Source organism: Mercenaria mercenaria, chromosome 14 (genome assembly GCF_021730395.1).
Source record: "Mercenaria mercenaria strain notata chromosome 14, MADL_Memer_1, whole genome shotgun sequence".
Lineage (NCBI taxonomy): Eukaryota > Metazoa > Mollusca > Bivalvia > Venerida > Veneridae > Mercenaria > Mercenaria mercenaria.
The window spans coordinates 46518613-46580069 of NC_069374.1; the positions used below are offsets into that span (position 1 = coordinate 46518613).

Below are 61457 nucleotides of genomic sequence, written 5' to 3' on the forward strand. Positions count from 1 at the left end.
TCGGCATTCTCCAGTTGATTACGTATATTCCGTATGTGATTTCGGCATTCTCCGGTTGATTACGTATTGTCTGTATGTGATTTCGGCATTCTCCGGTTGATTACTTATTCTCCATATGTTATTTCGGCATTCTCCATTTGATGCGATTAGAGCATTCTCCGTCTAATTAGGTATCTTCCGGATCCGATTTCGGCATTCTCCAGTTCATTACGTATTGTCCGCATACGATTTCGGCATTTTTCGTCTAATTACGTATTTTCCGAATGCGATTTAGGCATTCTCTGGTTGATTACGTATTCTCCGTATGTAATTTCGACATTCTCCGGTTGATTATGTATTTTCCATATGTGATTTCGGCATTCTCCGGCTGTTTTGAAAAAAAATAATAAAAAATATGTAAAAGCCAAGAATGCCGAAAAAGCATGTGATTATATCAACGGGACCACTGCTTTAACTGAAATTAAAACCCATCTAGACATAAATGTTATTGTAGTCTCTGCCTGATGTGTAAAGATTTTGCAACAAATTTGATTTCAGTTTACCCTACCCTGAAGCTTGTAATGGGGCTTTTCTCGGCAACATAAATTCAGTTGGCTCACGTGTAGAATGCTCGTGCAGTTCATACTTAGCGGAAACAGCCGGAGAGACGTCATGGAGATAGGTCATGGACACACTATCCAAAATGCACAATAAGTAATTATCAAATTATGTATTAAAGATGAATCTTCATGTCCTTATCTTTTTATCTATAGAAAATTTCTAGAATCATAGGCAGTTTTTACAGTTCTAATTAAGGTAGTTCTACATGCCTCACAAAAAGCATGTCAGGGCATCATTTATAATCCATATGCGGAAACGTACGACTTGTCCAAGTCTTGTGCTTGCTGATAGAAATAGCCACGTTTCGACTAATTCTTTAGTCGCTGGCAAAATAATTCCAAATAATATCATACGTTTGGTTCTAATAAGGGTATCTCATTAATCATATTTAAGAAAAAACTTAGCACACTGCACTATCCATGTTATTGAACTGTACTTTGATAGATAATAGGAAAATTTACCACACTATGAAGTTTTATCAAAATTTGAGAAGTAAGATATTTCCTGTAGACTGCTAGATCTACTAAAGAAACTTGCTTGATTTCATTTTCCTTAAAGTTAATCCTCTAACATTTCAAGTACATGGTCCTTCCAGTTATTTTAATAGTTTGAATATACATGTATGTGATGCTAGATTATGACACTCTTTAAGAAGGCCCCAGATCCTTTATACTATACATTTTTATATTAGTTAAAGAATGTATCATAATTATTTGCCAATCAGAATTTTGTTGTTTATCATTATATGGCAACTATATCTTGACATATTTGACATTTTAAGGTATTGGAACCCTAAAGTAATGTTTGAAAAATGGTATTTACTAAGTATATTCTTAAAGTTGACTGTATTTTTCACTGTGTTGCAAATTGTAAACAACTTTACCGTGCCGTTTTTTTTTTTAATTTTGTATAATTTATGGTATTCGGCTAATGGTACTTTGCGGAACGGAACGGAACGGAACAAGTTAAGAGGCACCCAACGGGGGTATAATCAAAATGTAAAAAACAATGCTTTCAAACTAATCAGACAACCATCTCTGATAAAAAATAACCTATTGCATTCGATTCATTGTCCTGGTTAGGCGCATGTTAGTGACAAATGAAGACTGTTCTTCTTTTCACTTACAGTTTAATTGTAGCTGTATCAATATAATTGTAACTCTGCGTACTATCTACAGAATTTGAAACTGAGAATGCGTGCCAATGCTTGCAAAACGTATTTGCTGCAGAAGCAGTGCATGAAACTAGTCAGTTGGTTGTCTGTGGTGCAAGCTGAATTCCGTTCCGTTCCATTCCACAAAATACCATTACCTATATAGCTAATGGTACTTTGCGGAACGGAACGGAACCAAGTCAGGAATAAAGCTCAGCTGCATCTAATGTAGAATTGATTAGTCTAAATATGTTATAAACATCAACAGAAGTTAAATCATAATGTGTCAGATGTAATCATTACTTGAAGATTACAGCAAGATCATTCTTCTTTTCACTTACAGATTGTAGGTGTATACTTGTTACTCTGATTCTATGTCCTATCTACAAAATTAGAAATGAAAATGGGTGCCAAAGCTTGCAAAACGTATTTGCTGCAGAAGCAGTGCTTGAAACTAGTCAGTTGGTTGTCTGCGGTACAAGTTGAAATCACATCAAGTAAAATAGTTCTTGTTCCGTTCCGTTCCGCAAAATACCATTACCTATATAGCTAATGGTACTTTGCGGAATGGAACGGAACCAAGTCAGGAATAAAGCTCAGCTGCATCTAATGTAGAACTGACTAGTCTGAATATGTTATAAACATCAACAGAAGTTAAATCATAATGTGTCAGATGTAATCATTACTTGAAGATCACAGCAAGATCATTCTTCTTTTCACTTACAGATTGTAGGTGTATACTTGTTACTCTGGGTACTCTATGTACTATCTACAAAATTAGAAACTGAAAATGGGTGCAAATGCTTGCAAAACGTATTTGCTGCAGAAGCAGTGCTTGAAACTAGTCAGTTGGTTGTCTGTGGTACAAGTTGAAATCACATCAAAAAGTAAAATATTTCTTGTTCCGTTCCGTTCCATTCCGCAAAATACCATTACCTATATAGCTAATATGTCATATGATGTGAACGACTATTTTAAGTTTAAATCAAATAAATTTAGTAATAACTGAGATAGAGTTAAAGTGCATCAAAATCTTAACCTGACAGTATATGTAAAAGAGCGGATGATTCATTAAAAATTGGCAAGAGAGTTATTGACCTTGTGTCAAATGATGTGGGAGATGATGTTGAACAACTACTTTCAGTTTGAATTAAATCCGTTTAGTTATAACTGAGATAGAGTGAAAGTGCATCAAAACTTTAACCTGAAATTCTATGTAACAAGAGGGTCATTGACCCTTAAGTGCTCACTTGAGTACAAGGCAGGTTTCTTCTTTGTTAGCTTATATTATATAAATTTCATGAGCGGATCCAGCTTATTTTCTCAGAGGGGGTCTGAAACCCACCACCCACCCACCCACACACACACACCGGAAAATTTTTAAATTTAGCGCTTCACTTTCTGCATTCTGGGGCATTTTAGGAGCATTTAAGAACACCTTTCCACTGCAATTTTATATACAGTATACCCCTTATTTTCACAGTTTTATGTGCTAACCTGTTAAATTCGGAGGAAATGATAAAAGCAAATTTTCTTTAAGGTAGAATTATTAGTTTCTTTTAGATTATTGATATAAATATAAATTATGTCGGAGTCGTATGAAGCAGTAGCGCATATACTTTGAATGCGGTCCTAATATTGCCTTAATTTTCGAAAAACAGTTTCTTTCCTTCTTCTCTTCTTTCCTTTTTTAATGATTTTTCAGAGGGGGTCCGGACCCCCGGTCCCCACCTCTGAATCCGCGCATGAATTTCATACACTTTTTTAACCTAGGGAAATAATTTGAATAATTACTGTAGAAAATACAAATCTGATATCACATGCCAAATATCAAGGCCCTAGCCATTATTGATTCAGAGAAGAAGATTTTCAAAGTTTCTTATATATTATAAGCCTATAGTAAATACATGCCAGACACAGGGGCATGGCCATTTGTTGCACCTTAGGGTAATAATTTGGACAAGAATGGTAGAGAGTCAAACCCTTATATCAAATGCCAAATATCAAAGCTCTAGAGGAAAGGACTTTTAAACTCTGATAGCTAAAACCTTATTTTTAACCAAAAAGACCCATAATTATGTTCAATGAACCGGAACGATTTGAACAACTTTGAAAGAGGGCTACCAATAGATCATTTGTGTAAAGTTTCATCAAAATCCATTAAGTGGTTTTGGAGGAGATATCATTTAAAGAAATTGTTGATGAAAAGTGTCCACGCCAAAATGTTGACGAATCAGAAAAATTTGAACAATATTTTGTAGAAGGTCACAAAAGAAGCATTTGTGTAACATTATTTTAAAATCGGGCTACTAGTTTCACACTAGATTTTTTTTTTAATTTCCACTATATACATATGGGGGAAATTGACCATGCCATCTGGCGGCCATGTTTTTTGACGAATCGGTATAATTTGGACAATCCTGGTAGAGTGTCACACAAGGACTTTTTGAGTAAAATTATTTTAAATCGGGCTAGCAGTTTCACACAAGAAGATTTTTCTTTTTAATTTCCATTATATACATATAGGGAAAAGTAACCACGCCCTCTGGCGGCCAAGCTTTTTAGACGAATCAGAATAATTTGAACAATCTTGGTAGAAGGTCACACAAGGACCATTTGTGTAAAATTCTTCTAAAATCGGGCTAGCAGTTTCACACAAGAAGATTTTTAAAAAATTTACTATATACATATAGGAAAAAGTAGCCACGCCCCCTGGCGGCCATGTTTTTTGACGAATCGGTTTATTTGAACAGTCTTGGTAGAATGTCACACAAGGACCATTTGTGTAAAATTATTTTAAAATCGGCCCAGCAGTTTCACAACAAAAGATATACATATTTTTTAATTTCCGCTATATACATTAAGGGAAAAGTAACCAAGACCCCATGGGAGCCATGTTTTTTTCACGAATCAGTATAATTTGAACAATCTTGGTAGAGGGTACGGTGTTCCGTTAGGGCCATCGGGTTTCGCAAAATCGCGAAAATACGATACAATGACGCGAATACACGATGTTATAAAGCGAAAACACGATGACAAAAATATCGCGTTTTCGCCCTTGATCTCCCATCGTGTTTTCGCCTTCGCAATCAGTTGGGCGAAAACGCGATATTTTTCGCATCGTGTTTTCGCGATCTTGTATCGTGTTATCAAGTTTTTGCCCTACTGATCGCGAAGGCGAAAACACGAAAACACGATGGGAGATTGAACAACATCGCAATTTCGCCTTCCAGTTTGATAGAAGACGAATTAGACTCGCGTATCAGGAAGTATTTTCAGCCGGGATTTTTCGTGTTCTTTTTAAGAGATCTTGAGATATTTTGCTTGACGGTTTATTTAATGTGTACGTGGAAGTATTTGGCACAAACTTTCTACTTCGTCCAAACACTTCGAAAATGAACACTACAGTCATCGCCCCTGCCTTATTTGTGGTGTTTGGACTAGGCTACAGGCAAAGTTTAATGAAGTTCCATGAAGTGTATTTCTACTTTTAGCTCCAGCCCCGCCCCCTACAATGGGCCTAAGGCACCAATTTGGAAAAATTGGAATGGACCTTGTAATGATACTACAAATCAAGTTTGATGAAAATCCATCAAGCTGTTCTTCAGAAGAAGTCGCTTAAACGTATTTTTACCTTAAAAATCTAACGACCCCTTAAAGGAGTCAAGCATTCCCATTTGAACATATTTGGGAGAGGACCTTAGAATTATGCTACCGATAAAATCTGGAGAATTCGTTTAAATGTTCTTCTATCTCTACCATTCACGGATGCACACTGAAGGCTTTACGTGCGCATGAGGTAGTCTTTACGTATGCACGCCTTTAATTTTTACGTGCACACGCGTTCTCTCAGGCAGTAAAAAGACGGATAATATACGCTATTGCTTTCAGAACTTAGAAATTTAGTGCATAGAAAATGGCTACTATTTATCCTCTTCTTATTGGTTGAGAGAAAGCGTGCGCACGTAAAGACTACCGTGTGTACACGTAAATCATATCTTGTACAAACGTTAAGGGTATCGCTTGCGTACTGAAGACTACAGCGTGCGCACGTAAAAGCTACCACTCGCGCACGTGAATAGAACAGATGCACACGTGAAAGCTAACGCCTGAAGACTACCACGTGCGAACGTAAAGACTACCGCGAGGGCACGTGAAAGCTACCGCGTTCACACGTAAATACTACCGCGTGTGCACGTTAAGACTACCGCGTGCACACGTAACTGGTTCCACAAGCGCACGTAAAGACTTCCACGTGCGTGCGTCCTCCATATCCCTTCTGTGCCGCCGAACGAAGCTGAACTAAAGCACTGAAATTCATTTTCTGTTTATGCTATGATCTTTACGGATTACTACGGAATAGCTATGGTATGACAAAAGGTCTAACTAGCTCTATCCTACTATCTTCTCAACGCCATCCTGCGGGGTTTTATTTCTGCTTATTCTGCGGGTCGCAGCTGTCACGCAGAAATAAATTCCGCACATTTAAACTATCAGCAGAATTTTTTGACGCAGAAATAAACTTTGGTATTTGATATAATGACCCGTTATCTTTATCTCACACCGTATCGATTGTGGTCGATTGCTTATCTATTGTCCACGAATTAATGGATTCCGTTTCGGGAGTGTAATCTTTACAAGTGTATATAACAGAACATGCTAGGTTTATGAAAAGTTTGACAAACCTTATATGAATTTGGGAAAAATAAAAATGAGCATGTATATATTTGTAAATAAATCATAAATGTTTCCACCAGCATTTAATGAAAATGTCTTTCAAAATGAATTACCGGTACTAGACCTAAGACGGGCTAAGTATTTATTTTTATATCTGATTTCTGACCATGCACGGTAATGAAAAGAAATTAGATTTAAAATAAATTAGCTCAAGACGTAACTGACGAGAACGATATGCATTTGAGTCGTTAATAATGACTTAGTAAATGTTGTAGCTATTTCCCATGCGCAGAATTTACTTTCGGTTTATGCAAACCGCAAACATTAATTACTGCTTCTCTTGAAGGTCGCAGAAATTAAAAAAATAACACAAAAAAAAACCACAAAAAAAACCCCGCAGAAATAAACTAGGCCCATTTTTAGACAAAGCCGTAGATGTTTTTGCCAACAATTAAACCGCTACATACCCTTTTCAGAGCCCCACATGGAGTGAGTTTGATTAATAAAAATAAATTCAACCTTTCTCAATTTTTCAGCAAAGGTTAAGCTTTATTTTGATACCAACCAATGTTGAATATTTGCAGTAATTAAAAGGTTATAGGTAAAAAAAAACTCATTTGCTGACCGACTTTATCATTAGTACCATTATTATTATTATTATACATGCAGTCTTCGAGTATCCGATAGAAGTTGAAGAAAAAACGAATCAACATGGTCTCCAACAAATTATATATGTTACCTGTTACCTTCATCTGTTTCTGAGTATTTGAGCCATTTTGACCCTTAGGCTCCACACATATATGGTACTCAACTGGGTTCCGAATGAATATGCTTTTAGAAGCTCAAAACACCATTTCAAAGTCGAATCTGTTTTTTTAAATGACGACTGGGCCATGCAAGGTTTTCTTAAGGAAGGATTTGGTTGTGCGACGACTACCAAAACTAAAAAAAAAAAGGGTTTTAATCGCGAAAACAGATGACAAACCTTGAAAACTGCTAGACTCTGTGCATTATTAGTACAGTCTGGATATATGTGAAAAAATGGAGAATACAATCACTGTATACCTTTGAATATTTTCCCTAATTCTGGGGCAATGGCTTCGCCCCATCTCATGAAAATTTCGAAAAATCCTCCATCGTCTGCATTTTAATAATACAACACACAATATAGCTAGAGAACCGGAATCGGTTCCCTAGACAGCGAACTTATTCGTCCGGATACGGTGCTCTAGCCAAAGTACCGTGCATATACTAGGGAACCGGAATTTTACTTCTATGCATAAAGCTGCCGAAATTCACTTTGTTTCTTTTGGTAAGTATTATGCATGTTATTATCTTAATAAATTTAACATTACAATTTTCAGCAAGCAATGCCCTTTCATTTATGTGTTTACCGTGTCTCCAAAAGTGTACTCGCCGCATACTGTCCGCCATATTGGAATGACAAATAATAAATAGCAAATAACATTTAAAAACGGGAAAGTGAGTTTTCACGCATTTCTTCATACTAGTTTTATCATTCCAATATGGCGGACAGTAAACGCAGATTTAAGGTAGCAGGGTACACCTAGATTCAAAAATTTTGGGCACGGACAGGCTTATATGTAGCGAGTCGCAATATTGCACTTCCCTAATGAGCAGAATCAGGGTGGTCATTTTATAAATTGCGTTCATGTTTTGTGCTTTTAATTAATGGCAAGATTAGGACTCTCATACAACAATACAGAAAGTTATCAAAACGAAAGTTTTACATATTCTATTAAAAAAAGCATGCCAAAATCATCAATTTTGCACTTTTTGAACAGTCTGCAATGATCCCGCCGAAGGAACAATGCCCAATTTTATTGCATTTCTCAATTTATTAGTCCCAACTGAACTACAGGATATAAACGGAATGGGGCAACATCCAGCTCGTTTTTTTTTCCACAAAATAGCGAAAAAGTTCTTGAGTATCAATCAACAAGCACGGAACCCTTCCATGAAATGAATTTCCCGTGCCAAGGTGACTCACAGATTCATACAAAGCTAGCAGCAGTTAGTTTTACAACTTATATCAGAATTTTACATGTACCGGCTGTTTAAATTTTCTAAAGAATTAACAACCATTATCTCTCACCTTAATTTACAAGCATCCAAAATCACGATGTTCTAATTATAACAAATATTGTACCCTGCTGCCTAAAGGAAGTGTCTAGGGGTACGGATCCGTAACTCTAGAATCAGATTCTAGAGGTACGGGTCCGTACCCCTAGACACTTCCCTACCTAAATGCAAGGGTGCGGTAAAATTAATTAAGATAACAATATGCATGACTTTACCAAGAAACATAGTGGATTTTGGCAGCATTATGTATAGAAATAAAACTCCGGTCCCCTAGCCTATACACCCTATTTTGGTTAGAGAACCAGTTCCGGACGAATAAGTTCTTTGTCTAGGGAACCGATTCCGGTTCTCTAGCCAAAGCCATTTCGTCGTCGTCTTTCGGTCTTCAGACGAGGTTACTCCCCTTTTGATAATACGGTGTCGAAATTCCCGAGTCCCGGGATGTAAACGGCGGCCAAAGTCTAATTCCCGGGACCCGTAGACAATATTGTTTGTCAAATTCCTGCCTGTCGGGAGTGGTCTTCTGTCTAAAGTCCCGTGTATGCCCCCCCCCCCCACGCCCTTTTGACCCCCATGAAGATTTATTTGAAATTGTCTAAATCCTGATTTTTATGAATAATTGTTACCAGATTTAGAAAATTCTTGGCGTTTCGAATATATGATATATTGAGTATCTTGGGATATTTTTCAAACCCAAATTGATAAGGAAATCAACTGCTTTTCATAAAAAAATGCTGCTCTCCAATGAGAAATACAACTCATTTTTATTTTAAAAATAAAATAAAATGTTTTGATATTTCTGTCAAGTGTTTACAAAATGTTATGTAAAATAACCTGTTCAAATTGCTAGTTCACGAAGAATTTTTGGCATTGGGAATGATTTATTTTCACTGCAAGTGCATCGAAACGTCATAATTACAAAACTGGCTGCCTCCTTTTGTTAGCCATTTTCTTAAATGTCAAACTGCCATGACGTTTTGATAATTTGTCTGATTAAGCGAACATAAGTGCTGAATGGTTAGATTATGGATTCCTTATTAATCAACGTGTGGCTAGATGCTCCTCCCCCTTTCCTACCTCTCTAATGAAGTAGCTCATTATACAAAATGTAGAAATGTGTTATTAATATATTAAATGCGTAAGAAATTCCTGTTTTGCCATTTCAGTTATATGCTTGCCTGTTCTGTTGTGAAAGCTGCGTTGCCTGGTTTGGTGTAAACAAGTTCAAAGACGTGCTAGTTACTTATCATTTCCGGCTTGGATATATTTGGAAAGTTATGGTTTATTTTGTATTTTACACATGACATTGCTGTAACTCTTCGACATGCAAGACAAACTGTAGGACACCTTGGGGAGAGGAGATATAGGGCTGGTTCAAGTCACCTTATGTAATAAATGAAGTGAGAAAGCTGTGCAACATATGGTATAATATGGAACATGTTTAAGTCATCAGACAGAGTAAATGAATTGCTAGAAATAGCCAGGCATATATAAAAGACCGTGGATACAGTGATTATAAGGTCAAAACGTCTGTAAAACAGACGTACATATAACACAAGACAAAAGCGGGCATGCATTTAGACGATCACCTAAAAGTTTAAAACCTTTGGAATTTCAGTACATGGAGTTATAGATGGACACTCAAGAAAAATACTAAGGTTACGAGTATGTTATAAAAATCTGCCAAAAATTGGTTGACTATATTAAGTCTACACTTTAAGTTCCGAGGGTTGTTCGTGCACTTATTGCACTAGATCTTCAACTGGCATTAAAATACTATTATGGTGATAGTAGTTGGGATAGAACGCGCATTTTATGCAGGATATCCAAATCAACCCGCATTTATGACAACTTTACAATGTTTTAGACTGTGGACATCTACTTCCGTGTGAACTAAAAGGCCGAGTGGTTCAGGTCACTGACTTCGAAGTCTCACTCGGAGCGTTGAATTCTTAATGTGAGGAAGCCATCCAGCTGGCTTACGGAAGGCCGGCGTTTCTAGCCAGGTGTCCGCTAATGATGAAATAATACTCGGAGGGGCACCTCGGGTCTTCTTCCACCATCAAAGCTGGAAAGTCGCCATATGAGCTTTAATTGTGTCGGTGCGATGTTAAACCAAAAGAAAAAAAAAGAAACACTTATCACTTGAACACTTATACTAACATTGCAAGAGATGCTAACTAATATAAAATATTAAAGATATGGTGAACAATCTAATTATAATGACTGGCTATTTTTTTCGGCGACGCCGTCTAAATTCGTTTTCGTTACCTATGCCACGTGACTTCAGTTTGCAAATCAAACTACTTGATAACGCATTATAGATAATTTATCAAAATGGAAGATTTATGCAACACTCTGCCTGATTGGACGAGAGTGTCAATTTCTTACACTCTGTTGATTGTGCTACGCTGAGTGAAATGTAGACAAAGCGTTTATCCTAAACGACGCTGTTCACAGTTTTAAAGCTAACTTTGGCTCAGTATATTAGCAAGAATATTGATATATCTCAAAATGATAAGTAAGTTTAATAAATATGATAAAAACCTGTTCAAATACCAACATATATCAAATTAAAGAAAGAGCTGAATACGGTCTGCGTATCACATGAATAAGGGTGTGATAAGAGTCTTTTATGTAGAGAAGTGCTTTTTAAAAGATTTTCCTTGTTACAATTGTCGTCTGTATATGAAAAAGTTTCTTTCTTTTCTGACTTATTCAGATTGAATATTAAAATGAATACTTGTTTGCTTTGATATATTTGTTATAAATTATTTAACTGATTTATTATATATGAATATTTTTCTTTAGTATGGTATGCAAATATTGAACTCAGTTGAAATCTGTTTTATTATATATATGCTATATAATGACTGAATCTCATTACACTGAAATGAAGGTACGCTGCATACAGTTTATCTATGTGATATGACCACGGTCAAACTTTGCTTATGAGACAGAAATATTGAAATAATTACAATTGTATGTTTTGCTTGACCTTCACTTTTTTATAGGTGTGACGTCATTGTCCAAAGATTCATGAATAGCGAATATGCATTTGTTAAAGCGGGATCAGTTGGCCTATTTTAGAAATAAATAAAAATAATAAATAAAAAAATCCTTTAATTGATTTTTTCTCATGTATTCTAATCAAACTTAATTTGTAGCATCTTTATTAGGCCCGCAGCCAACTTTGTTCAGCTGGGACATTTAACCCCTTTTAGGGGCTGCTAGAGCTAAAACTAGAAATGCCTTTATACAGCGTCTCATGAACAGCTTGGTGGATCTTTGTCATACTTGGTCTGGAGCATCATTATAAGGTCCTCTTCCAAATTTATTTATATAGGAACTTGGGCCCTATTAGGGACCACTATAGCTAAAAGTAGATATGCCTTTCTTCGCATTAACCACTAAAATGTAATGGATTTTTATCAAACTCGATGTGTAACAATATCGTAAGGTCTCCTGCTATTTTGTTACAAATGGGGATAGGGACCAATTTAGCTAAAAATATAAACACGTTTAATGACCTCTTCTCATGAACCGCTTCATGAATTTTCATCAAACTACTGCTGTAATTATTCGTCTAAGGATAAACGAAACAAAATTGCAGCCCTACGAAACCTTTGCGAAAAATTAAAAGAGAACCATTTAAATTGTTAAAGTACGGTGTTTAGTTTTGCAATTTGAAAAATGTTAGATGAAAGATGAATGTTGGATGAAAAATTCATAAACTTCTTTCCTTATTACAATTCGCCGACCATCATTTTTAAAGATATTTCTTGTTAGTACTAGTATGTTAAAAATATCTTTTAAATATGCTTTTATTTTTTTTAAATGTGTTGTTTGAATATTATATTGTTATAAGTTGCTCAAAACTGTATAAGGCAGGTAAAAAGAAATACCGCTTATGACTGAAGTGTTATTCAGTAAAAAAAACAATAGAAATTTGCTTTCTATTTTTATTCACTGAATAGCATGTTTCAATGACAGAATACCATAGAAAATGGATTCATTCAATATTGATTGAGAGGAGATGCTGTTTACAATGCCTTATTGTCCCAAGTGTAAAAAAAGATCAAGAAAATATGCTTTAAGGACGGATTACACCAAACCGGAAGTGACATGTGAAGTAGTCCAAAATGTAGTTCCATGCTATGGATGAAATCTGGTATAATGAGTGACACGAGGAGGTGACAGTTAAATTTTTGGCTTATGTTTATTGCATATAGTATTGAGAATAGATCTAGACCATTTTCATTGTAAATTTCTTGGAATAAGTTTTATTCTTTGCGAAAAATGTCTACCTACGCGTAACTGCTAAACGGCTGTTTTCATGGGGGCATTTTTAGAGGGTGATGTTTCTCAGAACAGATTATTTTTCTTATATTCAACATTATCTGCTATCCCGTTATCTTTTGGAGCATCCTAGGCCTGCCTAAGGCATCATCTGCATCCATATTTGTTGTGTGTGTCTTAAAGATTATTTTATAATACGATAAATAATCAATTATATATTTTAGAGTTGTCATTGTGAATATTAAAGGCCAGAAGAGATCTGCCCAAATACTTTAATGCTTATCTTTTAACAGATTTTATTATATAGTACATGTATCTGATAATAAGTCGAACAAATGACAGCGAAATACAAATTACACCAAATACGCAAAGAACTCCTGCGCACTTCTGAGTAATATAGACCTTATTAAACTTTCCGACAAATTACATCAAATTGTAAATAAGATGCATACAATTGACATCATTAACGCGTTTATTACGATATAAAATAAATAAATTCCTTTTAAAAGTTTCAAGTAGACATGGCAGCCCGAGTATGAGTAAAATAAACGCAGTTGATTCAAAATCTATACATGGTGGAGCTGTCGTTTTTGAAATGTCCACTTTCCAACAACAGCCTCCTTCTCTGTATGCAATGGAAATAAAATTCTTCTCGCACTTATGTTTTAGGCAAAGACATTAATCAAGAGCACCGCCTGATGCAACTATTTCAGTATACAAGAAAAGTGAGCCTACAAAAATTTTCCAATTTTCTTAGTACATAAAAGGTCACAATTCCGACAAAATTTATGTTCTGTACCTGCATTCATGCCTAATAATGATACATTTTAAAGTAATGACTCATATTGTATTCAAGTAAAGTAGACCTTAACAAAAGTTTTAATTAGGAAATTCAATAGCCTAGTGGTAGAGCGTCCGCTTCAAGTGCGGGAGGTTGTGGGTTCGATCCCCAACGGCGCCATACCAAAGACGTGAAAAATAGTTCCAGGAGCTCCCTTGCTTAGCGCTCAGCATAAAAAAGGAAACTGGCTTCTTCTCTCATACCCTCGTGGCGATGGATTCCATCAGGAATGAGGTGCCGAGGGTGATTAATATAAGTTGTAAAACTTCCTTCACAATCGACCTGACATAAACTTTGTATAAACTTATGTACACAAAAGGCCGTAGTTCTGAAAAATGTGTGCAGGAGCTATGGTTCCTTACAAACCTAATGATTATCAGTGTACATAGTTTAAACGCTATAAATGGTCTCATTATTAAAGTGGAGTGGAGTAAAACATACAAAAAGGTAATTTCTATTTTCTGAAGTATAAAAAGGATCATAAACATACTCATATAATGACAATATATCACTGTATGTAGTTTCAAAGCTTTTGCACTAATAGTATTCAACCCAAATGGACCTAAACAAAAATTTGAACCATAAAATTCATTTGAAACGGGGCACCACAAACAAAGCAGTGTTTTTAACATTGCGCTCTTAGTCGATATCCACCAACTTTGTATTAAGTTGGAATAAAATCCCTTCAACACATTATGATGCATGTCTCGAACAGGTGTGCCTTTACCTCGTATAAGCCCACCCGCTTAGCTTATTAGGGAGATCTACAGAACGCGGGGTCGTGAATAAGACTCCCCGGGCGTGGGGCTTGTTCTGCATAACGATTTTGGTAACAGACATTGTGTCTAAAATCATTCGTCCTCCACCTTTGATTCATGTGGAGAAGTTTCAACTTGCTTGCAGAGAACAGGTATATTTAATGGAGTTATTTCAAAAAGTGACTAAAACTGAGTTAAGGGTCAGTACAAGTCCTTCCAGTATTGTCAATCAATGTTAAATTTCTATCAAGCTCTTCTAATTGTATTGGAGATAGTTATGCTCTGCACAAATGTTTTATACGTAAATCAGATAAAGGGAGATAGTTAAAACCGTCATTAAGGTAGAGTAGACTGCATTTTCTCTCAATGGTGTCTCCCATTGTGTGAAATTTAAAGTTCTTCGCCTTTACAATATCATTACAGTAGTTTAGGTAATATGAGTTCTGCCCAAGAAAGAAGAGAAATGCTATCATGGTCATAGAGTGCTCACCTGAGATTCAGAGCTTAATCTGGAAAGTTCAAGAGGCTTTATAAGTAAGTTAATGTGACAGATTACAAACAGTTCAAACACTATATTATTCCTAGAATTTAAAACTGGGTGGAACTTACTCACATGTAATTGGACTGGGCTTGGGTTGTTTCCAAAGGTTCTTTGAAATGGTCAACTGCATCAAGCAACTCATAAGAAGTTGTTTAAAGATACCTTCATATTTAGCTCAAGTGGCCCCTTAATAGGGTCATAGACCGCCAGTTAAACAAATGTTGGAGAAGACCGTACAATGATGCTACAGCCAAAGTTTGATAAATATCAATCAAGCCGTTCATGGGGAGAAATCGTTTGAAGGTATTGTTATTTTAGCCCTAGTTACCAATAAAAGGGACCAAGCTCACTCATCAAAAAAGTGGGAGAAGACCTTAAGGATGCTATATAGGGAGTTTAATGAAGATCCATTAAGCGGTTCATGAGAAGACTTCGTTTTAAGAATTTTCTATTGTTAGCTATTGCATCCTCTAGAAAGGTCTAATCATACCAATCGTAATAATTCTGCTACAGACCATGTTTGAAAAAAATCCAACGAGTGACTCACGAGAGAATTGCACGCTTTAGTGCATTCTTTGGCCCAGGATGTGTTCAGTTTTGGACCAGTATCCAGCAAAACAAAAAGCAGTAAAATCACAGTTTACTGAAATGACTTTCGGCTTTTAACGATACAAATATATATAGATCCATTTCATGACCATAGATCCATTTCATGACCAGATAATCTCTGTTGTTGTATATTAAAGTCTAAAACCACATCAAAATTTCACTTAGGGTAATAATTGTGTGGTGTACTAATGCTTTGCAGCAAGAATACCACTCTAAAGGAATCTGGATCCGGCATACAAAAGGTTGAAGAGGGGAGCGTACTTATACTGTTATTATCTGTTTAATATTTAAAACGTACACATAAAACTTTTTAGAGATTCACAAAATCATGGCAATATAATAAAAGTGATTCCGAAAAATAAAACCTTTTCGATTTCATTTATAGTGCATATTACTTGCAATGTAACACAGTGATTTGTATGACAAAATGCAACGTGAAAATATGTGAAACGGCAAAATTCTACAGATATATAGCCCTTTTCGGAAACTGCATTTATCCGCCCTTAGGTACTCTTCAAAGGAGATAAGAATAGACGCGCAAAACGCACACCTGCACTTCCGGGTAGTATGATTGCTGAATACAGAACGTTCTAAATTATTATCGATAAATCGACAAAAGCAGACATGCCTTCACACCAACGATACTGTTGTATATGTAAAAACTACGGCGGAAAGGTAGTTGATGGAAAGAAAGTGTCAATGCATCGATTTCCAGCTGATTTGCGTGTAAGAAAGGTGTGGATTCAACGTTGCAAGAACACTCGACCTAATTTTGTGTTTGTAAATAGTGATCAAACCAGGATGTGTGCTGTGCACTTTATCGGACGTTGTGGGCCAACAAAAGGAAAATCCTCTTCCTTGTTTCTTCCCAAAGGCAGAAGGTGGTGAAAAAGTGTACAAGCTCTCGGTAATAATTTTAAAAAGTTGAATTGTTTTCACAGTTTTGTGATTTTTTATGTGTTAAAACTTCAACTGTCTTGTATATTTATCTGAGTGGAATAAAAAATATATCTATGCTTGCCTCATCCAGACCGGTGGTCGGGACCTCTGTGTGGTTAAGGTCACGGACTTAAAATCACCTGCCCCTCATCGATGTAAATTCAAGCTTCACTCATGTGGAAGCCATCCAGTTGGCTTACAGAAGGTCGGTGGTTCTACCCAGGTCAAATAATAATGCACGGAGGGGCACCTGGGATCTTCCTCCACCACTAAAGCTGGAAAGTTGCCATATGATCTAAATTGTGTTGGTGCAACAAAACAAAAATGATTTAGACCAGAGTAATTTTTATCGGGTTGGTTAATACTGTAGTACTAAACACTTAAAAATGTACAGATTCCTATAAATAGTAAATCGAAAATTATTCGTACCTTTCGAAAAGGTAATTCAAAAATATTTCAATATTAACCTTATGTTACTTAAATAACCGTGTCAGGCTAAATATCTTGATAATTCTATTGTGTGAGTGAAGATTTACTCTACTGAACAGTGATTTTTATTTTGTCGTTTTCTTTTTTTAGACAATGGAGAGTGTTGCAGACATAGACTTAGTGAGCACTGAAGAAAATAACGACACTTCCGAGATGGAGCTGACAACTGACAACCGGTCACCAGACATGAGCTTTGAGAATGACGCTGATGGAATACCAGTTGAAGGCAACGAATCAATACTTGATATATCACTAAGGGTAAGTCTTGTTTGTTGCATTTATCTCTTACATAATACTAAAGACTGTAAGCGTAATGTTTCTTGTTAGACGTGGGTAGTTGACGAAAGTCCCCACCTGGAATGGATGGAACAACTTATTTCCAGCCGAGCCCACGGCAGGTGTTATATTTATCTCCCCAGCATCCAGTCTAGACAGATACTGTTGGAAATAATACCAATTTAAATATATCACCCAGCACTGAACACTAGTCCGAATATCAATCGCGACTTGGAATCGAACCTGGACCGCCGGCATTGTAGTCCAAACTGCTAACCACTGCGCCACTGTTGAGTAAGGAACCGGACGTTCTAATGCTGTCAAACTGTCCGCATAGCAACCATTACTTAGTGCAGAACAGATATAGTTTGATCTTATTTTTGATTAACCATGTTAACTGGAAATCAAATCGAGCCATATTTTTTTGAAAAAAGCTTTAATTGTTCTTTTTAAAGAAAGTGCACATGAAAGTAATTGCAGCCGAATTTTATTGTCTTATAAAATTAATTTAACATTAAAAGACTTCGTCTGTAAGGTATTATTAAAATATTTCAGCTCCATGACTATGGACAGTTCAGACCAGTGCCTTCCATAATTCGCCATCAGTGCCAACAGGCACAGCCACATACTGTTTCTGTCTCCACGCAGACAGATGAAACTAGAATTCCAAAGACGACATCAACACAGACTCCATTAGTGGAAACTGCTTCTAATGGATGTCAGGCGACAAGACCAGCATTCACTTTTGAAGATGTTACAGACGACAACAGTAAAGTCCTGTTCTTCACTGGAATACCAAACGCGGGAACTTTTAAGTGTTTGTTTGATGAACTTGAAAGTGGTATGAAAGTAAACAACTTAGGCCGACCAAAGTCTTTGAGACTTATTGATGAATTTTTCTTGGTTTTAATGAGACTCAGACTTGGACTTCTGCTTGAGGATTTGGCTTTTAGGTTTCATATATCTGTAGGAACTTGCAGTACGATTTTTAATCGTTGGGTGAATTACCTTGACACAAGCTTGAGTTTCTCGTGAAGTGGCCAACACGCAAGAACATAAATGACACTATGCCTCAAAGATTCAGTCGTAAATATCCAAAGTGCCGAGTAATAATAGACTGCACGGAGATTCGAACAGAAACCCATGTTCCTTGCAGCTTAAGTCGCTTCTATACAGTGATTATAAATCACACATGACCTGGAAGTCATTAATCGGAATAAGTCCATCGGGTATTGTGACTTTTGTGTCGGATTTATATCCGGTAGCATTAGTGATAAACAAATAACTAAAAAGTGCGGCATTGTTGACTTGTGTGAAGAAGGTGATGCGATAATGGTAGACAAGGGTTTTCTTATTTCAGATTTAACCACACCTAGAGGTGTAGACCTTATAATTCCCCCCTTTAAAAAAAAGAAAAAGCAGTTTTTACCACATGAAGTGGAAGCAACAAAAACAATCGCAAACCTTCGTATCCATGTTGAAAGAGAAATGGAAAGGATAAAAAACTTTCGAATTGTTCAAGGCACAATGCCAATAACTATGTCGTCGCAGGCAACTAAAATCTGGAAAATTTGCGTAAGTCTGACAAATTTTTTGCCACCCTTAGTGCCAAATAGGTGAAAGCAAAGAAATGTGCACATTTCAGGACTGCAATATGACATGTTTATGTAGTAATACTAGACAAATTATTTACTTTTATGAAGTGGTACTATAAATATTATGCATTGATCTTACGGTTAACATGGTTAAAGTGGTTATCTTTTTATTTATGTTAATAAATTTATTCAAAATTTATGTTGTTTTCTTGCTCTTACAATGTTGGTGCTCTGTATATGGTAGATTGGAAAGAAATGTGTAAGCCTATGTACAGTGTAACATTAGGCCTTAAAAAATTGTTTGTTTCCAGTAACATGCAAAAAAATTAACAAGTAGTACTTTTTTAAAATTACTTTTGTGCTGTTAACCCTTACCCTGTTGAATTTCTGTAACGAACCTGCCCATCTTTCAATCTGGACATTTATTTATTTGGGTTTTAGCACCATTAACTGTTAAAAGGGGTGCAGACCAAAAAAGAAACTGACCGAATGGCGAACAGTGCAGATCATGATCAGACTGCACAGATTTGCAGACTGTTCATGATGACCAGGTCTGGTCGCAGACAGAATCAATCATGTCCATCATGGTAAATGTTAAATGAATACAAGTAGCAGGGTTATACCTTTTGAGCATAAGTTAGTTGATTGCCGACGTCACTGATCATGTTTAAATAATAAAACTTTTTTTGTTAAAAACTTTAAAAAATTCACCAAGGGACTTAAAACATTTAGGGTCAAGTCACCGGAAGCAAACAATTTTAAGTAAGACCTTACTGTACATAGCAATAATGTCTTTGGAAAATGAAAGAAAACGCAAGTGGTCTCTTTTGTGGAAAATATTGACCATTGAAAACAGGTTTTAAAGTAGTGGCCTTTATTCTGAGGTTTGACTGTACTAGCAACTGATGATAATCTGTAAATTCTGATCATATCTGAAAATGTTCTACCTCAGATGTTCCTTTTATCAAGTGACAATATAATTTTGGGATAAAATTTTATCTACAGTACATTACTGATCTGTTATCTTTAACATGTGCATGTCATTTGGCCTGTTAACCCTTGGGGGTACAGAAATTATCATTGTCACTAGCAATTTGCAGATTTTTGACAATTTCCATTTAAACATTTCTGTTTATTCTTAATTAGTTACACACTTGCTCTTTATGAATATTAATGACTTCCATATCAGATCAAAGAAGAGGGTCTAAGGTTTCTAAATCAGCATGTTGCATTTTATATATTTCATCAACAACTACTGTGTATGAAAAATCCTATGTGGTTGCCAACTGTGCATTGTGTAAATGTGTTCAAGATTGTTCCATACAGCAAGAAAGAATGATAAAGTATTCAAGACAAGGTCACTTAAAAAATAGTAATTTTTAAAAGTAGTTTTGGTAAAGGTTACCGTAAAAGAACAACTTTTAGGCCGTACTTTACAGTAAATGCACCTGACATAGCTGACTTTAGCTCCCAAAATTTTAGACCTTCTATTTAGGATGATTTTAAAACCAAACAGCTGTTACCTACACCTAATGACCTATAAGGCCATAATTAAAAATTGCTTGTTTGCGGTAACAGAACCCAATGTTTTTTTGTGTGGGTTGGTTGGTAGGGAATCTTTTCACTGGTAGGTCGTGTTACTGAAATCAATTTTTTTACTCCGTGGCAATCCTTTGCCCATTATTTCTTATATATTGGTGATACCGAAGAAAGTCAAATGTTCATATTTAAGGAATTGTAAAACCATGTAGGCTCTTTTGTGTATTTACTTCAGGCTGAATCAAATAAAATGTTAGATTCTCATTGTCTTAAAAATATTTGTATGGTATCAAAATTTATTGTGTTATTACATTGGGCACTAGTTTTGGACAAATTCTTATTTTCCAAATTGACTTTTTGGCTAACATTTAAAAAGCTTAAACATACTGTGTCCTTTGTGAATGTGGAGAATCTAACATTTTATTCAATCATGCCTAAAATTTTTACATAAAATAAAACATAAGAAAAAGCAAATTTTTATGATTTATACACAGTCAACAACAAACAAAATTATTAGTAAAAGGCTGAATATATATATAAATAATTATCAAAAAATATATATGTTTGAACATAATATTCAGTCAAACCAGTACCAGTAATTAACCCTTACTCAGTTAAATTTCTGTAATGAACTTGTCCATCTTTCAATTTGGACAGTATTATTAAATGTTAAAAGGGGTGCTTACTAAAAAAATACTGACTGAATGGTAAGCAGTGTAGATCTTAATCAGACTGCACAGGTCGCAAAGGCAGAATCACTTGCCGCCAGCAGGTTAAGGGTTAAATTACAAATGTATTAACTTATTCCGCTAAAAAGTGTTTTGCCTGGCTCAGGGGTGGGGGTGGAATGATTTCTGACAACAAACCAATTACTTTAAAGTGAATAAATGTAATTTAAACTTGGTATCTCTTTTCAATTTATAATTACAGATCTAAGGGAATCAACTGTATGAGATATCATATTTCAACATTTATAATTTCAAGAGGTAACACTGAAAACTGGAAGATTTTCTATTGATCATTGATAAGTCCTGATCCTAATATAGTTTTTAACTTGTTCATGCACAATTCATTAGGCAAGTTTCTGACTTAAGCCTAATAAAGTTTCAATCCACGTTGTACCCTTCTTGAGAACAGTTCAGGTAAAACAGCATGCTGGTAAAAGTCCTTGAGTTTAACTAACATGCCCAACCAACATTCCTCATTGAATTCTATTCTTTCAACCGACATGCCACCTAATGTCCAGATCACAAAATCGCACCATTTCATGCCGGTCAGTGCCATCTGGCCCTGAACCTGGTAATAATACTTGTGACCGGTCTTTAAATGACACAAACCAGTTACTGGGTTCGACACACAACAGAAATCTGGATCTTTTGCACAGTCTGTTGGGTGCAGATTTCTCCATCTGTCCGATGCTGGACACTTAATTTCCAGAACACCAGTTTCCATCTGGCCCTGTGAAATGTAGGTGACGATTCCGTCAGGACTTGCACCAAGGTATGGAGTGTCTCCTTTCACGTACAGTCCACACTCTGACACTTTAAAGTCTTGGTATGTTTTTTTCATCGTCATCTCGTATTTTCTTCTAGCCGCTGGCTCATGCTTTATCCCCCATGTCACATATTTGTTTGTAATGTTAGAATACATTATTCTTTTTATTGGTCCTTCACGAGGTGTCTCGGATTTCAGTGACATCACCTCACCAAAGTTTGATGCGGTGACTCTCATTTTTCTTTCATCTTCCCACAAAATGTTTTTTCCTTGACCTCGTGTTAACCTTTCAACTGTCTTACAGTCTACATCACTCATTTTTAATTCATTAAATTTTGTGGTGATTGTCTTCTGTACATCAGCACATGTTAGGTCGACACTATCCTTAAAGTTAAAAGTTATATCAAGAAACTGGGGAACCTCGTCCACTGCTTTGCTCTCAACAAAGTTAAGAAGCCAGCCTGCAGCCGGATTACACTTTTCAAGACTTAACCGAAACCTGTCCTCATCTACAGAATTTATGAATAGTTCTTTTCGTGATTTCTTTTCTACCGCCTCCAATTTAGAATCAAATGTATATTTCCTAAATGTTAATTCACTAGATTTTTTTGGAGTAAGTTTTCTTTTCCGTGGATTGTTAAACTGACCCCATACACATTTTTTTGAAGTCGACGCCAGAGTTCCATCCTTCTTCTTTGCTGTTATGTCAGCAAGGGCGTACATCAGAGCTCCAATGTGATTACATGCTTCCCCACTCCTGAAAGTTAAGAAAAATTGATTGGTTTAAGAATTTTTGTACAAGAAATCTGAACTAAGAAAATAAAATTCTAACAGTGCTCCCAGTACACCATATACGTGTGTAATGTACATTAAAATAATTAGGAAAAAGGTACGCGAAAAAGTAAAGTTTCTGCAACAAATCATATATATCACCATCCTTAATGTGTGCGTACATGTGTAACATAACTTTTTTATTGTGAATATATGATTTAAATTGGGCCAACACAAGTTTCAACTCAGAAGACGGATATCAACATCAAGGTAAATCAAGGCAAGGTAAATAAAATACTATGTTAACCTCAAGTTATATGTCAACCGGTTGAGAGAATCCTTGAAAATAAATCGCAACTATCAACTAAAACCAAATTCATTTTTAAAGCTTTAAGATTATTTTTCGACGATGTATTATATTTTAATATGGTGTATAAGTGAATGAAATGAGACAATGCACTCACCCCGCTGTACAATCACATTCTGCAGAATGGACCTGACCAGTAACTTTTGACAGGCAAAGCCAAACATTGTGATCTGGATTGTCTTTTACATTGGCACTTGGCAAGGATGGCAGAACTTTACATTTGACAAAGCAGTGTTCACATTTCTCGTTAATGTCATGGTACAATATGCTGTGTACATGTCTATCTGCGTAGTACACTTTGGATCTCAGCTGTTTCTTTGTTTTCATTTTTAATACAAAATAATTGTAAATGTCTCCATCACTGAAGTAAGGAAATTCCATTAGATCATTACTCCACGTTTTTAATGTCTCTGGATTCGGTAATTTCTCACCGAGCGGTGTTACAAGTTTCTCAGTTTTTCTTTTTTCAAAATTCACTTCCGCGTTCCTTTGTTCCTGCTGGAGATCGTTTAAGCCTAACTTCTGTACACCTTTAGCTCTTAAAACAAGTTCATTCTTCTTCCCCGACACATACTGATTGTGAAACCGTAAATAATCTTTCAATTGTGACACATTTAACTTGTCAATTTCGATGTCTGACAGATAAGGTTCGTTTTCTTTGTTAACATTCGCCATTTTATCGGAAAAAAATACTACCCAGTGCCCGAAGCAATCCGATTTCAGGAGAGTTGAAAGGGGAGATAACCTACTTTCCGAAAAGGGCTATAGACGGGCAGATGGACACGGTAATTACTTATAGATAAGAACAACCAAACAATTTCATGAGATTAGGTTAAAAGCTTGTGAACGTAATAGGAAAAGGCACAATAGCACAGTCTTTTTTCATTTTTCTTCTGTTTATATAGATGTTATGAAATCTGCAGCTCCTCTCATGTTTCCTAGCACCGGCTTAAGCGGAATTCCTATACATTGAATATGAAATTTTCTTAATGATCAAAAGGACCAAAAATATAACAATACTACGTCAATGTACAGGGAGACTTTTATTCAACTTTTACTCTTGTTCTTCTGATAATATATGATTCAAAAACAAACTAATAACATTATAGATATTGCCTATACCTAATACAGCACATATTAAGGAAACAAGTATAAACCTTCATGTGTATCTTTACAGGTATGTCATGTACGTGTCATTATGTACAATATAAACAAAGACAAAATGTCCTTTAAATTAGTAGATACAAGATGGTAGAATCTTTATAGCTGGTTCAACGTTATATAATAAGATGTCAATGACTTAACATTGATGCTGCCTTTATATCCAGTAACACATCGGTTTCTAACATTCCAAATTCAAGAAGCATGTAAACATTTCTCCATTGTGTCCTACATTGAAAGAAGTAAACAAACTTTAAATGCTTCCCACTCTTCAGTATCTACCTTGATTGTAATTATATCGAAATTGCTGTTATATTATCAAATACTTTCTAGTTATAAATGTTTCTGACAGCTTCAATTTAACCCCACATTTAGGGCATTTCTTCCCACAGTGTTTTTGAAAATATGTAGTGCACAAGGTATACAGGCAGTATGGCCACATAGATAAAAATACCCTGTAGGCTCTCTATCAAAACAGGCTATACACAAGTTAGGCTAATGAGAAACCTGAAAACAGAAACAAGAAAACATCAAAATAGTAATTAAAATGATCCTTGTATAGCTAAATGATATCAACACAAAGGTTCACCAAACAGTATCATACAAAATAAGTTTGGTTATAAAAATATATCATTTGCATGCCTTTAGCCAAGAAGTAAATCAAAATAATAAATCCAAGTTTCATAAAAATTGTTCCAATGCTTTTTTTTTACAATCTAATTATAATACTGCTAAAAATGTACTAGAATTTGATATATACCCCCATTTGATTATATTGTCTTTCCACCATGCTCGTTCAGTACATCATTGTCAGTCTCTCACCACTTCCTCTGGTGGTCTGAATATATAAATGACAATTGTTTGTAAAACGAGGTATAAAATATTAAAATATGTATACAAATGTTTCAATAGCTCGGTTGAACAGTGTCGGCTATAAGAGTGGGAGCACTGGGGTTCGAGCCCCGGCCGCGTCGTACTAAAGACATGAAAAAGGGTACTTGCAGCTTCCTAGCATGGCTCTCAGCATTTAAAGGATTTTAACAGGCGGTAAAATAAGCACAGTTAAGCACAGTTAAGTATCTATTACTGAACACCTTGTTTGTCGCAAGAGAGCTTTGTGGCTGGTGTTGTTTGTGACGTTAAATAAGCTTCTACCTGTTTATGGCTGATACAGTTTGACTGTTTTTATTTCATTCCATTCATAGTCTAGAATTCCTTATTCATTCAATTCCGAAAAATCGTAAATTTTTATAGTATCCCCCAAATGATTTATACATTTGTAAAGACATACCGATACAGGCACGCCCTGCTGACTATACACACTGATTAAAAATAAGGGTCAACATCAAAAATGGAGAGGTAATGAATGTTAACATGGCTTTGTCGCCAAGAATTATGTTGGAAAACTGCATTTGTTTACTGAACATACATACATTAACATTTTATTGGAATAACTTATGTTGTCATTTGTGCAAGTGTAAGTCGACTTTTTAATTTTCATTTTGTCTTTTTAATTCAAGACGTAAAGCTACGTAAGTTATATGGCGAGTTCACTTATATATTAGCAAACATAATGCGTTATATACAGGCATGTCGTCGTTCTATGACTGTAAATTGCTACATCAATACGTAACATATACATATTTATACACGTAATAACACCATGTCGAGATAAAATATGTCGAAAAGTCTATCGTTTTCGCATCAAGTAGGGGGTCAATTAACGCTTCCATAATTTGCTTATGTAGCATGTCGTCCTATTTTCCTGTGTGAAACAATTTTGAATGACACCAGTTATGTCAACAATCGAGTAAATTTAGGTAAACGTAGCATAAATCATGACCAGTTGTAGAAATTTTGTCAACAAGACCAGAATCAGTTCTGGCGTGACGTCTTAATATTTTCCAAGATGCCACGATATTACACGATATGTCGAGATAATCTATCCTGACATGTCTGTTATTTTCACGTCAACTCGGGTGTCAATTAACGCTTCCATATTCATGAGATTTGTTAAGAGAAATCGTAAAAGAAATGTAATTTTGTTTTCCGAAAAATTTAAAAAGTAACTAATCCAGAAATTATTAACAAGACGATTGATCTTACATAGACATTTTAAGGATTTCTAAATTGAGCAGTATTCCGAGATTGGGTACAACTTCACTAAGTGACTCCTGGAGTGGTGCCATTTTGACCTTGGGGCCATGATTTGAACATCGTTCGTAATTGTCTAGTAGACAATGATTCACACATTCAGGGGATCTATAAAACACGAGTTTTAAGTGTATGTTGGTATCAGTACATCTGTATCAATGTATGGTATTAAAGTTCTGTTTTTACATAATCACTTGATCCCATACCCAAAATTGTTCGCATATCAATGTTTGAGTGGTACAATGTGCCAAATGATATGTATCAAAAGAAGGTATGTACCTTTTAACTAAGTTTTGACAATGCGTGGTTTCGATTACCATACTCAAGCATACAATGAGACTTACACTATAGGTTGAAAACAATAGAGCCATAATTCTTACTATCTACGATAAATCGGCAATCACTCTCCATTTCAGATCATACCTTAAGGATGCCTGTAAAGTTCTAACATATATATATAAAAACATCGTGTTTTCGCGGTTTTGCCTTCGCGGTTGAGAAGGCGAAAACACGAAAACACGAAACAAGATCGCGAAAACACGCGCGAAAAATATCGCGTTTTCGTGCTATTAATATCATATTTTCACCCTAGTAACCGCGAAGGCCAAAACACGACTGGAGATGAAGAGCGAAAATGCGAAAACTCGATATTAATAGCGCGAAAACGCGATAATTTAGCGTCGTGTTTTCGCTTTATAGCTTTATAACAATTTCGCCCTTAGGACGAAAGCGCGCGAAACCACGATGGCCCTAACGGAACACCGTACATGAGAGTTAGGATAAACATATGTGCATTAAATGGTCATTAGCTAAAATGTTAAGTTATAAGAAAATAATTGAATAAATATTTTTTAATATTTTTTTAATAGTTCAAGTACTGAAAAGTGGTTTATCTGATATTTTTGTGTCGATTCACAGTAGAACTTAACCCACCCACCCTTTAATTCTGTTTATGCCATATAAATTACATTTGTACGCAATAAATATAATCTGGAAAGTAGATCTCTAGGAAGCACTAAGAACAATGCAAACAGTGAACATTGCAGACTCAGAGTCTGTTCATGAGCAGTAATGGAAAATGCATCAATTCCCGCCCCCCACAACCCTCTAACAACGGCTCACGCAGTTTCAATTTTCAAATCTAAATGAGTTGAAATCAATGATCCCAAAGGACCAGAAAATATAACAACTCTGAGATGAAGCCGGGGCGACTTTTTACGGCCGCCACACAGTACTTAATACCACAGTCACACATACGGCGCGGATAGCTACGTTTAGCTACGGATAGAAACGTAGTAATCCGTATCGGTCCGTACCTGAGCCGTATGGACTGGTACGGATTGATACGGGTTACTACTTTAAGGTACGGCTCAGGTACGGATCGATACGGATTACCACGTTTCTATCCGTGGCTAGACGTAGATATCCGCGCCGTATGTGTGACTGGGGTATTACACCCGCTGTTGTGAAGTAATATAATCTGGAAAGTAGATCCCTCGGAAGCACCGAGAACAATGCAAACATTGAAAATTGCAGACTCGGCTTATTGAGTTTGTTCATGAGCAGTAATGGAAAATGCAACACTGCCCACGCCCCCTATTACCGGCTTAAGCAGTATTCAATTTTCAAATCTAAATGAGTTGAAAACCATATTAATTACGATAAATGAACCCAAAGACATTCAGTCGTTGGAAAGGATATGTTTTAAATCAAACAAAATTATATGAGCACAATTGTTTTCATGTTACGGACAATTTTTATTTGTAATCAAAATAATTATGATTTAGATCTGATAAATTCAAGCATTCTAAAATGAGTTTTAAATTTTTCAATCTTCTTTTTGTTAATAGAATATGAACGATTAAAAAAAAAGATAATATTTTGTCCGTATTCAACAGCAAAACAAATACGCTAGTTTTTATCAGAAAGCAGGAAGTAAATTCTCACTTGTTTAAGTATAATATCACGTGTGAAGGGAGATAAGAATGATATTATTTCCCCATAATAATTACCTGCTTTTCGCCCTTCTCAAAGCTTATACATGTAGGACCATATTAATTTTCTTGTTTAATGAACATAGTATTAAGGAATAGAAATCTCATATCTGTAGAGAAAACACGAAGAGCTATTAGATTATTAATTTTAACAAAAAAAACAACAACATACATTTATATATCAAAAATATGATATGATTTCTCTATAGAAAACAGTTTTATAGATTCTAATTGGTTTCCTGTGACTTACCATATATCTAAAACTCAAAACAATGAGAAAAATACGAGAACAAACATCAGAAATCATCTCCCGCTTTTTTAGATAAAATATAGTCTGTTCTTTGTAATTCTCAGTATTCATGTTGATTACCGGACCTCTAGCCATCCCAGTACGGGACGGGTCTAGAGATCCGGCTAATGGACCCCTAGCTACTTTATAATTTTTAATGGTAAGGGATTACCCTTTCGCTAGAACTACTTCTTTCATTGATATGTGTCTAAAGGCTGAACACCACTAAATCCAGCTGTTCTTTATTTCATATAAAATCCACTCACTTCATAACGGTTTTTCGACATTTTCTAGCATATCAGATTTTCAGAGACTTATATTCCCATAAAGAACTAGATCGCTACTTTAGAAAAACAAAAAGAAAAGGGGGTGTTAACTTTTATATAAGAAAACTACAGTTCGTTAAATACAACCCGCTGAATTTACTACTTTTCGCTTCTTTCAATTTCTCTTTTCGTGACATTAAATTCTTACGCCGCCATTTTTATCTAGCATGCGATAGGAACATGCCGATTTCATTAGAATACAAAGTGATACATACTGAAACGCGGTAGGGTAAAAGTAAGCACGTTGCTGCCGAGAAAATGCACTAGAAAAGGAAAAAATATTAGTACTATTTATATTTGGACTACTTGGAGGCTTACATTCTATTTGGTAGTGATTAGCCTAAAAGACGGAACACTCTTCTCTTAACATGTCTCAAAGAATAAAACACATTCTGATACTTTACCTACAAGTATGTTTTGTGTCGAACAATATCTGACACTTATCCAAGCATTCTGCAATTTGTACCAGACACTCTTTGACAATTTACTTAGATCTAGCAGTCTAGTCCACGTTTCAAGGATAATCTTAAGTTAATCCTAAGTCCTAAGACCAAAATAGGGATGAAATAGGATTGCACTTAAGACCGTCTAAATAAACAATCTACAGCAGTGAACTGTCATTGTACGGCTTGAATACACAGTTTGAGCAGAGAGACACAGAGAGAGACAGTACGTGTGTGTGTGTGTGTGTGTGGTGGTTGGGTTGGGTAGGGGGTTTCTCGGAGGTTAAATACAGTGTGTACCTTAAATACATTGACGAAGTTGTGGTGGGAGACTTGTCTGTGTGCGACCCAAATCCTGAGATGGATCTGGAGGAGATGGAGAGTGATCTAGTCAGTGTGTGGCCTGAATACACTGCTTGAGCATGTAGAGGCGTGGGAGTAGGTAAGTCGATCTCTTGCACTTCCGGTAATATTTCATTCACTTCTGTCGCAGCCTCAAAAATTAGTTCGAAGACAAATGACTTTTTGTCTCATGATCGCAGAACTAAAATGGCGGAACAGACGCCGATAAAAGTTACCGAAATTGGTTGTTTTGTTTTTTATTTGTCGATAATACAAGGCCAATCAAGATAAATGAAAAAAATCATCAAAGGAAGATTTTCCGAATAATATTAGGATAGTTTTGAACAATGACAGTGCTTTCAATAGGCTGGTTAAAGCTAACGTTTCTTGTTTAGAAATTGTTACAAAAAAGTTGAACATTTTTTTTGAATTTGTATTACAACTGAGAAGCTCAACAGATAAATACCTTTCAGGTGCATCTGTAAGAGTCAAAAGGGGCATCTTATCGCCACTTACAACACAGTCAGGAAAATCATTAGAGAATATTCCTCCCGTAAGGTCATGGATGCAGCTCAAACTGCAGTCACCAGGAAAGCCCAAAGAAATTTGTACACATTCTGACACTGTTACACCCACTGTTACGCCCGCTGTATCCTCAGTTTTCAATATTCCTGAAGAACATACAGTAGAGCAGATTTCGCTAGATTGGAGTCCCCTTATAAATGATTTGAAGGGGCAGTTAAAAGAAATTCCAGCAGGGGATGATGCTTCTGCAATCTGCACAGGACAGATGTAAAAGAAAAGTGAAGGGCCATTTTCAAGCACACTTCGACCTCTTGATGACAGTTGGTGAGGAAATGGTGTCGGAACAATTTCTCGAATTTCTCAACATAAATGCAAAAGAAAGTCAGTCACAACATCACTTGGTGGCAGATTTGCAAGATAATTATTATTATTATATTATTATTATTATACCAGATTTATATAGCGCCCTTTTCATGATCAATTTCACGTTCAAAGGCGCTTTACATAGTTCAGATGCAGCCACACAGGGCGCATAATTCATCCTCTAGCGATCTGACCAGAGGGACAGAGTGAGACAAAGCCCCCACGACAGAGAGATCAGAAATCAGATACAGGCTTGTCCGGCTAACTTAGCCTAGCTCGTTGCGAATAGACAGCCTGGTTCTTTAACGTGCCCAGTGTATAGCACTGATACACGCAAGGATTGCCTGGGTTCCTGACCAGTACACCTCTAGTTGGGTGGGAAACACTGAAAAGCGTGATGAGCAGATCACCAGATGAACAAACTGATTTCCTAATGAATTTGGTTCAGGAATTCATGCTTTGTTACGGATATGGAACAGTGGATTGTCCAAAAAATAGTGAACACTTATGTCACTGGTACTTGCACCTGTATACATGATAAAACAAAAAAACTTTTGTCACAGCGGCTGCTCACTATATCTAGCCTCTAGGAAGCAGTTATTAACATTTTTATGTTGGCCTTGGCTCAGGTGAGCGATGTAGGGCCGCTTTGGCCCTCTTGTACAATAAATTGCATTTTAATATGCTTTTCTCTTTTAAGGAGGTAGATTACCTTGTTACAAGGGTAAATTCAAATTAGTTGAACCGCAGCATTTTTTTGTATTTCGTCTAATATGAAGTTTTAACTGCTACAATCTCGATTTCGTTTGTCTCTGTCCCTTCAAGATCAGTTTTTATCCAGGTTTGAAGAACATGACCCTCCAAAGGTATTTCATATTAAAAGAAGAAGGAAAATACGGATATTTAACACTTTTCAGTGTATTTTAGTTTCATTGATATCCGTAGAAGTCTGTATAATTGATAATTTTACTAGTATGCACGTTAGCTTTCTAATATAAGCTTAAAATGTATGTGTCGCGGGGCTCGTGTTTCCATGGTAACGCATTTTCTCTCATTTTTAAACAACTATATATAAAAATACGGGTTTTCGACGGCTTCAGTGCCATTCTGTTAATGACCAACATGGAATATTTGGGTAATATTATCAGCAAAATACCAAGCACTTTACATGGTACCCTTTTTTTCTCAAAGTGTAAAGTAACCATGGCAACAGAGATTTTTAAAATAGCTTATATCTTGCTTTTTGTCGTAATTTCTTATTAAAAAATATTGAATAAGATTATCTTTCTAGTTAATGTAACTTTAAAACATATTATTTCTAATGTAAGTTATATTTTCGTGTTATTTGCATTTATTCAAACAAATTTCACAGCTAAGAATACTCACAGCAGTACACCTCGTCTGGCATTTTTCATGGAAAAATCGTTCAGCATGCTGCTATTATTCTCATGGATATTGTTGAAATGAAAATAAAAAGCCGAAGCTGTGTTTCTTAAATAAACCAGTGTCAACGCTTTTGAATTTTACATTTAGATACATAGGTCACGGGCTTCGTTTCCATGGTAACATCAACTTAATTCAAGAAACCACAATTTTCTACTAAAATGTGAACAATTTTAGGTCTTAATTTTAGTATATAAGTAACAAATTATCAACGGAACCTGAAAAATAGGTATTACAAATCAAACTGCTAGATTTTTTATTTGAAAATGGCTGTAACAAGTAACCTTTCACCCAACTGTATTCCAAATAACATTGGTTACCAACGTCCATTTTCTTACATTCCGTATAGCATTTCAATATAACTACATAAAAGAAGCAAAATATTAATTATTATTCAGAGCAACAGACTCATAAAAAATATTTCAGCAAATAATGGTTATTTGAAAATAGTTAAAATAAAGAAAATGCACAGAATTACGTACTTTCCAGATAAAAGCTATTAGTTTTGCGCGGTAACTGACACATATAACGTTATGGCGTCAATGACGTCATTTTAAGGCAACATTGTTTTGAAGCGTTTCTGCGGCAATTTATTCATTATTTCTGCATTATTAAACCATAAAGCATCAGATCGGAGACAGGTTCATGATTTGTTTTCAGAAGAATGAATATACAAACACATTCAGTTTGTCGTAAACGTCGTCGTAAATCGTCACGTTAGCTTCCGGTTGGACATGCGCACATACAAATATGAAGGTAACCTACCTCCTTAAAACACTTTTAAGCAAGAATGACGTCACGTTAACGTGCGGTGACGTCAATGTCTTTGTTGCGACCAAGAAAGAACGCTGCTATATTTTACCTACTGGTACTGATTTAGATTAAGGGTATATTAGAATCGAAATAATTTATAGCAAAAGAGTGTTTTAACACTATTTATACACTCGAGCGGTAATATTTAATAGTTCTCAGCGGTACAACGTAAGGCCGAGAACGTTTGTCTTAAGGAGACGTCACGACTGAGATAGTTTAGCATTATTACAATACACAGTCAGTATTGAAATTGTGTTTCCAATACATGTGCTAATTAGATAAATCCTCAATATCTATGTGAAAATAAGGGATGTGTTTTGTATGGTTGCAACACTGTGAGTTGCTCTAATTACTGACAAATGACTGAAACAATAGGAATTCGTACGAGAGATGGATAGACAAAACAACAGTGAGGTAACAAAATATTCTTTTATTGTTTAAATGTATGAGTTGTAAGCTACAATAAAGAATACCCATTTTATGAAAATCAAACTGGAAATTAGAAATAACAGAAAAAAATTAATTAGGTCATGAGTCATCATATACCTGTCAAAATTTGTCATTAGTTTTCGCGAGCTGTCAAACTTATTTTTATCTCTCTATTCTGCAAATGCATTGTTTTTGAAAGTATCTTGGACGGATATTGTAATGTGCAACTTATTTTATATTCCACATTAATATTTGTGCTTGAAATTGCTTTGTTGAGCTCACCGACGTCACATATGAATGTCTATTGTTTTAGTTTATTGTCTGTTATAAAGGTATCAAATCTCAATATTAAGATATAAGAATTGTTCCTTTCTGGTAGACAAAGGAAACTATTTGGTTGAATCATGATATAACGGTTTTTGGAAAGAACTGAATATTCTTTGGTTTTTTGTTATTCACCGGAAATTCAAAAAGTGACATCACCTTAACACAGCCGGGACACAAAAGTTTACATATATAAACAAGTTTTGTGTGTTCCGTGGAGCGGAAAATAACCGATAAAGGTATAGGTATAGTAATAGGTGGTCATTCTACACGAAACGTTCCCACCGCGAAGACCAAATTATGGAGCACTCAACACAGCAAATTGATTTAGAAAAACTGATTTCGGAACAAGTCTCGAAGTCTATGAAAGAGCAACAAAAAGATTTGATGGACGGAATTGGCTCTTTATTCAATCAGATAAGTGCAAATTCTAATGAAATTCAATTGAGTAAAATTAACTCTGTAATGGCAACAAAATTTTTTCCAACTTTTAAAAGAAAGAGTAATGAAGAGCAGTATCGAGCGAATGCCAAAATATTGTTTTCATTGCAAGAGGCTGAGCACAACTTAAAGAATCATAAATCAGCTGAATGTGGAGAGAAAATTATTGAAGCTCGAGAGACTTTACAGCATAGACAGAAACTGATAAAGATAGCAGACGCTTCTGAATTCGGATGGAGGGCTGTAACGGAATACGTAGCAAACCCAATAGCAAGTGACTCTGATGATGAAAAACGTATTTATAAAGCCGAGGCACGAGCTTCACGCAAGGCTAAAGCAGAAAAGGCTAAAAAAGGGAGGTCCAGACCGAGGCCGTACCCAAGTCAGCGCACTTTTGCAAAGCAGACGACACCTGTGGCAACAGAAGTACCGGCATATGCAGCTGTCCGTAAACCTGGTTCCTGCTTCTTGTGCGGAAAACCTGGTCATTGGAAAAACGAGTGTCAACAAACACCAAATCTGTCCAGTCTTAAGTACTTTACGTTACTTTTCTGTTGTATATGACAAGACGTCTGTGGAATCGAGTAGAACAAACATAAGTTCAGATTCTGCCAATTGTAAGTCAATGTCAAGCACAGAGTTCCGAAAGGCCGAAGTAACAAATGTCAACGTAAATGATAGCTGTAATACGACAGAATCAGGTGAGTCCTTCGGACATTTTAGTGTAATTTCGCCAGTTGGAAGGCTAAAGAATTGTCTGGATAAATGGAAAGAGGCGAGTGATAGTCATTATATTAATGACATAATTGAAAACGGATACAAGCTCCCGTTCAAAGAATTACCATCATCTGTTTTTATGCGTAATAATAGGTCAGCTTTTAACAATGTCGAATTTGTAGAAAAAGAATTCAGTCGTTGTTAAACAAAGGCGTAATTAAAGAGGTAAAGGTACAACCACATGTTGTTAACCCGCTAACGGTAGCTGAGAACAAATCAGGTAAGAAAAGAATGGTATTGGATTGTAGACATGTTAATCCAAACTTACACAAGTTCAAAGTAAAATTTGAGGACATCAGGGTAGCTTTAGATATCTTTAACTCGAACAGCTTTTTATTCACATTCGATTTGAAATCTGCATATCATCACATTGATATATTTGAAGATCATAAAACATTCTTGGGGTTCAGCTGGACATACAAAACATGCAAAAAGTTTTACTTCTTCAATTCATTGCCTTTTGGTATTGCTACAGCAGGTCACATTTTCACGAAAACGTTAAGAGTTCTTATTAATCTATGGAGAGCTAAAGGTCATAAGGTCATTATGTTTCTTGATGATGGTATTGGTGGCAAAGACAATCGTCTGGATGCAGGTAAATCAAGCGAGTTTGTACAAAACTCGTTGAGAGAATTCGGTTTCCTTTTAGCAGACGACAAATGTCAGTGGATTCCGACTCAAAAAGTAATATGGTTAGGACATGTCCTAAACTATCTAAGCAACACATTGCACATAGCAGACGAAGGCATCAAACGTCGTGAAATGTCATTAGAAGCTATTCTGAACATAATTAGCAATGATTCCATCAGTCTTGTTCATGTTAGATCATTAGCATCGGTGATTGGACAGATTATTTCACTGCAATTCGTATTCGGGCGTAGTGTTAGTCTAAGAACCAGGTTTCTATATTCATGCATTTTAACTCGAGCTAGCTGGAAAGCACCTGTAGTTGTCACTGAAAATGCTCAGAAAGAGTTACTTTTCTGGTTTCATAATGCTAGAAGCATTAATATAAAAGGCAGGACTATAAATGTAAAACAGACAGTAGATTTTAATATTTTCGTAGACGCAAGTGCTACTGGTTACGGAGGCTACCTAGAAAAAGGTAAGAGTATACGTGACAGCTCGACGGAAATAGAAAAACACTATGGACAAGAAAATACGGAATTTGGTTCAGGTGAGATTGTTTGGTCGGAAACCAAAAATTTTCATGAAAACATGTTGTCTTTAACAGCCTCGGATAAGGCATTAGATGTACTCCCGGAAGAGAGCCAGGTTATGATTCCGGAAGTGAGTCATTTTGCATTTAGCAACGAGTCACATGATAACCAGTTAATTTCTTCGGACATGACAATAGATAAAACAGGTATCTGTTTTACAAAAGAACATGCAACTATCAGATAAACAAAATATGAATGAAGGACACGATTCTTTATTTGAAAAAGATTCGTTTTCTGAATATAGATATTCTGAATATTTCTGAATATGAGATAAAGCTATTTATGGCTCATGGGGCAATATAGAAACAGGTAAAAGTTCAACATGGAGGGAGTTGGAAGCGGTAAGAAGGGTATTGTACAGCTATGAGTACAAACTAAAGTCAAAAAATGTAAACATTTTCACAGACAATAAAAATGTTGATATTATACTTAAAGCAGGAAGCAGAAATTTAGAATTACATGAAATCGCTTTAGATATACATGACGTGTGTGACAAACGTGACATCATAATGTCATGTCAATGGATTCCTAGATCTTGTAACAAAAAGGCTGATAATTTAAGTCGTTGTTTAGATAGTGATGACTGGAGTATTACTCCATCAATTTTCTCATTGTCAGACAAGTGTTGGAGTCCTCATATGGTAGACAGGTTTTCACCTGTCTTAACAACAAATGTATGCGTTTTAACGCCCGCTGGTGGGTACCTGGTATTGAAGCAATAGATTGCTTTTCTCAGAATTGGCACGGAGCTGTCAATTGGTTCGTTCCGCCACCTAAAATGATTGCAAAATGTATTCACAAAATAGAACAAGATAAAGCTTGTGGTACTTTAATTGTACCCGAGTGGAAATCTGCTCCTTACTGGCCTTTACTTTTAGAAGAAAACGGAAAATTTAAGTCTTATATAGTAAACAATTACTTATTTCCAAAGCATATTGCAGTATGTAAAGGCAAGGGAAATAATGGAATGTTTGTTGATGAAAAATGGAACTTTAATTTATTATGCTTAAAATTAAGGTTCATGTAGATAAAAACAATGTCTTTTACATGTTGGAAACTCACGGACTTTTTTGTTTACAGGCACTAGTGTGAAAGGTTTGAAGTCCACATTACGACACAAATACCAAGATGCCGGAGTATATGTACCCAATATGGAGGACGTTATAGAGACTATGTCAAATCAGTTGTCGCACTCTAGAGCAGACAGTACAGTCAGAGAGTATAAATCTTATTTCAAAGGTTTTGAAACATTTTGTGATAAGCACCATTTAGTATCTCTACCGGCGAATGCGATTCACGTGGCCATGTATATTTCTTACATGATTTCTATGAACAAATCAGATAAAGTTCTTTCAGCAATATTCTACAGTATTAAGTGGCATCATTTTATGAATGACATGGTTGATCCAACAGATAACAGTATTGTGATAAATTTACTGGAATTTGGCAAAAGAATGAACAGTACTTCATGTGTTAAGAAGGACATTATTACTTCAAATGATTTAATAAACTTATGCACATTATTCTCAAGCAAACATGACGTTATGCATCTTCGAGATTTAGCGATGATTTTGTTGAGTTATGCAGGTTTTTTGCGTTATAATGAAGTCAGTGATTTGAAATGCAATGGCATATTTTTTGAAGATGATCATTTAATTTTGAAGATCACAAAAAGTAAAACTGACCAATATAGGTCTGGAAATGAAGTCTTGGTCGCTAAAGGAAACACAGTCGCATATCCGTATGACATGTTAAAACGTTATGTTAAAAGTGCTAAAATAGATTTAAGTTCAGAACACTATTTGTTCAAACCAGTTTGCAGATCAAAAGATCGGTGTTTTTTGATTTATCAAAACAAAAAATTTAGTTATACAAGAGCACTTGAGTGCATGGTCAAAAATTGCATTTAGTTGAACCAACACTTAATCTTGGCACACATTCCTTACGTGCTAGTGGAGCAAGCATGGCAGCAAACTCAGAAGGGGTTTCTGATAGATGTCTTAAAAGGCACGGCAGATGGAAATCTGATAGTTCTAAAAATAGATATATATTCAAGACTCTGCACACAAAAAGTTGTATATTACTAAGAAATTGAAATTGTAATCAGAGTTAATAGTTAAAAGAAGAAAATTTGAATTTGTACGAGTTAAAACGTATGGTAACAGCCTCTATCATTTGTAGGTCTATGCAGCGTTTCGCCCTTGCTATAAGTATTTGTTGTTGTTGTCTTTTGTGGAAAGGTGGTGTTAAGACTTAATAGTTCTCAGCGGTACAACGTAAAGCCGAGAACGTTTGTCTTAACACAGCCGGGACACAAAAGTTTACATATATAAACGAGTTTTGTGTGTTCCGTGGAGCGGAAAATAACCGATAAAGGTATAGGTATAGTGATAGGTGGTCATTCTACACGAAACGTTCCTACCGCGAAGACCAAATTTCATACGAATATACAAATTCAAATTTTTTACATAGGGTTTTAAACAATTAAGATTGATTAAACATGGTATTGTATACGCACTTGACTCACGATATAAAGTCTTATTTGAATGTACGAAAATCTGTTTACATTCGTCTTTATGTACTTGTATTTTAAATTTAACGAGGTCATACAGAGGGCCTAAGGTGTGAATATCCCGTCACCTTTTATCCAGAGAGGCAGCTTAGCAAAAATGATAATAATAAAAAAAGATAAATATCATGCCACGGGTACAGTTTTCACCCCAAAAAGGATGGTGTTTTTACTCTGCGGCTTTGGTGCTTCCATGACGGATATAGATTGGCATTTACTACATACAGCCTTTAATGAAAATTAAGAAATCATGTTATGATTATTATGATTAGAGGTTCTAAAGTTATTTATAATGCAAACACTTGGTTTGTGTATATTAGATTGTACTTGTATATACATGTTGGTTGTACGTATACTCTGTATGCATCTCTTCACGGTGAATAAATGCAGCGTTTCGCCCTTGCTATAAGTATTTGTTGTTGTTGTCTTTTGTGGAAAGGTGGTGTTAAGACAATGTTATTAATCAAGCAATTTTATTTGGCCCGAGGACAAATAACTGAGTGAATATGAAATTGCTTGATTAATGATAATATTATTATTCAAGTTTCGACTGTTGGCGGTAACAGTATAAGAACTCTGTGCGTTACCTTATGGTAGCTATGCGCTTTCAGGTAAAAATTTTGACAAGTTGTTTAGACTTATTTTAGAATCATTTTAGCCCGAAAAACAGAATGAGTTGTATGTAGGTAGGCTACTTGAGAATAATTTTGAGAGATATTTTTGATATAAAAAATAGAAAACTATAGAACTTACCTTTTTTTTGAATTCCTATTTATTTTCTTTAGCAAGTTAAAACTGCTTTATAAGCCATTTCCTTTTAGGCTGCAGGCAACGAGACACAACTTTTAAAACTGTACACATACGTGTTGATCAAGATACAGGGCTAACGCTGGCTTGAAAAATATTTGAGCCAGATTTTTACACCGTGGATCGAAGAGGCTCGCACGCCTGTTTGCGTGTCCACAACAGGGCTTTGGTGGTGTTCGCAGGGGCTTTGGTCCCTGAAACTTTTGGACTTTAAGGTATTTCAAATGCTTAGATTGCCGCAGAAAACAACATTATCCACGAATGTTAAATCATACTAAATGCTTCATAACCGAATAGTCTGTCCTCACTGTGTAGTAATAAGCAAAACAGTGCATCAAGGATAGACTTATTTTTAACCATATTTTAAATAATTAAAGTTATTACCTCCACCTCATTGTGTTTCCTAAGTGTATCTTTTTTTAACACTGTACATCCATTTCCAGTAAGGCCTCACCAAACTAAAAAGTTGTTCATCGGATTTGCCGCTCCTATATTTTCAGAAACACAGTACATCCATTTCCTCTAAGTGTATTATTTTTCTTGAATTTGCACTTACGATTTCCAGACTGATAATCCGCAAGCAACCAAGGAAAGACTATTTTCTATTTTTCAGCTTGATTTAGAGTCCTTGTTTAACAGACAGTTAGACAGACAGATACTTTATTCACCCAAGGTATATAAAATACAACATGAGGATATGCAATATGTGTTTTAACAATGATGGTTCCGGAAGTAGTCAACAGAATATAATATATAAACATAATAATTTAGTAGCATGCACAAGTGCAAAGGGGGAACTCGTAGAATCGTATCTCTAAACTCATCTACATAAGTGCAAATAACTTGTAATCATTCTATTCAAGTTTATATCTGACCATATCTGGTTCAGTAACGTATATATTTAGTTATAAACACATGCATACAATACACCAATGAGCAAAGTTATATCACTAATATGAATTAAGGCACCGCCTAGCATGGGGATTTATCTTTTATATATTAACTTACAAAGAAATCTTTAACACACAAAAGAAAGTGAAACCTAGCTCTTTAGTTTACATTTAGTGTCATCATACCTCTTTCAGCGAATATCATACTTTGCAAAATTTATTTGGAAGCCGTGACGGTGACGTCATTCACCTCGTTCTCGCACTGGCTTTAGGAATTTTGTTTGTTTGTTTGTACTCATCGCAGAAACTTGACGACCTTTACACTTTGCTGTTTTAAAAGTGTTTTTCAGTTGCATGTACAGTTTTCATTACGAAAAAAGAAGTAAAAGAAGCATGTTGGCGCGGTTTACGAATTTCTGTGACAGCTTCGGGGTGCTCGGATGTTCATGCAGACAACCAGTCTGCGGCGTGTAACATAAACCGGAACCGGAAAACATCGAAAACATTGCCTCAGTATATGCAGACAACAAAGACGAATAACTATATACGGACGTTACCGTCTCGGGGATTTTCATCCCCTATCATATGGGTAACTATTTCGTTGCGCGGAGTACACGAATGACTATGAATGAGGAGAAATTTACATATGCACGCAAAATTCAGAAAAAAGTGATTTTTACATCGCTATATTTAGACTGGGGAGTTAAAAACAGATTAAAAGTAGTGCTGAGTCACGATTACCAGAATGTCAACAACTGGGTTAACTTCTTAAGGTAGGAGATATTCTTTCTATAAATACTAGAAATGATTTTTATGCGATCGGGTGATACAGTACTTATTAAAATTTAGCTAATATTACTCTTACCATTTTACAAAAGTCAGCTAATTTAGATTCATCGACGGTCAGCATAAATTCTCGGAGAGAGTGATCATTATCGGTAAAATTAATTTTTTAAGTAAATATTTCTCGCACTACCGAAATAATCGCACTTGAATAAATAATGCCGTTCATTACCGATACAATCGTTATTACATAGCGTGCAAATACGTTCTTGGTAAGGTGTCCCGTCGTAGCGACCAGTTTCTACTGGTAGTCTGTGATTACTAGTTTGGAGTTTGAAAAACGTTTAATAGTCTGTTCTTGAAAGGATATTAAAATATTTTTTCGTATTATAAGTTATATTTAAAGCTGTTATAAAAAAGTCCTTTCTTTGAAAGTTGCATTTGACCATGCCAATTTTGCTTGAACTGGTCGATTAACGTTTGTTTTATTAACTTGTGAGTGTTTTTGGTAACAGCTACGTGCTGATTTAGCCACAAATCTGGCCGTCCTACAGAATCAAGAATTTCCTTAATTTTTGAAACCCATTTAAAATTTACACTGTTATTGCGCAACATATAATGGTATAGTAAAGAAGAGATCTTGCTTTCTTTTCCTAGTAATAGCCTAGTCCAAAACGATAGCATATTTGTTTTCACGATGATTGATACAGGCATTGTTCCTGTTTCACCGTAAAGCCTATAGAGGGGTGTACTTTTACGAGCATTAGTTATTCTTCTGAGAAATTCGTTGTTTACTTTTTCAAGTAAATCCAAGTATTCATATCCATATATTTCGGACCCATAGGTTAAAATAGGTAATAGAGTTTAATAGTAGGGTCGAGTGGTAAATCTGCATTTTTAAACCTTTCAAACAACGGTACATAGCTTTACTAGACTGTTGGGCTACGTGTTTCCTAGCTGTTCCTTGAAAATGTTACTCCTAAGTAGTGGTAACTGTCAGTAATTTCGATGCGTTCATCACCTAAATGAAAATGAAAGTTTGCAATTTTTCTAGCTCCAAATACAATTACTTTAGTTTTGTTTCTATTAACAACTAGTTTCCAGTGATCACAGTAGTTATAAAATAAATTCAGACTATTTTGAAAGTCAGTCTGGTTACTTGCGATTATAACAGTGTCGTCTGCGTAAAGCAGAAGCAACAGTTCTCTGCGGGTTCCGGAACGAGGCTGTAATGGCGTATTTTGAAAAACAACGTGGAACTCTATATAAATCGTGGTTTTGAAAGTGTTTTGGACTATTTTTTGGATTTATAATAGTGACAATTTGAAGAGTAAACTTGCTGGAATTAACTATTTGGTGTACTTTTGCAAACATTCAGCCTATTTTGGATAAATTATCAAAATATGTAAACCGATAATGTGAGTGTAATGGATAATTGCGACCAAGGAGGTGTATTCAGTAGCGGCCAACATGGTTCTCGAGCAGACGAACAATGGATTACTGTAAAATCACAAAGTAAGAAACGTAAATTTAGCAAAAACAGTGTATCTGAGCAAAATATGAACCTAGAAGAATTTAAAATGTTATCGATGGAAGATAAATTGATTGCTTTTTTTCTAATATGTCATCAAATAGTGAATCCGTGCAAAACATGAACAATAAAATTAATCAATGTGTTAACCTAGTTGCTAGAGCACTAGATGTAGAGACCCAGTTATCGGACCATGACATGAGATTGCTCTTGTTGGAGTACAAATCTATTGACCTAGAGGCGCGTAGCCGGCGTGACAATCTCATTTTTGGGGGCATTTCGGAGTCGAAAGGTGAGAACTGTCTTGAGACAATTGCTAACTTTCTCTATGACCATCTTAGAATTAACTCCGAACCCTGCATGACAAGAGCCCATAGAATGGGCAAATTCAATCAGGGAGCTACGAGATCAATAATTGTGAATTTTATAGACTCAAAGGACACGGAATATATTATTTCTCGTGCTCATATGCTTAAAGGCAAGGACTATCACATTTCCCTCTTGAAATTCGTCGTAAATTGTGGCCAAAATTCAAAGAATTGAAGCGTGACTTTCCCGATAGTAAGGTAGCAATAGTGTACCCCGCCAAGTTAATTATCGATGGGCACTTGATTGCCGATATGTTCCCTCACTGGAACCGGATTATGCAGCGTGACCGCTTGACAATAGGCAAACCGCAGTACCCGTCATATGATCCATACGCTGCATTTGCCACCCGTGCTATGCGGGACTCCCGCCCAGGGAATGACACTATAAACTATACTTGAAATATTCCTCCGCGGAGTGAAACAAGTAGTGCAGGAATAACTCCGCCTGACAACGAGTCGAGCGAATCGCAGGGATGTACCCATGGAAATGCATCGAGGTCACCACGACGTAGGAGACGGGAATCTCGCTCACCCCAACGCCATATCCTAAGGGGTAAACCACCGGAACGGACTCTGTGACTATTTCGATATTGAAGAAGAGTAACAAGAGTTTTTTAAATAAATTTTTAATTCTTGAACGGATGTCTGTTCCGCTAGAACGTAATTCCTGTGACCTCAGAACAAATACACACGGTTATAGGCTAATAGAAATATGTCGTAACAATAACCTCTTTTTTCCTAAATGGGCGCGTTTTCAAAGATAGAGATCACGGTTCTTTAACTTTTAAAAATCGATCTGTTATCGATTTTGTCATGTCTACTGCAGATTATTTTGAGTCCTTTACGGATTTTGAAGTCCAGGAAACGGACAGCCTTTTTTCTGATGGTCATTGTGCCCTCTCGTGGGAGAAGAAATGCTCATGCTATGCTAAATCGGATGTAAACGGTAACGTTCAGAATGTCCAAACACCCAAACCAAGTTGGGATAGTACATTAAAAGAAACATTTACTGAAAATATCGATTAGGTCAGCTATCTTTATTAAACGAACATCTCGGTTCTGACCCAATCAACGGGCAAACTATTGAAAAATTCACTGATGATTTGAAGAATTTATTCCACGGTTCGTCAATTAAAACATTTCCGCAGAAAAATAGTAACTTGTCCTGGAAGCCATTGAATAATAAAAAATCATGGTTCAGTCCAAAATGTGCTAAAGCTAGAAAAAATTACCACAATGCCAAAAATGCTTACCGCCTACAGTAGACAACAATTTCAATAATAAGATACGACTTCGTGACGCAAGTAAGCAGTACAAACGTACAATGGATTTTTATATTATAAGAGGAAGATTTTCTAATGCGAGCAAATTACGAAATTTAAGCGAAAATAGCCCTAAAAGGTATTGGAAATTTCAGAATAATTTAAAACCGAAATCAAAACAAAGTCATTCTCCAAGTATTGATGACTTTTACAAACATTTTAAAGAAATAAACTCAAAAGTTCCGATAAGAAATAAACTCAAAAGTTCCGATGGAAGGAGCCGTAAACCCTGATGATATTTTACCTATTCCTGAAGAATCAAATTTGCTATTGAACTCGAGAGTAACTGAAGAAGAAATTTTGAAATGCATCAAAAATCTAAACAATGGTAAAGCATCTAGTCCAGTAGATAACATTATTAACGAATACATGAAATCTTCTAAGGACTTACTTATTCCTACACACACCAAACTATTTAACCGCGTTTCTGTATGGAACAATATTAGGGTAAAAATTGTATGTTGCTTTCGTACTCATGTAAGCCACTATTTTACACTGTGGCATCAACATTTTGACATTTGAAAATGCATCTTGCATTCTTATATGCCCATATCTTTATATCATACTAGTGTAGTTACATGTGACCTGCATAAGTCTGCAATATTTATCTTGTTTTTGGACATGCTGCAGTGTGACAAGCTACATTCGATGCATTGGCAGGTGGTAAACTTACATCGTGCATTATGCATGCATTTGTGTTGTATATTTGCAGAGGATAAGAAATAAAGTGGTCGTATTGCGATTTTTTTCTATTTTTAATGAAATTAGACATTTAAAAGCTATGTTATTGCTTCACGTTTCTGTTATACACATTTCTCGTGTACACTTCACATGTCGCTTAGCCGAATACAACATAGCATAACGCAGCATGCAATGTAGCATGTCACGTTCTCGCACCAGAGGGCGCTTCGTGCTCGGGAGCTTCAGCTAAATCACGGAAAAATACGACACTGCGTATCGTGGCTACGTGTCCGGTAACCGGACCTTTAAACCTGTTTGATTTGCCAAGGCGTCCATTTAATCAAGTTTGAACTCGGACCGCCGCGGCAATAAATGTTTTCGCTGTCGCTACCAATAGGGCTATGGAAGACTTTGTGTTTAATGTAGGGATAACGCATGTTTTTTCGTGTTATAACATCTGCAGAATCCCGAGGGACTGGTTGGTACCCGAGCCCGTTAGGGCGAGGGTACCAACGTATCCCGAGGGATTCTGCAAATGTTATAACACGAAATGAACATGCGCTAACGCTATTCTAGCATAAAACGCGTAAAAACTGATAAACGGATACTATGTCTCTCAACGTCATTAATTTTCCACGAAATGCGCGGGAATGTCTGGGTTGTTTTTTACGCTGACGTCATTTCGTTTTGAATTATCCGTTCTGGGGCCGAATGACGTTTACCACGGATCGCGCATATATAAAAAGGTGTTATAACAGCACGCGAGCGCGAGAATCTCTCTGTTAACACACGTTTTCTCTCCTGTTAAAACACCCCCGAAAAGTGACAAGAACAGCAGTTTTATGCTAGAATGCGCGTTAAATCGAGGCAGTTTACCTCGAGTAAAGCATAACAAACGCTTTTCGATTTTCATCGTAAAATTAGTAAAAATAACTATTTCTCATATGTTTTCATTATAGTCTGATAGGTATTTCAACAACAACACGTATTATGTATAGTTTTTTTTTATCTCGTCAACGTTTCGGTTAACGCCTTCATCAGGATAATACACATACAAATATAAACAACGGACGTGACGTAAAACTGATAACGTAACGTCATATGGCGGGAAAACGTTAATCAAAATATCAAAATGCAAATACATATAATTATATACATATAATTAGTACAAGGTACTATCCCGGATATGAAAATACCAAAAATTTCCTATAGTAAGATTATATATATATATATTTCTTTTTTTTTCATTATAGTCTGTCAGAATTAAGTTTCAAAGCATTCTTCAGAAATATAGCATTAATTTCCAGATTTCTAGCAAAAACAAGAGGGCCATGAAGGCCCTATATATCGCTCACCAGAGTTAATCTGGCCAACTGACTGATTTCACAAGCTTTTCCTTTGATTTGACCGGGTGACCTAGTTTTTGACCCCGCATGACCCAGATTTGAACTTGACCTAGAAATGATTAAAACAAACATTCGACCCAGTTTCATAAAGACTGAGTTACAACTGTGGCCTACCGGCTCGGTAGCCTAGTGGCACAGCGTCCGCTTTGAATGCGGGAGGTCGTGGGTTCAGTACCCGGCCGCGTCATACCAAAGAAGTAAAAAGTGGTACTAGAAGCTTCCTCGCTTGGCGCTCAGCATTAAGAGGATAGTGCTAGGACTGGTCAGCCCGGTGTCAGTATAATGTGACTGGGTGGGGTATAATGCCACGTGTCTACGGCGTGATATTCCAGTGAGGCAGCACTATAAAGTTGGGCATTGTGCTCACTGCTACAAGTAGACACCGTCGTTTATATGACTGAAAAATTGTTGAAAAAGACATTAAACCCGAACACACACACTCACACACAAACACACACACAATTATGGCTTCACAAGCTTAACCTTTGATTTGACCAGGTGATCTAGTTTTTGACCCCACATGACCTAGATTCAAACTTGACCTAGAAATCATCAAGTCAAACTTATTGACTCAGTTTCATAAATATTGGGACACAACTGTTGCCTTTAGAGTGTTCACAAGCTTTTCATTTGATCCAACATGACCCAGATTCAAACTTGACCTAGAAAACATCAAGACTAACATTCGGACCAAGTTTCATAAAGATTGGGTTACAAATGTGGTATCTAGAGTGTTCACAAGCAATTTCTTTGATCTGACCTACTGACCTATTTTTGACCCCACATAACCCAGTTTCGATCTTGACCTAGAAATCATCAAGCCTAACAATCTAAGTTTCATAAAGATTGGATCACAAATGTGGCCTCTAGAGTGTCCACAGGCTTTTCATTTAATTTGACCAGGTGTCCTAGTTTATGATCCAACATGACCCAGTTTCGAACTTGACCTAGAGATAATCAAGACTAACATTCTGACCAACTTTCATAAAGATTTGGTCACAAATGTGGTCTCTAGAGTGTTCACAAGGTTTTCCATTGATCTGACGTACTGACCTAGTTTTTGATCCAACATGACCCAGATTCAAACTTGACCTAGCAATAATCAAGACTCATATTCTGACCAAGTTTCATAAAGATTAGGTAAAAAATGCTGTCTCTAGAGTGTTCACAAGCTATTCCTTTAACCTGACCTACTGATCTAGTTTTTGACTCCACATGACCCAGTTTCAAACTTAACCTAGAGATAATCAAGACTAACACTCTGACCATGTTTCATAAAGATTGGATCAAAAATATGGTATCTAGTGTTCACAAGCTAATCCAGTCTAACATTCTGACCAAGTTTCAAGAAGATTGGGACACTAATGTGGTCTCTAGAGTGTTCACAAGCTATTCCTTTGATCTGATTTGCTGACCTAGTTTTTGACCCCACATGACCCCGTTTCAAACTTGGACTAGAAATCATCAAGACTAACATTCTGATCAAGTTTCATAAAGATTGGGACAAAAAATGTGGTCTATAGAGTGTTCACAAGCTTTTCATTTGATATGATCTACTGACCTAGTTTTTGACCCCACATGACCCAGTTTCGTTCTTGACCTAGAGATCATTGAGACTAACAATCTGGCCAAGTTTCATAAAAATAAGGTAAAAATGTGGTCTCTAGAGTGTTCACAAGCTTTTCCTTTGATCTGACCTGGTGACCTAGTTTTTGACCCCACATAACCCAGTTTCAAACTTGACCTTGAGATCATAAAGACTAACAATCTGACAAAGTTTCATAAAGATTGAGTCACAAATGTGGCCTCCAGAGTGTTCACAAGGCAAATGTTGACGCACGACGCAAGACGCACGCCGACGGACGCCGGTCATTCACAATAGCTCACCTTGAGCACTTTGTGCTCTGGTGAGCTAAAAAATCTTTTTTTGTTGCCGAACCATCTGGAAGCCAGTGCCATGATTCAATATGATTTCACGTTGTTTTAATTTCATTTGTTTTTCATAGTTTTTTTATGTTGCTGCTTGTACCCCTCAACATCTTTAGATTTGGGTAACCTCCAATTCTGTTGCCGTCTGCTCTGAAGAAGAAAATAACAGGAAGGGGAGTTAATCATTACTCGACAACACTAAGTTTGAAAAACTAACATGTCTTCATACTAAAAAAGGACAAACTTAAAGTCTCCCTCACATTGGCAATAACTCCAGAATAAATAACCGGATATAGAAGTCTCGATAATATGCAAATGTCCACTTCATGCTGATGGTGTATATGAAGATTCATATCAATTCGAGGAATAAAAAGAACAAATGGGACATGGTAATACGGAACTTGTCATATCATAAAGAAACATGTTTTGCCGAACTGATTCCTTTATACCTGATAAAAGTGACTTTGGTGTGTTCGTATCACAAAGCTATGCACAAATATAGTCATTCAGCCTCTACCTATAATTCAGTTATGTTAGGAGCGGAGAACATTAAGTACCGGTACAGAACCCAGAGAAACACTGTTGAGCGAATAAATTACAGACCCCCAGCTTTATTTCATATTTTTCGAAAGTTAGAAAATGCATACGGGCTCTTCTAATGCAGTTCATGTTAAGAAACGGAGAACAGCAAGAACCGGTACAGAAGCAAGAAACAGTGATTTCAGTTACATGCCTCCAGCTTTATTACATTTTTTTAAAAACAGTTAGAAAAAACAACATTTCCACAGTGACGCCGTTCATATTTCAGAAGATTTTGTTTCACTAAAACACACTTTAGTGAATAAAATATATAGAAACTTGTGCCGCTAGAACTGAAATGTGGTAAAAATAGAAGAAATTAAGCTGTACATTTTTTTCATTAACATTAAAATGTTTCAATGGTTAATCAATTTATTTTCTCAATACTAGTTAAACATGAGAGCCAAACTGTCACAATATACACCCGTCACAGAACATTACTTTTGATTTTTGAGTACTATTCCTATTCAGCAGACTAGTTGTCGGTTTTCGGTTTTCTAAATGTTGACGGATTCCAGAGCCTCGAGGACTATACTGCTTGTTATTGAACTTGGCCAATATAACATGCCCATAAACATTGTGCCTAAGTTTGATTAAGACTGGATATGATAAATGAGGGACACTGCCAATATTGCGATTTTCTTGTTAAAGGGCTATTATCCAAGAGTGCCTTAGAGTATTATTAGGTTATCGGATTTGTCTGAGATTTTATGCTCATAAACATTGTGACAAGGCTGGTGAACATTGGATAAAGAGTACCTAAGCAACAGTTTACACTCAGTCTGTCAGTTTCTTTTTTGAAGTTTTAGTAATCCATCGGCCGTAATACAACAGAAACTGGGATAATACAGCTGACTGCCAAACTTTGCCGAGGTATGATACCAAGATACACTGTAACGTTGGATAAGACCTGCTCAAGTTAGAAAGCGGACAACTTTAGTGATCACATAATACGTCCCGTTTCGAAGCGGGGGTATAAAATGATATTTTGATATTATTCATCCATCAGTGTGGCCATTTTTACTTTTTTTCACCATAACAAAACTAAATGCTGTTAAAAATATTCATTAAATCAATACTTAACAAACGCATACTTAACAAATGCAAAATGCTTAAAACGTTCATTCTTTTTAGAATTATCTAAAGGCTTAAACACATTTATAAACATACACACCTTGTAGATATCAAAACACCAGTAAATTGTGATGAACTTTCAGGTACATTATCCAAATGTATCCACAGTTCACGTGAGACAAATGCTGACCACAGTGCTCTGAAGAAAAAAAATCCTGTAAAATACATATCAGGTACTGCAAAACATCAAAATTCAAAGGCACAAAGAAAATTTGACAGATATTCAAGGCAGGTTTCAGATAAGAAAATGTCCTACAGTAGCGAAATGATAATCAAAATGTGCACACTGACATTCTACATGTAATTGTGTATATTATATATTTTATTAACACTAAAAAGAAAGTGAAAAAGTCCTTGTAATGTTAATCTGAAAATACTGACTATTTTCTCTAAAACACTTTAGTAACATACTTTGTCCTCAACAAGTTTCTTTCAAATCAAGCAGTTTCTCCCCAAACCTCACTCATTTAGCTCAGTACTTATAGTAGGGATCATAGCACAAATCTACTGATCTTGGGTTTGTGAGTTCGATCCCCAGGCGGGGCGTATGTTCTCCGTGACGATTTGATAAATGGCGTGTCTGGTATCATTCGTCCCCCATTTCTGATTCATGTGAGGAAGTTGGCAGTTACTTGTGGAGAATAGGTTTGTACTGGTACAGAATCCAGGAACTGGTTAGGTTAACTGTCCGCTGTTACTTAACTGAAATACTGCTGAAAAATGGCATTGCAAACGAACATACACTTAAATATTTTGCACAAATCTATTTCGGAATTTCCTCTGAAACTCTGCAGCCAAGTGGAGGAAGGAGATGGGAGAGTGAAGGAGGTAGGACACGGGTTATCTAGCACTGGATCGGGCTTGCCACTCCGCTCCCCCCAAACCTCCCCTACGTAAACTCTCCAGAAAATGGAATGAATATTTTTGTTTAATCAGCCCCATATGACAATAGGTTGGGTGAGGTCAAACGTTTGTTTACATTTGAAATTAACTGTATTATAATAGCTACTAGCATTTAGGAGTGACCTGTCGCTTTTATTAATAGATTTGAAAGGTTACTGGAATGAACCACTTCAGTAAAGGGGTACCCTACTTTTTTATAACTTACTTTTATAATAGATATTTAAATGACTGTCCTCTTCGACAATAAGACGCATTGGTGCAGTGGTAAGCGTGATGGCTATAGAATCTAACTTATGTGAGTTCGAATTCCGACGGAGATCAATTTTATTTTTTTCATTTTATATTTTTTTTTCATTTTATATTTTGCTAACATACGTTTTAAAATGATGATAATGTTAAACATGTATTTGAATCGCATTACTTGTATCCTTTTGCTATTTTCGAATATAATATAGGTTTTTCAAATATCTTCTTGATTGTGAATTATTCAGCATGGTTGACAAAGCTCTTAACAATTTGGTCACTCAATTAGCTGTTGACACTGATTCGGAGGAAACTAACAGTTACACCAACAGCAAGTGTGAAGATGCTCCATTGGACGCGTGTGTTTGAAATGTATTGAATATATTGAAATTGTACGAATGAAATAAAAAATGAAATTGAAATGATGAAATAAATTGTAATAAAAAAACAACATGAAAATGTAAATAAAACAAATTCAATCATAAAACAAATCGCACAGTGTGGGATTCGAACCCACAGCCTCTTAATCGCAATTTTAAGTTAAATCACTAACGTACCAACTGAGCTGCCGATGCAGTTTTAGTTTGTACATTATTTGAAATGTATTTATAGTTTTAAAAACGTCAAATATCTTTCAATCCCTTGTTTAATAAATGGAACAGTCTGGAAAATACAAATCTAAAAATAAAAGCGACAGGTCACTCCTAATTGCTAATAAAAGTGTACTCACATTTCTCAAAATGTTCAATATCATGTCTCCTTTGAATAAGCAACAGTAGTCCAACTAATTTGACGCGATCCTAGGAAATATTGTGATATTTTTTCATATGGGCAATATCCCCATTTAGATTGCCCGTCTAATATAAAACAATACATGTATGAACGTGTAATTATTTCGACTAGTACTCAGGTGATGACATAATTCTGTTCTGTAGGCTATTTATAGCGCGCTATTCATATATCCGATTAAAGGTAGAGTCTCGAAAAATATACTCATTTTACTTGGATTCAAATAGGAATATATGGTGTTTAGTGCGGTTACCGGACGTGTAGTCTTAACACTCTCGGTACAGTTCGTGTGTTTCCGTACAAAGGGGTTATCTCCACCTGAACAATAATTTAAGCATGCACTGAAATTAATTCATAACCCAGCTACCTGCAATCACATAGTTAAGGAACCGCTTAAGTTGTTTTCACCAAGAAGTATACACCATTGACGCTCCAAGAAGGCACGATGTAAGTGACCACTAGCTGAGTATGATGAAGTAGTATGTCAGATTACAGCATGTCCGATAGCTAGATGTTATCTTTGTCAATAAGTATACACCATTAGTAAAGGCCATTTATGGCCAAAATGCCAAATAAAGGAAAAAACTCGCAAAGAATTGATTTTTTGTATAAGTAATATACAAGGTGTATACAACAACATATAAAAAGTATAGAAAAGTATCATGATGCAAAATGTCTATTTTGGGGTTAAAATATTTAAAGTATTGATGAAACTGTGGATTTCTGGAATCTGCTCATAACAACAGATTTATGCATATAACGAGGTCAACTTTTGCACTACATTAGATTACGATATTTTGCAAAATGTTAACTAATTACAAATTAGAAGAAAACAAAATGGCGTCCTAAATCCAATATGGCCGCCATAAAAGCTACATTTAAACCAGAATTGTTGTCGATTTTATGCCAAATTGTCTCATATCATTACTTTTACATTATAATAAGCTGGTTATTGTCAGTAACAGTATGCAGTTTACCAAGATGGAAAAAATACTTCCAGCAGAATCAATTGGGGCAATAGTGAACTATACAGACAAAATTGCCGAGTCATTCGGCAGTAGAAATTGTCGTAAAGCAGCGATAACTTCCTTATTTATTATTTATTTATTTATTTTGTTGGGTTTAACGTTTTGCTGATTTTGCAATTTGTGTGTTTGACTGAAGATATTTTTTTTCTTGCATCAAACATAACCCACTTTTCTTTTGATTTTTAGTCAGCACTGATAATATTCTTCAAGAAAATGTAAGTTACCGACATTCTAAATTGGTCTGATGTGTGCTGCGGCCATTGGAAAATGTCAAGTTATATAGTATAAAGACGAACAGCTATTCAGTGTGTTATAACCTTATGAACGACTTTGGTTAATAACAGTCATAGCTGGATCTCAGCATCACACATTATGTTATATACAATCGTATAGTAAAAGAGAACAAACTATTTGTTAGATCAAGTACTCGTGTATTCAATGTAAAATATGTTCGACTTTGGACCAATTAGAAACAGGAATCATCCCATAGCACCAGTCAAAGCACACCTCTGCTAGGGTATAGATAAGTAGATGAATTACAATGAAGTCATTCTGTATCCACACATCAAGGATTGAACTTATTATTTATCCTAGTACCTTGAAAAAAGAGCTGTTGTAGCTATATGTCAGGGCAGATAAATTATATAAAAAAGACGTTTGAGACTAAAGAAGAGTTGCAGTATGTTACTAGGTTTCGAGCGTTAAGGCCAGCGCATGGAAATTAAACCTTTACGGGACAGACGAGAGCAAATACAGGCTGATCATTGGAAATCTGAGGCAGAGACGTTTGGTTGGTAATCTTCTGAGTCAGTAAGACAACAAGGTTCAACGTTATCGACGAAGTACAGCCAAGGCATTCGGGTCATTTTAAGGCTATATTTATAGCATATAAGCGCTGAGCATTCAGGAGTTAGGGCAATCATATTGAGTTGCAGCTTCATGTAAGAGAACACCCGCTGAACATCTATGCGAATGGATACTCGTATGTTGTCGATACAAAGACATTGGCTGACAGGAACTTCAAAAAATAAAAAAGAAAGAGAAAAAAAAATCAAACACAGTATTCCCATCCTTTAGGAGTTTGAGCTGATTATCATTAGTTGAAGGTTGTTAGTTTGAAACATTGAGTGATTCGCCTGATCCCTGAAAGCATTACAGCCATGAATCATTTAGATTTAGAGAAAAGATCATTATATGGTCTCACCAGCTCTACGTTTTAACACAGGACAGTCCACACAGCGACTGGACCATTACATTGTTCAAGATACTAAAGGTGTAAGCATTTTCCTGTGTCATAGAACTCGTATCCTGATTTTACATATGTGATGTGGAAGTGTTGTTATGATATAGATTTCTATGCTATTGAGAACTGTACTTAGTAAAATGTATTCAATTAATGTTTTTGTTAAAGGTTATGACACACTTAATAGCTGTTCTTTTTTTTATTCTTTATGAAATTCACATATTCCCAGTGACTGCAGCGCACATCAGGACATATTTTAAATGTCAGTAACTTATATTTTCTTGCAGAATATTGTCAATACTGAATAAAATGAAAAAGGAAAGCAGGGGTCATGCCTGATGCAGAAAAAAATATTTTCAGTTCAAACACACAAACTGCAAAATTAGCTAAACAATGAGATCCCAAACTATAGTGGTAGTGTATGATCTAAGTCAACATGACACATTCTGTAGTGTTATTATTTTATTATGAAATTTTTTTGACCATTTTCCTATTTAGTGTCTGTATGCCTATAAGAAAAACTTCTTCTCTATCTATGATTGTGCCAGTTTCATTTGAAATGTACAAAAACCTAAATACAAGGTTTTAGTTTATACCAACAATTTCTAAGGTTTTATGGCAATTTCAGTAATGTATGACAACTCGTCAAATTTTGGCAAAATAGCTGTCACAGCATACTTTTCCCAATCAGTTATCATAATGTAGCCTACTTTTGCCCTGTTTTGTCATTTTCTACTGTGATCTGCTTCACTGTCAGGGTAAATTACACATTTAAACTGTAAAATATGTTCAACTGTACCTCTAACTACTAGAAATTAGCAATCGTTAGGATACCAAAATGCAGTTTTGAGAAAAAATACTGTGCATACACACAAATACATTGAAAATGTGGTCTTTTTGTGTTTATCAATATTAAATGTTAAAGCAAAAGTGCAATAAATTTGTCATCTTCTATCAAATTCTAGTCTAAGTAGACATTTCCCATCCTCATCCGGCCAGATTTCAATTTTTACCAATGTTCCCTTGTATGTTATAGCACACTAAATAGCTGTTCTTCATTATTCTATATAAAATTGTCATATTTCCAATGGCTGCAGCACACATCAGGACCCACTTTAATGTCTGAATCTTACATTCTCTTGATGAATATTGTCAGTGCTGAATAAAAATCAGAAAACATGGGGGTCATGTTTGATGCAAGAAAAATATTTTCAGTCAAACCATTTTTACCGCCATTTTCTTATTCGGGGTCTGTATTGTCTAAATGACCTTGTGGCGGCCATTTTGGAATTGAGAAGCCATCTTTAATTTGTTTAAGACTGAAGTTTGTGTTTTAAATAAAATGTGTGTATCTTCTATGATGGGTCATTTTTCACACTATTTGAACTTTGTGAAATACTTAAACGGTTTTCCTGTGTAATGAGAATTTAATGGCGGCCATCTTGAATTTTGGCGGCCATCTTGGATTTTTTAAAAAATAGTCATGAGCTTAATTTGTTTGTGTTATAATTCTCTACTACCATGCAAAATTTCGCTTTCTTAATAAAAATATTAACATCATTATGGGCCGATTCCAGAAATTCACAGTTTCAATTATATCTTTAAACATTTTACCCCCAAAAATGCATTTTGCACCATGATAACATTCTATACTTTTAGTATGCTGTTACATGCATATTGTATAATGCTTTCACCAAAAATCAATTCTTTGCGAGTTTTTTCCCCTTTTTTCATAAATGGCCTTTACTACATTGATGGTCCAAGAAGGCAAGATGTACGGAACCACTAGTCAGTATGATGAAGCAGTATATCAGATTACAGCATGTCCGAAAGCGAGACGAATATATGAAGCAGGCAAAATCAAATCAAACTGAATATCAAATAAAGGCATGTACATGTAAGAATGCAAGATGGGATTCCGAATGTCAAAATCAAGCAGTCAACTTGTCAGACAGAGACATGTGTACGCAAGAAGGCAATATGCAATTTTTGCCTTAATATTGTTCCATACACATGTCCAGTTCGTGTTGATAGAGTAAACGCAGTTTCGTCATGATGTTATTGAATCGCAGATTTGGATTGCTTGAAAAAGTTATGTAAGCATTAACCAGTATACAATGATACGACCTTTTGTGGAATATGTTTGGTCTGCTGACCTTGAAACAAGTGAATCAAGGATTAAAATTGTGTATATAGATAGGTTTTTCTTTACATTATATGTTTCAGCAGTTATCGAGCTACTCTAATATTTGTAAGAAAAGGATTTATCCAAGTGCAAATATTATTCTAGAATCATTTCTTTCTTATTTAAACAAAGTATATCTAAGAGAAAAGTGTTCTTTATAGGATGTAATTTTCATGCATTTATATCAGATATCATTAGGACGTCGGGCACATTTTTATACAGCCTCTCCAGGCATGCGTATGTTTTTGACAACAAAAGAAATGACATCATACGACCATCAGCTTTTTAAAGAGAGTAAACAGGCTAAACTTGAAAACCAAAGTCGCATTTGCAGTGGTCCAAAGTCAGGTGTCACGTGCAGGGATCACCCCGTCTGAATGTATGCGCGTTGACTTTTGTATGTTTCATTTCATTTGCTTTTTTATTTTATTTTTTTATTTTGCTCAGGCGTAAAAAATGTTAGTTTTCGTTATCCCGACCTACCCAGCCCTAAATGTTTTAATATGGCCTTGGGGATTTTTTTTTCAACATTTAAACACATTTAATACAAAATATAAAAAATATTGACCTACCTACCCTAAATTTTTTAACATGTTACTAGTAACAAAGAATTTAAGGCCTTATGGGGAGTCATTTTTCAACACTTTCTAACAATTTAAAAATGCCTGGGCTTTAGCACGCCATGTCAGCTTTCATCTACGAAAAAATATTTGAACTCAGAATAAACAAAAGTCCAACCCAATAGAGGAGCAAAGGTATATGGAGATTTTTGGAACCTCATAAAATCGCTCAAAGGTCCTTTTTGTTGTCTAAATGTCTCAGTTTATGTCTCTGAAGTTAGATATTTCCGTATTTGAGAGTTGCAAACCTTGACATCTTAAAAATGTTTTATAATGCATTTCGTGTTATACGCGGTGTGTATGCTCTGTGGTAAATGAGAAAACCGACCCCTCTCTATTCCCGCACAGTGCATACTATGTGCTAAACAATATACTCCAACGATAGAGAGCTCGGAAAGTTGGAATTTTCGTCCTGAACACAGGTTTTGTGCATAAAAACACATGGACCACGGGAAGACGTGCTGTTACATTGGTTGTATCAGTTGACATTCTGGTATGCATATTTTTCTAACTATAGCAAATAAAAACAAGAGCACCGCCTTGCGGGTGCTGACGCTCATCTGAATTTTTTGTATAATAGAAATATTGTCCTACCCATGATTTTCTAAGTCTAAAAAGGGCCATCATTCTTGCAAAAAGCAGGACAGAGTTATATTTCTTGATGAACAGCGTCCGCTTATGATGGTGAAAAACTGTTGCAAGTTTTAAAGCAATAGCTTTGATAGTTTAGGAGAAAAGCTGACTTACACATAATACTCAACCAAGAAAACTGATTTTCTAAGTCCAAAAGGGGCAATAATTATTGCAAAAAGCAGGATGGAGTTATTTTTCTTGCTGTACAGGGTCAGCTTATGATGGTGAACAAGTGTTGTAAGTTTCAAAGCAATAGCTTTGATAGTTTAAGAGAAAAGGTTGACCTAAACATAAAACTTAACCAAGAAATCTGATATTTTCTAAGTCCAGAATGGGCCACAAATCTTGCAAAAAGCAGGATGGAGTTATGTTTCTTGCTGTACAGGGTCAGCTTATGATGGTGAACAAGTGTAACATGTTTTAAAGCAATAGCTTTCATAGTTTAGGAGAAAAGCTGACCTAAACATAAAACTAAGTCCAAAAGGGGCAATAATTCTTGCAAAAAGCAGGATGGAGTTATGTTTCTTGATGTGCAGGGTCAGCTTATCAGTGATGGTGAACAAGTGTTGCAAGTTTCAAAGCAATAGCTTTGATAGTTTAGGAGAAAAAGTTGACCTAAACATAAAACTTAACCAAGAAATCTGATATTTTCTAAGTACAAAAGGGGCCATAAATCTTGCAAACAGCAGGATGGAGTTATGTTTCATGCTGTACAGGGTCAGCTTATGATGGTGAACAAGTGTAACATGTTTTAAAGCAATAGCTTTCATAGTTTAGGAGAAAAGCTGACCTAAACATAAAACTTAACCAAGAAAACTGATTTTCTAAGTCCAAAAGGGGTCATAAATCTTGCAAAAAGCAGGATGGAGTTATGTTTCTTGCTGTGCAGGGTCAGCTTATGATGGTGAACAAGTGTTGCAAGTTTCAAAGCAATAGCTTTGATAGCTTAGGAGAAAAAGTTGACCTAAACATAAATCTTAACCAAGAAATCTGATATTTTCTAAGTACAAAAGGGGCCATAAATCTTGCAAAAAGCAGGATACGAGTATAAGCTATTTCAAACATATTTGTTGTCATGGTTACTTTAAACTTTAAGAAAATCAGGGTACCATGTAAAGTGCTTGGTATTCCACGTTGGTCACTAATAGAATGGCACTGAAGCCGTCGATTATCGTCGAACTCCTTGATTATAGATAGTTTTTTAAAAATGAGAGAAAATGCGTTACCATGGAATCACGAGCCTCGCGACATATACATTTCAAGCTTACATTTGTAAGTTAACGCTCATACTAGTAAAGTTATCAATTATGCAGACTTCTACGGATATCAGTGGAACTAAAATACACTGAAAAGTGTTAAATATCCATATTTTCCTTCTTCTTTCAATATAAAATACCTTTGGAGGGACATGTTCTTCGAACCTGGATAGAAATTGAATTTGTAGGGACAGAGATAAACGAAATTAAGATTGTAGCAGGGTGAACTATGTCTTTAAATATGCATGAGCATATTAAGGGACATAAAAACACCATGATTTATTTCCCTTAGAAGAAGATGTTGTTTTCAGTAAGAATACCATCTCAAAATTCTAACACTGAAGATAAAGGTGCCGGTGCCAATAGAGTTTTTGTCAAACAGGGTTCACTTGCTTGGTGCAGGGAGCCAGGAAGGATCCTGTGAGGCAAATATTTGCCGACTGAGAGGGATCCCGCCTATTAACGTAATCGAAAGTAGGGCGTTTTTAAGGAAATGATATGAAAATAACCACATAAAGTTTATTTACAGATAAATGGGATCAAGAACTTCACATCTAAGGTTCTAGGTACTTGCTATATTCAAGGAAAGTCGTATTTAAGTTTTATAAACATGGCCTGATGTTCATCAGAGCTTGTGCCCTCCGTCTACATGTCATCTTCATTTGGACTTGTGTCAACTGAAAAAACAAATATAACGATAAAAAAGCAAGGGTATAAAGCTACGTCTTGTCGAGGTTCATATGTTTAAACCTGTGTTCAGGACGAAACTATTCGATTTTCATAGCTTTTCCTGACGTTGGAGTTTATTGTTTAGCACATAGAATGTCATGCGCGAGAACAGAGTGTGATCCGTTTTCTCATTTGCAACAGAGAGGGATCCGATATGCAAAAACACCGTGAATAAATGTTGATCCTACAGAAGCGTGAAAGGGCCATCAGACGCTTATAAATTCTATTACGTCAAAGACGCGGAAAGGACATTTAGTATTTTCTGCTTCCTAAGTATTCTATAGATCTGATGAAATATCTATATATGTTCTGGAGAGACTTCTCGACCACCGCTTTAGGTGTGCACGATATGTTATTTCATTTGACACATGACCTTTTTTCTTTTTTCAGTAGTCGATATTTAAGGTAATGGAATGCTCTGTATATGTACACGAGTAGTACTGTTTTCCTATGAAAAAATCATTACTTATATAATCACCATGTGAGAGATTTTAAACAATCATGGACTGCGTCTAAAATAGTAATTTACAACATGAGTTTTTTTTTTAAAAAGATTAAACAAGGCAGTCTAAAAGACAGCTATATCCCCCGCCGCGGTAATGGATGATGAAAGGGTTGATGGTAATGTGTGGAAGCATTGACGTTGTTAAGTTTACTTCATAGTCCATGTATGACGACATCAGTGAATTCGAAAATCCTTCAAGGCGTTTAGGAAATACAGAGCGGACACAAAATCGAACGTTCAAACATTTGGCCTTGAATTTTTACTTTGACCTCTTGCCACCATGGTTGACTCATAAGTTTTGCACATTGTCTAGATGAGGTGATTATTTGACCCAAGTTTCATGGAAATCCTTCAAGATGTTTAGGAGATTCAGAGCTCAAGCCTATTACTTTTATTTGTGACCTTGACCTTGAGCCGACATGGCCGACTCATGACTGAAATCCTTCAAGGAGATTCAGAGTGGAAACAAAATAGAAGGCTCAAACTTTTGACCTTGAGTTGTGATATTGACCTTAAGCCGACAATGCTGACATGTGTTCTGAATATTGTCTTGATGAGGTGATCATTTGGTCCATGTTTCATCATCATCCTTTAAAGTTCAAGGGGTAAGGAGATACAGAGTGGGCTCAAACGTTTGACCTTGATTTGTAACCTTGGCTTTGAGCCGACATGGCTGACGTAAAAGTTGACAAATCGTCTTGATGGGGTGATAATTTGACCCGAGTTTCATGAAAATCCTTTAAGGGGTCAAGGAGATACAGAGCTCAGACTTATTACTTTGAGTTGTGACATTGACCTTGAGCGGACATAGCTGACTCGTAAACTCTGCGAATCGTCTTGATGAGGTTATAGTTTGACTCAAGTTTCATGAAAATCCTTCAAGGGGTTTAGGAGATAAAGAGCTCAAGCCTATTACTTTGACTTGTGACCTTGACATTAAGCTGACATGGCTGACTCATAAGCTCTGCACATCGTCTTGATGTGGTGACAATTTAACTCAAGTTTCATGAAAATCCTTTAAGGGGTCAAGGAGATACAGAGCTCAGACTTATTACTTTGAGTTGTGACATTGACCTTGAGCGGACATAGCTGTCTCATAAACTCTGCGAATCGTCTTGATGAGGTTGTAGTTTGACTCAAGTTTCATGAAAATCCTTCAAGGGGTTTAGGAGATAAAGAGCTCAAGCCTATTACTTTGACTTGTGACCTTGACATTAAGCCGACATGGC

The 61457-nt window shown here is 35.9% G+C and overlaps 2 protein-coding genes and 1 long non-coding RNA gene across 3 annotated transcripts; 1 reads left to right on the forward strand and 2 right to left on the reverse strand.

Moving 5' to 3' along the window:
• The first annotated feature begins 16151 nt into the window (after positions 1-16151).
• LOC123536028 (uncharacterized) lies at positions 16152-18410 on the forward strand. Its single transcript, XM_045318802.2, has 3 exons — positions 16152-16488; positions 17100-17267; positions 17841-18410. Exons 2-3 carry the CDS (start codon positions 17103-17105, stop codon positions 18318-18320), a joined length of 645 nt encoding a protein of 214 aa, XP_045174737.2. The 5' UTR covers positions 16152-16488; positions 17100-17102; the 3' UTR covers positions 18321-18410.
• A 2480-nt stretch (positions 18411-20890) lies between these two features.
• LOC123536027 (uncharacterized) lies at positions 20891-23726 on the reverse strand. The gene is made up of 2 exons (XM_045318801.2): positions 23149-23726; positions 20891-22670 (listed from the first exon to the last, which is right to left on the reverse strand). Exons 1-2 carry the CDS (start codon positions 23724-23726, stop codon positions 21515-21517), a joined length of 1734 nt encoding a protein of 577 aa, XP_045174736.2. The 3' UTR covers positions 20891-21514.
• A 24174-nt stretch (positions 23727-47900) lies between these two features.
• LOC123528224 (uncharacterized) lies at positions 47901-52311 on the reverse strand. Its single transcript, XR_008366918.1, has 3 exons — positions 51971-52311; positions 50135-50233; positions 47901-48531 (listed from the first exon to the last, which is right to left on the reverse strand). It is a non-coding gene; the product is annotated as an uncharacterized LOC123528224 (long non-coding RNA).
• Positions 52312-61457: the final 9146 nt, after the last annotated feature.

What these genes read in the sequence shown, in the direction of transcription:
- LOC123536028 (XM_045318802.2), top strand. Translation starts at nt 17,103, where the DNA reads ATGGAGAGTGTTGCAGACATAGACTTAGTGAGCACTGAAGAAAATAAC. An exon ending in TACTTGATATATCACTAAGG is followed by an intron (nt 17,268 to 17,840) that starts GTAAGTCTTGTT and finishes AAAATATTTCAG; the next exon opens with CTCCATGACTATGGACAGTT.
- LOC123536027 (XM_045318801.2), bottom strand. Translation starts at nt 23,726, where the DNA reads ATGGCGAATGTTAACAAAGAAAACGAACCTTATCTGTCAGACATCGAA. An exon ending in GAATGTGATTGTACAGCGGG is followed by an intron (nt 22,671 to 23,148) that starts GTGAGTGCATTG and finishes CTTAACTTTCAG; the next exon opens with GAGTGGGGAAGCATGTAATC.